This window comes from Hyperolius riggenbachi, chromosome 7 (genome assembly GCF_040937935.1).
Source record: "Hyperolius riggenbachi isolate aHypRig1 chromosome 7, aHypRig1.pri, whole genome shotgun sequence".
Classification (NCBI taxonomy): domain Eukaryota; kingdom Metazoa; phylum Chordata; class Amphibia; order Anura; family Hyperoliidae; genus Hyperolius; species Hyperolius riggenbachi.
In genome coordinates, this window is record NC_090652.1 from 193,438,820 (window position 1) to 193,510,908 (window position 72,089).

Sequence of the window (72,089 nt, forward strand, 5' to 3'; positions counted from 1 at the left end):
CCACCTAGGACCCATACTGACCTCTCCCTCTCCAGTACCCACAGTTATATCTCCCATTAAATAGCACCCACAGTGACCTCTCCCTCCACCTAGCACCTACAGCGACTTCTCCCTCCACCTAGGACCCATACTGACCTCTCCCTCTCCAGTACCCACAGTTATATCTCCCATTAAATAGCACCCACAGTGACCTCTCCCTCCACCTAGCACCCATAGTGACTTCTCCCTCCACCTAGGACCCATACTGACCTCTCCCTCTCCAGTACCCACAGTTATATCTCCCATTAAATAGCACCCACAGTGACCTCTCCCTCCACCTAGCACCTACAGCGACTTCTCCCTCCACCTAGGACCCATACTGACCTCTCCCTCCCCAGTACCCACAGTTATATCTCCCATTACCTAGCACCCACAGTGACCTCTCCATCCACATAGCACCCACAGTGACTTCTCCCTCCACCTAGGACCCATACTGACCTCTCCCTCCCCAGTGCCCACAGTTATATCTCCCATTACCTAGCACCCACAGTGACCTCTCCCTCCACCTAGCACCTACAGCGACTTCTCCCTTACTCAGCACCCACAGTGACCTCTCCCTCCACCTAGCACCTACAGTGACCTCTCCCTTACTCGGCACCCACAGTGACCTTTCCCTCCATCTAGCACCCACAGTGACCTCTCCCTCCACCTAGCACCCACAGTAACCACCTTCTCCCCCAGCACCCACAGTGACCTCTCCATCCACCTAGCACCCACAGTGACCTCTCCCTCCCCAGCTCTAGCAGTGATCCTGCCTACCTCAGCACACACACTGACCTATCCCTCCCCCAGCACCCACAGTGATCTTTCCCTCCCCCAGTGGCTAACCTCCTGTCCCCTGCAGCACCCACAGGGACCTCCCATCCCAAAAGCAGCACCTACAGTGATCTCTCCCATTGCCAGCGCCCACAGTGGCCTCTCCCAACACCCAGCATCCACTCCCTCCTCCAGTAACTACACTGACTATCCCAGCATCCACAGTCACCTCCCCTTCCTCCAGCACCCATACTGATCTCTTCCTTCCACAGCACCCACAGTGAATTACCCTTCCCCCAGCACCCACACTGACCTCTACCTCCCTTAGCAGCAACTATGCCATTCACAGTAGCACCCATAGTGACCTCCCCTTCCTCCAGCACCCACAATGACCTCTACCTCCCCCAAGACCCACAGTAACCTCCCCAAAGGACCCACAGTGACCTTCCTTTCCTCCAGCACTCATACTGACCTCTACCTTCCACAGCACCCACAGTTACCCCCCCCCCCAGCACCCACAGTGACCTACCCTTCCCCCAGCACCCACACTGAGCTCTACCTCCCCCAGCAACCACACTAACCTCTACCTCCCCTAGCAGAAACTATGCCATTCATAGCAGTACCCACAGTGATCTCCCACCCCCTGCACCCACAACAATCCCACCAATATTCAGCACCCACATTACACTCAACCAGTAACCCCCACTGTAGCAAGCACCCAGTACTTGGACCCTGCACCCAATACTCACATCCGGCCTCAATATGGCACTTAATACTTGCATCAAACAGCCACATGACACCCAGTGCCTGCAATCCTTCACCCTATAGCTGGCACCCACATGGCACAGTACTTGCACCCAACCCCAACATGGCACTCACTACTCACACCTGCACACCGCCTTCACATGGCGCCCACTATCTGCACTCACATAACTAGTACTAGCACCCAAAGTACCTGCACTCAGAACCCACATAACACACAATGGCCTCCCATAGCTAGCACCCAGTGCAGGCATGGCACCAAGTATTCGCACCTATGTGATACCCAGTACCTGCACCCAACACCCACATGTTTCATCTGCAGTAGTTCCAGTTTCACTAAGCCTCCACTTAGTGCCTAGTACAAACACCAAGCACTCACATATGACATCCAGTACTTGCACCCAGAACTCACAAGGGACTGAGTACCTGCAATCAACACCTACATGATAGTTGATACGCACCCATACAGCCAGAATCCACACGACACCCTGTGCCAGCACCCAGAACCCACATGGCACCCAGCATCTGCCTTTAGCACCCACATGACAACAAATACCCCACTATCCAGCATCTATCACTATCATCTATCATATGTCACCATGTACTCACTCCCAGTACCCGCATGGCACTCAGTATTTGCACCTGGGACCCACATACCCCCATAAACAACACCCAAATAGCACTCAGTACCATCCTTGGTCTGTACCCATATGAGACTCAGTACTCTCCCATGGCACACATCCAGACCACACATGGCACTCCCTACTCACTCATGTCCAACACTCACATGTCTCCCTGTACCAATTAACACTCACATGGCACCCACTATTGTTTATAACCATCTGCTACTCATTCAGCACCCAATACTGCATAGCACCCACTGCAAATAAACACCCAATACAAACTGAACCTTAGTACCCACAGCAGCTTGACTGTACTTTGGCATCTCGGCACCCACTGCAACTTAGCACACAGTGAACCTTTGCATCTTACCACCCACTGTATCTGGGTACCCGCTGCACCTTGGCGCTTACTGCAGTTTTGCATCTACTAATGCTTAGCAACCACTGCATATTGGTAACCACTTCTTTGCCTGAAAAGAGGCTTGGGTGCTGATCAAGAGGGACAGAGGACCCAGTAATGAAAGGTGAGTCTGTGCCTCCACTGTGGGCTCCACTGTGCCCACTATAACCCACTAACAGTGGGCACCTATCACTGCTGATTTGAGGGCGGGGGCACCAAAAGGGGGGGGGGTGTTGGTGGTTAAAACTTCCTTATGCTTTCGAGAGAGGGCATATAAAATACACAATTTAGCATGATTTATCGATTTCAAATTTGAGGACCACACCCTTGAGGATCCTCTGCACGGCCCTGCCCCTTCCTGCAGCACCCACACTGACCTCTACTTTTCCCAGCATCCACCCCTTCCCCTCATAGCTGGCACCCAGGCCAGTACTCACACTCACATGACACCAAGAATCTGCACCCAGGCCTAAAATTGCACCCAGTACTCACACCTGCACACAGCTTCCACATGGCCCCCACTATCTGCACCAAGCACCCACTTAACCCGTACCCCCACCTAAAGTACCTGCATTCAAAACCCATGTGATGCCCAAAGCCCACGCATAGCCAGCACCCAGTACAGGCATGGCACCAAGTATTCGCACCCATGTCACATCCAGTACCTGCACCTAGCACCCACATGACAACCAGTACATGCACCCAGATCTTACATGGCATTAAGTACTTGCAATCAACACCCGCATGACACTCGATACCCAACCATAGCCAGAACCCACATGACACTCTGTGCTCACACCCAGAACGCACATGGCACCCAGCATCTGCATTCAGCACCCACATGACAACCAATACCCCCTAGCCAGAAACGAGGAGGGGGGGGGGGGCATGCGGGGGAAGATGTTGCCAGGCCCCTTTTTTAAATTTGAGCACCCCCCACTTAAGGACCCTCTGCACGGCCCTGCACAGAGTCACTGGGAGTCTGCACAAATCTGTGTTGTCCAGCTGGAGATACATTGCACTGGATGCAGAGAGCTGTGATGTATAGAGTAACCAGAGGCGCCAAAAGGATAAAAAACACAAAAAATCTTAAAATTGTTACGGAGGAAGTGGTGGATTTAACTCCCAGAAGCAGATACAAGAACTGTCAATTTCAAAACAGTCGTATATATTTGACATACTCCAAAACTAAGTTGCAACGCGTTTCTCCGGTTTTACCCCGCTTCATCAGGCAATAAACAAGGAGTATATGGCTGGAAATCAGAGACAAACATGGCTATATCAAACTTGTGCATTTAAAAGGGTATATGCAGTATACATAGGAAATTGGTGGTAATAACAATGGTACAAATAAAAAATATTGTGGGTGTGTTTTATTACAATCATGGGACTGTGTGTAGAAAGATAATAGTTAGATAATAGTTAGCACGCCTAAAAGCTTTGGACGTGCAAACTAGGGTGCTAAGTAGTTTGCACGTCCAAAGCTGTTACTGATCGCGCGTTAAGTTGGTGCACCCGAAACGTTGCACAGGTGCGCCCAAAATGTTGCACCGTGTGCATGAAACGTCACACCGTTCGCGTGTAAAATAGCTTTTCAGGCTAACCTTTGCATGCGCAAACGCTTGCGCGCATATTAGCGTGTGAAGCTGCAGTTTTCGCGTCCTAAGTGCCTTTTCACTGGCGTGCTAACACTTAGCACCCTTTAGTGAATCGAGGCCATAGTCCCATGAGTGTAATAAAAAACACCCACAGTATTTTTTACTTGTACCATTGTTATTAACACCAATTTCCTATGTATACTGCATATACCCTTTTTAAATGCAAAGGTCTGATTTAGTAATGTTTTTCTCTGATTTCCAGCCTTATACTCCTTGTTTATTGCCTGATGGAGCAGGGTTAAACCTACAAAACTCGTTGCAACTTTTTTTTGGAGTATGTCAATAAACATTAGACTGTTTTGAATTTGACAGTTCTTGTGTCTGCTTCTGGGAGGTAAGTCCACCACTGCCTCTGTAGCAATTATAAGATTTTTAGTGTTTTTTATCCTTTTGGTGCCTCTGTTTATACCTCAATTGAGTCCACCCCTGGTGGAGGGGTGGCATACCCCTTCTTTCTTCGATCTACAGAGAGCGACTTCTTAATCCTGAGTGGGTACAGGTCTAATGTCCCCACCTGCATTTACAGTGGTTACCTTAGAGGTAACCCTGGTTTGTGTGTATATTTCTACTTACTTTCAATATTGCCTTTACCACTACATATTACACTATATTGGACAATCGGTGTCCCTTTCTATATCTCTCTACAGAGAGCTGTGATATTACACAATCAAAATACAGCAAGAATGGCACTTATAAATGATGTTGTGTTGTATTGCGCTTCTGCACACAGAGTCACTGGGAGTCTGCGCAAAATCTGTGCCGTACAGCTCAAGATACACTGCACTGGAGGCAGAGATCTGTGATATAATCAAAATACAGAAAGAATGGCACTTATGAATGATGTTGTAGTGTATTGTGCTTCTGAACACAGAGTTACTGGGAGTGTGCACAAATCTGTGACATACAGCTCAGATGCAATGCACTGGATGCACTGGGTGCAGTCAGTGTCAGGAGCCAGGGCACTGTGCAAACACAACTTATGAACCAGTACCAGTCCTAAGGAGAACTCTGTTTGCCTTTTCAGGATGCTGTAAACAGCTAAAAGGCAGTGGTGACACAGAACAGTGGCCTAGCTACCACTTTTCCTATCTTAGCAATGCTCTGTCCCTTCTCTCTCTAACAGCAGCTGAAGAATGAGTGAAACATGGCTGCTGCACTTGTGTTTTTATAGAGGGCAGGGGGGTCCGGGAGGGAGTTCTGGCTTATTGGCTGCCATGTGTCTGCCGACTGTGAGGTAAGGGGTCAACGTTTTCCTCAATGATGATGTATAGGGGCGGATAGAACACGCTATGTATTCACCCGAGGAGGCAAGCTTGAATACCCCATCTTCACCATCAAGTATTCGAAAAGGAAATACTTTGGGCTATCTCTACCCTTCTGCAATGTTTTGCTAGCATAGGATTAAGCAACAAAGTGTTCCACCTTTTTAGCAGTATTGCTTTAGCTTAGGTTGCCCACCTCGCTGGGCTTATCCATACACACTGGGGCTGACTGGAATGGTCCCCAGGCACTCTGCACATACTGCAGGTCTGCTCGGTCCACTCCACGCTAAGGGTAGCAACTCCTCCGACACACGCAGGCAGACTTCCAGGTTCACGTTGGTGATGACTTCACCACGTTGTCCACATCATCACTAGTATCGCCCGTTCACCAGGCTTACTCAGATGATATGAGGACGGTAACTCCCATTCTCATTTAAAAGTTCTATCGGCATCATCTCTTTGCATACTCCTGCCTCATCTGTTCTCCTGATTGGCCTGAGCACCACTTTGCTTGTTCTCTCGCTCAGGGAGGGGAAAGAATACAGTTTATTCCCTCCATTTTTCTTTTGGGCACACAGTTCTGGAAAATTTTTAACCTACTGCTACAATGGAATTAGGGCAGCTACATCAATAATTTATCTCCATAGTCATTTCTTTAACCATAGATTTTAACAATAGATTTTCATACAGGTAGCAATGGTGCGAGGGGAAGTTCAGAATTGAGGCCATTAGGGATTACTGTCCCCAGTCTAAATATCCAACTTGATTCAATCTGACACAACTTTCTATCGAGATCCCCACCCCTGGATGAAACCTGCATCTTCACTAGTCCCTTCAATTTTAAACCACTAGGGTCCTTATCATGATACATCTTAAAGTGCAACCCCAGGGGCTAGTTTAATCACCTTCTTTGATGTTTCTGACATGTTCCTGGATACATTTTTTAAGAATCCGTGTAGTCTTACCGACGTATTTTAAACCGCAAGGGCACTCAATCATGTAAACAATATATGTACTCTCACAATTTCTGAAAGCCCTTCATACATTTGCGTTCACTCACATTCGGTGACACGTGGTTAAGCTCAACCAGGTAGCATACACTACACTTTCCACATGGGAACATCCCAGATGGCCTTGTTGTGGGTCACTCCCAACCACATTCTCGGCAATTGTTGCAATACTGATCAGAACTCAGATTTAACCAATATATTGAGCACGTTGGGTGCCCTTTTGGCTGCCATCTTCTTAAGCTAAAGCAATTCTGCTAAGGGGGGGGGGGGGGGGGGAAGAGCTATGTTGCTTAAATCTATGCTAGCGCAATATTGCAAAAGGAGTGGAACACTCCGGTGTATGGAAGCTGCAGCTATATATTGCAGCACTATGAGCTGGCTCATTATCTAACATAAGTGGCGCTTGGAGTCTGGGAGTTGACAAACACCTGGAATGTTCTTTGTGATAAACAGTGGAGAACTACTAATATAGCAACTAGTTGCAGTAGATGGTACAAACTCCCTGGAGTAGTATAATGGACATTTGTGAGCATGTGAGTAATGTACATACAGTATGTTGGTGAGAATGACGCAGCCAGCTACGTATGGTTAGGCTTAGACTAACCATAATGTTACCCACTTTTTGAGGGGATTGGGTTGAATATGTTTAGCAGGCAAAAAGGTATTTGAATATGTCATAAGTAAACGTGGCTATTTGTGAATTGTTGCCAATTATATAAGCACACTGGTAACAATGACTATGCATCACATTCACATTTTAACAGTAATCTCTTCACTTATGACAAGGAAATAAACATTATATTCACTATAAATCGCAGATGAAATAACATAAGAACAGTTTATCAACCATTCTCTTGGCCACTCTCAACTGGGTTAGTATAACAATATACAATAAAATAGTCTTTATGGTATTATCTCTTGGGTTTTCTGTCAGGTACAAAACCCACCGGATCTGTATGTATTGCAGTAAATAAGGAATTATCAGTTTTAATCTTGTAGTTAAGATTTTTATTGAATATTTTAGGATCAACATTAATCAATAATATTGACCTATAATTGGAGGCTAAAGACGAATTCTTTTCAGTTTTGGAATAACTGAGATGTGAGCAATTTTTGCATCCCCAGGTGATGCAGAAACATGGTTAACACTGTTAAAAGCATTAGTAAACAGTGTGACCAAATCTTTTTTAAGTATTTAAAGTATAATTATCTTATCAGGGGTTATATACCTGAAACACTCTACTCTCTACAGTAGCGTGGGCCTTTTAATTTTGGGAATTTTGTATAAAGGACATATTTGTAGAGGCTCTCTTATGGTGAAGAGAATGTGCCACTATTTTGCTACACTTATTATTAAACTCATAGAGTTTACTTTTATATCTCATGAGAATATTGATTCTGGAGGGATTAAGAACCCTTTTAAAAGCAGAGCTAAACTATTAATTTTAAAAAGTTTCAGACAAAGACAATTTATGTTTAGACTCTCTAATTGGGATATTTTGCCAAAATGTAACTCAACCTACTTTACTTTATTCTCCTTTCTCTGGACCCCTTGTTGAATAAGATACCTTTCATTACACATTTGTGAGTATTACATTTGCTAATCTCTGACACGTCTTCTGAGGAAGAATTACTAGCAATATAAGTTTGTGGTTCTTTTTGCAAGAATGGTGTGCACACAGGATGTTGTAACAAAGCATTATTCATGTAGACACATTTTTTGGAGGGTTAAAATATTCTACAATGCCTTTAATGATCTGCTGTGCTGTCTGCACAGGCAGACAGCTTTTTGACCATTTTTTAGGTCTAAGTGCTGCAGGTCCCTGGAAAAGAGACCTGTCTTCACTCTGCAAGTTTCAGCGTTACTGTTCTGGTGTATACCAAGTATCATTCAAATCAGTGAAGGTGTTTTAGAGTGATCGCGGCACATACACACACACACACACACACATACATACATACATACATACGATTTTATATATATGTTACGGCCAGAACCCGAAGTGTGGCCACTTCTAGTTCTGGCCGGCCACTTCGGGTTCTGGCCGGCCAATGTGCGAAGTGGCCGCAGCGCAGCGGTCAATGTTAGAAATGGAATGTTACGCCGTCTCGCTGCGGCCAAATTGATGACAAGTTGCTTAATTTAATGAAATATAGCCGGCGGCAATGTAATAGATGAAGCCGCCGGCTTTCGCACTGCCTCTCTCCTCTCCCCCCCCCCCCCCCCCCGCCTCCCATACAACAAGTAGCAGCCGGCGGGGACACGCGTGTCCCGAGAGTCATTCGTCGCGGCAGGGGAATCCTGCCGTTCCTGCAGAGCGGGTGCTGGCAGAAGCAATGTCTGCAGCCTCCCCGCTCTGCTGCCCCTGCTGCGACGAACGACTCTCCGGCTGCATGTACCCGGCTGCTACTTATTGTATGGGAAGCGGGGAGAGGAGGGAGGCGGGGGAGGAGAGAGGCAGTGCAAAAGCCGGCAGCTTCATCTATTACATTGCCGCCGGCTATATTTCATTACATTATGCAAGTTGTCATCAATTTGGCCGCAGCGAGACGGCGTAACATTCCATTTCTAACATTGGCCGCTGCGCTGCGGCCACTTCGCACATTGGCCCGCCAGAACCCGAAGTGGCCGGCCAGAACTAGAAGTGGCCACACTACGGGTTCTGGCCGTAACATATATATTGATATCATATATTTATATCGTGTAGTCCATCTACAACAACAACAACAACAACAAATAACATTTGTAAAGCTCTTTTCTCCCATGGGACTCAAAGCGCATAAGCATGGCTCAGACCATCGTGGTACAGAGGAAGAAATTTTATAAGTCTGGAAATGCCAGGCTAAACAGGTAGCTTTTCAGTCTGGATTTGAATAGCTCCAGGGATGGTGCTGTCTTTACTGGTTGTGGTAGGGAGTTCCAGAGAGTAGGGGCAGCATGGCAGAAGGCTCTATCTCCAGATTTTTTGAGGTGCACTCTGGGAGTGACCAAGTTTACAGAACTTGCTGATCTGAGGTTGTGAGAGGTGTGGTGCAGCTTTAGCAAGTCCTTCATGTATCCAGGGCCCAGACTGTGCAGGGATTTGAATGTCAGCAGTCCAATCTTGAAGAGTATTCTCCATTCTACTGGTAGCCAGTGCAGTGAGCGAAGAATCGGTGTAATGTGACAGTGGCAAGGCTGGTTTGTTAGCAATCTGGCAATCTAGAAATCAGATCAATGAATAAATATATATATTCAATGAGTTAATTCCTGTAATTCCTATACATTAATTAAAACTGTGTTTGTGTTTTAAACCAATCTATGCCAATGACGGTGTACTGTATGAAGTCATCAATCGACAGAAAGCTTCATCTGCTCCTTGTTGTTCTAAGGTTTCACAGCCCACTTAGGCTTCACAATTCACACACAACCATACCCTGTGCACTGTGCTGGCCTTTGTGGAATTATTTTCCTTTTGCTATGTCACAGCTATAATAAACATGCACATATGGTAGAGGAAGGCATCATTTTCATTTATAAACAACCTGTTCATGGTTTCCTGCAGTCCACCAGATACTCTGTGACAGTTTTGATATTAGTGTTCAATATTACTTTAACATGTTTGCATGACTGAAATGAGCACAGGTATTTTTCATTTTACTTTATCCCACTTTACATAACGTCACTGCCCTTTAAACTTCAATAAATCATGCCCCATGTATATATTTCTCTGATGGAAATCTTTTCTAATCTAAATTGATGCATTACTGCAGATTAAAAATATTTCATATTGTACATTTTAATCTGGTTTCCCAAAAATTGTTCTGTATGCTGCTGCAGATTGGATTGGAAGGATTGCAACCAAACCAGCACTGTATGAATTATTTTTAAAAAATAAACTATGTTTGTTTTTCATTTACAAAAATCTATATTAAAACATTGATTTAATATACAGTATTTTTATGTAACATTTCATAAATATGCACTAGCATTACTATGGATGCAAGATGTGTTGATTTGTAGAAAAAGGAAAAAATAGATGACTTCACAGATAGGAAAATAATGGAGTTTCTGTGCTACTAGGCAGTCTGTGAAACAATAACATGTTGAACAATAGCACTTTGACCATTCAAGCTATTCAGTTGAAACAGTATTGCAGAGTTGGTGATTTTGTTGTGTTTTATGTCCTATGGTGAGAATAGTGCTGACATTGTTTATTTGACATACATTCTATTAAATTAAGCCATTATTGTGTAAAGCATTCTGTTAGTAACTACTATAAATTGTAACCACCTAGTTCTTTTCATATCACTTTCCTGGCATCAAAGATGGGAAAGGTAATGTAACTGATGTATTAGATTAAAGCCATACAGTTTTAATTTAAAACTACTTCTGGTAGGTTTACTATTTACCACTAGCTACATGTTCTGAACATTTTTAACAAATTATCTTGAACAGTGATTAGAAAGTATAGCCTTTTCCCTTAGGTTACATTTACAGAAAAAATGTTAATATTTTTAAGAGGATGAGACTTTTCTTATTAAAACATTGAAATTAATCGGTCATGAGAAAATGCATTTTCAAGAATGCCTCTTTTCAGCAAAAAACGTTTGGTGACTGCATTTTGCAACAAGAATGGCTTAACAGATTTATAAGGCTCTGTCATGATCGCTGCTGCAGCAGGTATTGCTGGAAGTAGTAGTGCTGCAGCTCAGGCAGTTCTGATCTCTTTCCATGCAAGCTGCATAGCTTTGTCTGCCTTTCCCTGCTGTCAGCTTGTGACTGATTATCATTCACCTGTGTGGGAATCTGCATGTCTGCTCCCATTAGATGACCTCAGTATAAAAATCTGCTTCCTGCAGGACTCCTCGGGTTTTCATAGCTTCAGTTTAAGCCTGTCTTGCTGTTGCTTCAGCCCCCGATCGTGTTTCTTGTTCTAAAGATACTTTGCTGGTCTTTGCATCATATATTGGTTCATTGCCAATTTATATGCATACCAGCACGTTTATTATTTTCCTTGTATTCGTGTGTTACGTTGATACATCAGTGTCGCTGATGTATACGTACACGAACTGTTTATATCCTGTGTGCAGTTAGTCAGCTTTCCAGCACGTTTTGGTAGTTTGCGCGTATTCGTGATCACCCGTGCTGAGTAAGTTACCCTGCTCCTGGTTCTGTTTGTGGATTGCGTTCATCTCTGCGAAGAGATAACGAATCCTTCTGAATCCTGTTCTGTTACCGTTTGTGGATTGCGTTCATCTCTGCAAAGAGATAACGAATCCTTCTGAATCCTGTTCTGTTACCGTTTGTGGATTGCGTTCATCTCTGCGAAGAGATAGCGAATCCTTCTGAGTCCTGTTCCCTGTATTACTCCTGTCCTAGTCAGAGTTACTGCTTATGTCATATATCGGTTCATTGCCGATATATACATATGTTAGTCAGACCAGACGTTACAAATAGTTTCATTGATAGCTGTAATTGTAATACGCTAGGAAAACATACTTTTTGTATATTTATCTGTGTTACGTTCATCTATCTCGATCCTGCTATTTCCTGACTATCCTGTCCTGTCTTTGTGAGGCACGCCATCGCTGCAACGCATTGGCTGCCTCATTCCAGTCTGTCTTGTTGTGGACGCTTGCTGTCACTAAGTAGCGGCTAGCTAGCAAGCGTTCATTCTGTCTACCTGTCCTGATCTCCTCAGTACTGGTTTATGCGCTCAGCGCTACTTTGCGCTGAGACGTTATAGCGAAAGTATTGTTTGTGGCTGTCGGATCTGCACCGGCTCTGTGCGCCACAATCTCCTATTGGAGTCAGTCCTCCCCTCCACTAAACTAGGGATAGCCTGTTTCCTTGTGCTAGTGTGTGTACCTCCTCCACGTCAGCTCATGCGTTGCATGCTGACTGTGGAGAATACACCACCAAGCCTTACATTATGAAAACCCCATTACCAATCCCCATTGTGGGGGGGATTCCCAGAAAGTATGACACTGTTAATTATGGTTCCTGTTCCTTTAAGAAATTTGAAGAACTTAACTCTGAAACAGAAAATGAGTTTTTCTCTGAATGTGCCAGGTTCCTGGCCAATCCCGATCTCCAAGCGACTCCTGTTTCAACCTGGGCACTCCAGCTAAGTTATATTTTGTTTAAAGGGCAATTGTTTCAGTGGGCATTTGATGTTCTCAATCATTCTGATTTGAAAGAGAGACCGCTGGAATTTCTAGCGTTTGTGATCCATAACTGGTTGCGCATAGATCCATTGCCTTTTCCTCTAAATGAACTCCTGGCAGCAGGCCAATCAGCTTCCCCTTCAATTGTTTGCAAAAATGATCAGCAAGCAGAGAGTGTTCCTGATAATTTTCCTGCAGCTTTGAATAAATCACCAAAGGCAGCAGGGTCTAAGGCAAAACGCAAACGTTCTAAGAAACGTGTCCGATCTGCAGAGTCGTTATCCTTAGCGACTGAGACCTATAATGAGATTCTGCCATTAACAGATAATGAAATGCAATTGTCTTTCAGGGGAGTTAAATGGACTTATGAAACTACTAATGAACTTTCCTCCCTGGCTAGGGAAAATAAAGATTTTTGTTTAAAAGAATTATCTGAGTATGATTATGAGGAGATATTACAGAGTATTGAACAAATCAACTTATTTGTGAACCAAGGGAAGTTTGCATACACTACAGTTCAACACTTGCTACAGGTATTGGAGATTCTTAAGAATAAGGAATCTGCCAATCACCTGCTAATTAACCCTATACATGGGCCTGCCACAATCATATCTGCAAACTGTGATCAGCCTAAATGTTTCGCTGTTAAGTATGCATGGGATCCTCCATTCGAGAGGGGAGAGATGGAAGCCCTGGTCTGTGAATGGAAGAATGATTCAAGTTCATTTTGTCAATTTTACAGTGCAAAAAGTGAAATGGTATTGAATGCATGCATTAAGTCAGCCTATAACCTAATAGAGACTGGTGTGTGTAGGTATGACTGTGTGGCTCCTTTGATTGATGTGTGGGAACTGATTTTGGATGATTTTTATGTGACCCCGAATTCGCAAATTTGGCGTTCTGACCCGCCTGCTTCAGCACCTTTCGCTGATTCAGCAGGTGATTCGGAGCTCTTTTTGTGTGAAATTGAAGTTCCTGCAATTACACCCTGTACCATGGATAACTCAGTGTTACTTCCCAGTAAAACAGAAGCCACTGATACTTTCTTAACCTTGCCCTGCACAAATTTCTCAGCAGAGAATCCAGAGGTCCTGCTGACTTCCGAGTCCAGTCTAGCCAGTACTCATGAGTCTTTGTTCAGTGAAACAGACACCAGAAAAATCTTGCCTGCCTCTGCAAACACTTCTGCAGAAATTACCTGTGTTAATAAAGTTCAACTCCTGTCTGATCCAGCAGATGCCAATAGATGCACTACATCAGTTTCCGAGTCCCAGCAATCCTGTCTAGAAACCTCAGAACCCCAGCATCTGAATTTTCCAATTTTACAAATGAATGGTGATTCAGATGCGCAAACATTGTGTCTTGATCTTCCTGTTTCTACACCTCGCTCTAGTATCGTAAATAGCTCAGAGCATCTGCTATGTGAACCTGAAATCGCAGAATTATTACCTTGTTCAGAAAATGTTCCAGTAAATTTGCCCTGTACCATGAATTGTGCAGTAGATCTCTCCTATGAAGCGCAGGTCACAGAATCCTTATGCTGTCCAGCAGGTGCTTCCATGGTTTTGCCCTGCAATATGGACTGTTCAGTGATCCTGTCCAGTGAAGCTGGAGTCGCAGAGTCCTATGCTTCACCCAGTACTTTGGATACTTCAAACCCTCTAGCAGAAGACTCTGAGGCACTGCTTACCTCAGTGGGTGTTGCAGCAATATTCACTTGTTTAGCAGCTGTCTTAGAATTAAAGTCCACTCTAAATAAATTTGATGAATCTTTGTCTGATGAAGCAGAAGTCATTGAAATATTGTCCTCGTCAGCAAGTGTCTTAGATACCTTGCCCTGTACACAGTCTGATTTAACCAATATTGTGGAGTCCCTCTCCAGTGTTGTAACAGCCAAGGAACTCCAGCCCTGTCCTCTGAATGTTTCAGAAGTCTTGCCCTGTAACATGAATAATTCTGATTCTCTGGTCAAAATAACAGAAGTCTCAGAATTTCAGTCTGATTTAGTAAGCGTTCCTGAAACCCTGCCTTGTATTTTGGAAAATTCTGATTCTCTGGCCGGTGTGGCAGAGATTCCGTAGTTCCCTTCCTGTCCAGGGAATTCCTCAGATTTGCCCAGTTCAGTGGGGGATGCTGTAATATTGACTTGTTTTGCAGCTACTTTGGAGCCCCAATCCCAGGTACTAGATGAGTCTCTGTCCAGTCCAGAGGAAGTTGTGGAATTCCTATCTAGCTCAGGTCATACATCAAAAGACTTGTCCTGTCTTGTTTATGCCCCTGAACCTGATTTGTTAACAACCTTGCTAGAATCAGCGACATCCAAGTCTGTTCCTGCATTCTTTAGTGAGAGTCCAGTGCTTGTGAAGTCTAGTCATGATGAATTTTTGTCCAGTCCTGGTTTCGGTCCTATCTTGGCTGACCCTGAGGTTCACAGTTCCTTGACATGCCCAGAAGTTTCTCTTGTACCAGTGTGCCCAGATGTGCTTTGTGTGCCAGAATGCCCAAGTGTGTCTAAGGTGTTAGCGTACTCAGATGCTTCCTTAGGGGAGACATGTTCTGATGTTGCCAGTCTGCCTGCATGCCCAGAGATGGTTCTGGTCCCTGAAAGCCCTGATCTTGATGTTTGTCCTTGTAACCCTGACTCGGGAATTGCCATAGGTTCCATGGGGATTCTTGATAGTTCTCCATGTGAGCCTAAAGGGCGTTCTGACCTTTTGGGATCTCTTTGGAGCTTTAAAGTGTTCTGGAAGATCTCTGAGGAAGCTTGTCCTGGTACCTTGGACTGGTTCAACAGTGGGTTTTGTGTTGGTAAAGACAGTTCCGGTGGGCATTGCAAAGGCTTTGGCATTTTTGGACGGTCCCTGGAAGGCAGTGGGTATCGCTCAGAGAGCTTCGGGGGGCTTTCTTCTGGAAATCATGGTTCTGATGGGTGTCACACTGAGACTTGTAGTACTGATGGGCATGGTTCTGTAGGTTCTGGTTCTGATGGATCCAGTCTTGTGATGACTGATTCTGGAATTTGGTCTTGCCGGGCTGTCCCGGTCATCATGAATTATCAGTTAGGTTGTCTCCTTGGGAAGGTCAGTTTTGAGAGGCGTCTGGTATCCGCCTTTAAGGGCGGGGGTACTGTCATAATCGCTGCTGCAGCAGGTATTGCTGGAAGTAGTAGTGCTGCAGCTCAGGCAGTTCTGATCTCTTTCCATGCAAGCTGCATAGCTTTGTCTGCCTTTCCCTGCTGTCAGCTTGTGACTGATTATCATTCACCTGTGTGGGAATCTGCATGTCTGCTCCCATTGGATGACCTCAGTATAAAGATCTGCTTCCTGCAGGACTCCTCGGGTTTTCATAGCTTCAGTTTAAGCCTGTCTTGCTGTTGCTTCAGCCCCCGATCGTGTTTCTTGTTCTAAAGATACTTTGCTGGTCTTTGCATCATATATTGGTTCATTGCCAATATATATGCATACCAGCACATTTATTATTTTCCTTGTATTCGTGTTACGTTGATACATCAGTGTTGCTGATGTATACGTACACGAACTGTTTATATCCTGTGTGCAGTTAGTCAGCTTTCCAGCACGTTTTGGTAGTTTGCGCGTATTCGTGATCACCTGTGCTGAGTAAGTTACCCTGCTCCTGGTTCTGTTTGTGGATTGCGTTCATCTCTGCAAAGAGATAACGAATCCTTCTGAATCCTGTTCTGTTACCGTTTGTGGATTGCGTTCATCTCTGCGAAGAGATAGCGAATCCTTCTGAGTCCTGTTCCCTGTATTACTCCTGTCCTAGTCAGAGTTCCTGCTTATGTCATATATCGGTTCATTGCCGATATATACATATGTTAGTCAGACGTTACAAATAGTTTCATTGATAGCTGTAATTGTAATACGCTAGGAAAACATACTTATTGTATATTTATCTGTGTTACGTTCATCTATCTCGATCCTGCTATTTCCTGACTATCCTGTCCTGTCTTTGTGAGGCACGCCATCGCTGCAACGCATTGGCTGCCTCATTCCAGTCTGTCTTGTTGTGGACGCTTGCTGTCACTAAGTAGCGGCTAGCTAGCAAGCGTTCATTCTGTCTACCTGTCCTGATCTCCTCAGTACTGGTTTATGCGCTCAGCGCTACTTTGTGCTGAGACGTTATAGCGAAAGTATTGTTTGTGGCTGTCGGATCTGCACCGGCTCTGTGCGCCACAATCTCCTATTGGAGTCAGTCCTCCCCTCCACTATACTAGGGATAGCCTGTTTCCTTGTGCTAGTGTGTGTACCTCCTCCACGTCAGCTCATGCGTTGCATGCTGACTGTGGAGAATACATCACCAAGCCTTACAGGCTCATTCCTAGTCCTCAAAATACGAAAGTGTATTTAAAGCCTGACAAAACTCTGGATGCAAGACTCTATATAATCAAAACTCTGCATGGAACACTATATATAATGCACATGATTTTATAGCTGTTCATTTTTGCAAAGAAAAGTTATGGCTTATATTTGCCAAGATAACCTCACAAACTCCTAAACACATGAGTGTGTGATCAAGAAAGGGCATCGCATAAAGGTATGGACCTGTTTAGTCTCCCCCAATATGTTGAAGCCTATTAGATGAGCTTCCATTCAACATAGAGTGAAGGTGCAAAGAGACATCTACGGAGGGGGAGGGTGCAAAAAGAAAGAAAAAGGGGAGAGACACAGCAAGATAGAAGAAAGCAAAGGGGTAAAAGATGAAAGCTCATTTTGCTACCTTTTCAACTGCTCACACAATCTTCCTTTCACATTGGTTCCAGGACTGACTAAAGACCAACATTGTGGATGACTCTTTTGATCAGTTGAAGCCCTTAATATTGATTGTGATATTGCAAATGTTTAAATCCACATCAATCTACGATCATTTATATTCTTTGTCTAATCGAATGTTTAATTGGGCAAAAATATTGTACAGTGAACGGCCAGCTTTATTCAACATTTCAACCACTGAGCATGAGGGAGGAAAAAAGGGCATATTAGAGCCATAAATAAAAATCAGATGTGTGTATGTGTGTCTGTGTGTGCTTAGTTTTGATTGGCCAATCACTGCCAAACTTTTACTACCTCCATGATGTAGTATGATGGGCAACAGACTTTGAACACTATAAACAGATTGTGTAGGTAAATTCTCATAATACATGGAGGTGGTAAAATAGGTCAGTGATTGGTCAATCGAAATTGAATGTGTGTACCAGGCTTTAGAGGCTGGATCAGTAAGACAGCTGGGCAGTCTGTATTGTTTAAAAGGAAGTAAATAGCCTGGAACACAATTTCACAATCTGCTCATTGTACTGAATATTTGTTAACCCTCATACTACATGGATGTGGTAAACTTGGTCAGAGAATGGCCAATCATAATTGAAAGTGTGTACCAGGCTTAAGGCTCAGTTCACATTGAGCAGGATCCATGATTGCCAAATCATCCCTTTAAATATATACACATCTAAGTAAAGCAGGTTCTGGTGGTACTTACACATTATCAGTGCCTAAACTTCATATATCTATCCACAAAACCAGTAAAATTCATGTGTGTCCTTATATAAGAGGTTAAATTGGCATCAGTGCTCAAATCATGAATGGCTAACCAGAGCGGACAATGCAGTGCCGACTCTGATGGTGCATTGTGGTCCAGTTGGAGTCTGGAGCAGATGCATTTCCACTGTAGTCTTCTGTGGGAAATGTATCCGCTGTGAAACATCATGCAAGTCAGAATTTTGTATTGCAGCCTGACAAATATGAACGGAACCTACTAATGGCATAGGATCTGACGACTGTCTGTTGCGATTTAGCACAATGGATACAAAATGTCCGTTTCACATAGTAATGTGAGCCAAGCCTAACAGTAGGCACATACAGTAGCAGTTTAAAGCAGGCAGCACACTATTCCTCCCATTACTACTCAATAATACCATGTGTGAGCTGAAATTGTTGAACATGCACAAAATGTTTGTCATACACACGCTCAATAGCGGTCTTTTATGCAGCACAATTGTTGAACAACTTTTGTTGTGAAACAAGTTGAAACAGCTAAAAAAAAGTATTTTGCTATTGTTCAAAAAGCTGATAAGACTGATAAGAAGTCAATCCAACAGTTGGATTGACATCTTATCAGTCTTATCAGTTTTTTGAACAATAATTCAACGATTGTGCTGCATAAAAGACCGCTGTTGAACGTGTGTATGGGGATTTAGTCAATATGGTTATCAAGGTAGGTGAGTGAGTCACAAGCATAAAGTTGTTGCACACAGTGACAAGAATCAACAATGGTTTTATCCTACCAACACTGAGGCAGATGGCAGTGGGTGCAGGACGAAACACGGGCAGCTTAATGGCCATTTCGCACGGCAGTGCCTCTGCCGAGACTGGTCCACTGACTGGACCGGTCTTGGCAGAAGCACCACCGTGCAAAATGGCCGTTAGGCTGCCCCTCTTTTGCCTGGCACCCACCGCCATCTGCCTCAGTCTTGGTAGGATAAAACCATTGTTGAATTGTTGATTCTGTGTGCAACAACTACATGTTTGTGACTCACTAACCTACCACTGCATACAGCAACTTGTTGGAATATACTGCTCAACATTTAACCACTTAAGGACCAGGCTTGTTTGCACTGATCTGTGCAGCGTGGGCTCTCCAGTCCACAGCACAGATCAGCAAGCAGCCAGGGCGACCAGACATCCGACCTTTTTTACCCACTAGGGGGATGTCCTGCTGGGGGGGTCTGATCGCCGCCGGCTATTTTCATTCAGTTGGGACGGGGGGGCTCCTCAAAGCCCCCCTCCGCATCGATTTTCCGCCTCCTTCCCCTTCCCTCCCTCCTTCCTATGGGCGGCACAGGACGGCGATCCGTCCTGCGCCGCCTCTGATAGGCTTCAGCCTATCAGATGCCGGCGATCCCCGGCCAATCAGAGGCCGGGGATTGCCGATCTCCTTTGATCTCCTATGATGTAAACAGCTGGGATTTCTTCCCCACGTGTTTACATTTAGCCTGCGAGCCGCAATCGGAGGCTCGCAGGCTATTCACGGAGACACCCTCCGTGAACTGACATGGAACGGAAACACCACTGGAACACCACAGTTCACCCTCCGTGAACTGACATGGAACGGAAACATGGCTATCTGAGGTTCTCTTCGGACAACTGTTGAACACAAAAGGCAAGGCCATGCCTGGGTGGGCTTGAACCACCAACCTTGCAGTTAACAGCCAAACGCGCTAACCAATTGTGCCACAGAGACTGTGTACCACAAAGACTGTGCACGCAGTTGCTGTTGAATGATTTTAAGGGGATGTATGTGTGTCTTTTGGAGGGAGGAAGTAAGTCTACTCCAAGAAGTTTCAGCATTTAGTGTTGGTGGCATAATGGTTAGGATAGCAGCCTACCAAGCACTAGACCTGGGTTTGATTCCCGGCCAATGTATGTAAGTTGGCTTTTGAAATCCTGCAATTCCCTAAGCAAGCTCATTTTTCTCTTGGATAGATCACAATGGTACATGCTAGGCTGTCTTCAGCATGTCGCACTGTAGTGAGTTGTGTTGGTGGTATAATGGTTAGGATAGCAGCCTACAGAGCGGTAGGCCTGGGTTCGATTCCTGGCCAATGTATGTGAGTTGGCTTTTGACATCCTACAAATCCCTAAGCAAGCTCATTTTTCTATTGGATATTTCACAATGGTACATGCTAGGCTGGCTTCAGCATGTAACATTGTAGTGTGTTGTGTTGGTGGTATAATGATTAGGATAGCAGCCTACCAAGCACTAGACGTGGTTCGATTCCCAGCCAATGTATGTAAGCTGGCTTTTGAAATCCTACAATTCCCTAAGCAAGCTCATTTTTCTCTTGGGTATATCACAATGGTACATGCTAGGCTGGCTTCAGCATGCAGCATTGTAGTGTGTTGTGTTGGTGGTATAATGGTTAGGATAGCAGCCTACAGAGCGGTAGGCCTGGGTTTGATTCCTGGCCAATGTATGTGAGTTGGCTTTTGACATCCTACAAATCCCTAAGCAAGCTAATTTTTCTCTTGGATATATCATAATGGTACATGCTAGGCTGGCTTCAGCATGTAGTGTTGGTGGTGGTATAGTGGTGAGGAGAGCTGCCTACCAAGCACTAGACCTGTGTTCGATTCCCGGCCAAGGTATGTATGCTGGCTTTTGAAATCCTACAATTACCTGGAAGACAAGACTCTCCTCCTCCCTCCGAGAGGAAGGGAGTCTGTCGAGTAGAAATTCTTCTTGTTAGGCAGAAATCAGTTCGGTGGGAAAAAAAATTTGAATTCCGTGGAATTTCAGATTTTTCAGCGGAAAGTCCGCCACAGTGATATAGCAATTCCGTTCCATCACAACGGAACGGAATCATCAAATTCCGGCCGGAATCACGGAATTGTTAACTGTTCCTTACAATCAGGGATATTTCCTGCTTTACTGAAGGAAGCAATCATCAGGCCTCTCCTCAAAAAACCCTCCCTGCACCCAGATGCAATGACCAGCTACAGACCTGTCTCTAACCTCCCCTTTCTGGGAAAGCTAATTGAAAAAGCTGTATACCTCCAGCTAGAAGCCAGAATCCTACAAAATAACAGTTATGACCCATTCCAGTCTGGCTTCAGGAAACACCACAGCACTGAAACTGCCCTCATCCAAATATGCAACCACCTGCTCATGGCAAGAGACAGAGGAGAGTGCTCGATCCTCATACTGCTAGACCTTTCTGCAGCCTTTGACACAGTTGACCATGACATCTTGATAAACAGGCTACAGGAATACTGCGGCATTGATGGCATAGTACTTCAGTGGTTCCAATCCTTCTTGAGTGGCAGAACCCACAAAGTGTCTATGGGGCCCTTCCTGTCCACCCCTGTAACACTTAAGTATGGGGTGCCCCAGGGCTCAATCCTCTCTCCCCTGCTTTTCACAATTTACATGCTACCGTTGGGAAAACTAATCCAAAAACATGGCCTGACATACCACTGCTATGCAGACGACACCCAACTATATCTTTCCTTCAAGCCTGGTGTGACAGACCCAACTCTAACTATAAACGCCTGCTTACGTGAACTACAGCAATGGATGAATGACAACTGGCTGAAACTAAATGCAGACAAAACTGAAGTCCTTCTGATTGGAGGGCAGAGCATGATAACAAAACAACTTAACTTGCAGTCTTCACCACTGGGAATAGGAGGCACGGATCTACGCAGCTCTGATCATGTGCGTAGCCTGGGAGTTCTAATTGATGGGGATTTAAACTTCAGAACTCAAATCTCTGCTGTGGTGAAATCATCCTATTTTCACCTGAAGAACATTGCAAAAATCAAGCACTTCATGCCCCCAGAAGATCTGCCAACCTTAGTCCACGCCTTCATCACATCCCGACTGGACTACTGCAATGCTCTCTACACTGGCCTTCCAAAAAAGGCCTTGTACTGCCTACAGCTGATACAGAATACTGCTGCCAGACTGCTAACCAACCAACCCCGTCACTGCCACATAACGCCAGTCCTGCATTCCCTTCACTGGCTACCTATAGAATGGAGGGTCCTATTCAAGATCGGCCTACTGACATTTAAATCCCTGAATAATCTAGGCCCTGGATACATGAAAGATATGTTACAGCTGCGTAGCAATCCCCGCATTCTCAGATCCACAGGTTCTAATAATCTAGTCATACCCAGAGTCCACTTAGAAACTTTTGGTCCCAGAGCCTTCTGTCATGCTGCCCCTACGTTTTGGAACTCCTTACCTCAACAGATCAGGACAGCCCCATCCCTGGACGTGTTTAAATCCAGACTGAAAACCCACCTGTTCAGTCTGGCATTTGCAGAAATATAACTTTTGTTGTGTGAATACTTCATCCTACTAATTACTGAATCTGAGAGAGCCTAAGCGCTTTGAGTCCTATGGGAGAAAAGCGCTATAGAAATGTTATTGTATTGTATTGTATTAATTCTTAATTCCGTGGAATCCTGCGACCATCCCTATTTTAGAAAAAGAGACAATCTTAGAACAGACTAGTCTACCTGGGGACAATATATTTTTTATGTATCTTGGGCAAGCAAAACCATGACTTCTACTGGTTAAACAGAACTGATTTTTCGGAAACGGGAAAAAAGGACACCGGCTACTAGTGGACGAAAAGGGTGCCGCCGTAGACTCTAATGCATTTATCGTTAATACGGTGCTCAAAGCAGAAAAAAGGGCGCCTGATAAATATCGTTAACAACATTAGAACATTAATGTTTTTGAAATATGTGTACAGATTTTACGTTATCAAATATATTATTTTTTCTATGTGTGTAAGGGTGTTTGTGCAGGGGGGTGGTTAGGGTTAAGGCGCGTACACACGCCGTACTTTTGCAAACGACAGATCCATCAGACCCTCCCGCAGGGCAGTTCTTCTGCCCACAGTTGCACGTGAGTACAAGCTCGGCGGATCAGTCAAAAACAGTCTTATCAGTCTGCCGACAGCTTGAACTCACGTGCAACTGTCGGCAGAAAAACCTCCCCACGGGAGGGTGTGACGGACCTGTCGTTTGCAAAAGTACGGTGTGTGTACGCGCCTTTAGGCACCACCAGGAGGGGTGGTTAGGGTTAGGCAACACCTCCCGGAGGGCTATGGTTAAGCACCACCGTGGGAGTGGTTAGGCTTAGGCACCACCAGGGGAGGGTTCTGTGTGAGAGTAGGGTTAGGTTAAGCTGTATTGTTGAATTATGTAACGATTTTTAAAGTTAATGGGCCTGATTCACAAAGCGGTGCTAACAGTTAGCACCCTGGTGAAAAGCCCTTTATCACGCCTAAACTCAGTTTAGGCATGATAAGTTTAGGTGTGATAAGTTTAGGTGTGATAAGTTTAGGCATGATAAGTTTAGGTGTGATAAGTTTAGGCATGATAAGTTTAAGCACCAACTGCGTTAGCACCGCAGTGCACAGCTGATCAAAAGTTTTGCGCTAGCAAAGTCTGGTGCACTTTGCATAGAGTTTAATGGCGCTGCTTTGCGTGCGGGACTTTGCACGCTATCTACACTTATCTAAACTTAGCATGCCTAAACTTATCACACCTAAACTTATCACACCTAAACTTATCACGCCTACACTGGCTTTTCACCAGTGTGGTGCAAAGGTTATCACGCCTAAAGTCTTTTAGGTGTGATAACTGAGTTATCACCGCTTTGTAAATCAGGCCCAATATCTTTTCATTTCCATTTCCCGTCTGTTTTAAAACGGTATTTATCGTTAACAAATTTTGTTAGCGATGTTTATCTTTATTGAGATTTTGTTATCCAGCTGTGCCAATTTGTTATCCAGCTGGGCCCTTTTTCTCCTGGCACCTTTTTTCATGCACCTGATTTTTCAATGTCTGTCAAAGCCTTGACCACAGAGTAGATGCACACGATAAGGAGCTTGCTGACATTAAAGCGGAGCTCGCGGATGAGAATCGCTCCTGCTGAAGCAACCTTAGGATTTGCAGGCTTACGGAATCTGTTCTGGACTTGACATCTATAGCCTCAGCTATGTTCCAAGAGCTTGTCCTGCAATACCAATCGAACGATTAGAGTTCTATAGGATCCATCTGTTTACATCTTGTGCCTGCAGCCCGAATACATAATACCCCCTGGTATGACCCCTTCCTATCTCCATCTGCTTACAAGAACAATGTGGAGAAAGCGCTACATGCACTATATGCAACCTGGTTCACTCCAGCCAATGCAATTTGATATAAGTCCCATTGAGATGGTTTATGCTGACCACACTGGTAATCTGTGGCTGGTTGGTAATAAACTAGTGTGGTTGGCATAAACCATCTGAATGGGACTTATATCAAATTGCATTGGCTGGTGTGAATCAGGTCGCATATAGTGCATGTAGTGCTTTCTCCACATTGTTCTTGTATACTTATTTGCTGGTCCCACAACTAGCTGGGAGAGCGCTCTGCATGAACTTTATCACTTACCTGAATAGTGAATTTTTGGTAATACCTGTTTTATTCTATACTTTTATAATTATATCATTTGTTGTAAACGCTGAATCATCTTGTTATAAAATATTTCCATTTGCTGCTCGGTTTCACTTCCACTCCCTAGGGAGTTCCTCTGGCGTCTCAATGACTCTGTGTTGTCTAAGAAAGATTTGATAAATAGACTTAAAGACAGTGTCAGAGAATACTTTGCAGACAAGATGGGCTCTGTGTCCTCCCCTTTAATATTATGGGAAGCACATAAGGCTATGATAAGAGGCTTCATGATTGGCATGGTAAGTGAGATTAAGCGTCAAAGGAACCTCAAAATTGACGAACTCTTTTCCAAACTGGAGAAAGCAGAACAGAAGTGAAAACAAACTCATGCATATACAGGTTGATTAGAGACCGGTCCCGCCCAGAGTTGGACCTGTTACTTACAGATAAAGTAGAACAACTGCAGTGGCGGAGGCAGACGTATTATTATAATGCCAACAAACCTCTGACTATTGGTTACATGCCAAAGATTAGATGAAGAAGAGTTTGTCGCAATCAAAAAGTGGGTGCACTCATTTCAACATTACATGCCAAAGAGAAGAAGAGTTTGTTGTGATCAAGAAGCAGGTGCACTCCTGCCAATGTTACATGCCAAAAGGAAGAAGACAAAAAGTTGGTCATGATCAAGAAGCAGGTGTGCTCTAGCCAAGTGTCAACATTACATGCCAAACAGAAGAAGAAGTTTGTTGCAATTAAGAAGTGCGTGCATTCCAGCCAATGTTACATGCCAAAGAGAAGAAGAAGAATAGTGATCAAGAAGCTGGGGCACTCCTGCCAACATTGCATGCCAAAGAGAAGAAGAAGAGCCTGTCTTGGTCAAGAAATGAGTGTGCTCCTGCCAACCCTACATGCCAAAGAGAAGAAGAATTGTTTGTCTTGATGAAATAGTGGGTGCACTCCTGCCGACGTTACATGTTAAAGAGAAGAAGAAGAGTTAAAAATCGTCAGGTAGTTTGCATCTCTATTAGTAACTACAATCATAATTATGGCAATTACGATGTATCAAAGCTTAGTTGTAATTAGCCATTATGACCAGCAGCAGCTACATAAAATACAATTCTGGGATTCATAAAAAGGTAAATAAAATCAAGAGATGTTTGTATACTATTCCCTCTGTATAAATCATTTGTGAGGCCACATCTGCAGAATAGTATACAGCTTTGAGCACTACACTATACGAGGGACATTGATGTTCTTGAACATGTTCAAAGATTGGCAGCTATATAATCAGAGGGATGGAATTGAAAGTCCCCTATTATCAAACAAGGCTGGACAATCTGAGCTGATTTTTTAATTTTTCAAATAATTTTAAGTACCGTATTTTTCGGAATATAAGACGCACTTTTTCTTCCCCAAAACTGGGGGGAAAAAGTGGGTGCGTCTTATATTCCAAAGGTACGGTATTTTCGCCCCATAACATACTTACCGGATCCTGCCACCGCGATCCTAGCCTCCTTCGTCTGTCCGCCGTCATCCAATGTCGCAGCAGCCGTCATCAGAGGGTCCAGCAATCCCATCCAGTATCCCCGACTGATCCCCGCTCTTTAAGTGTCCAAGTCGCTGGCTCCTCTTCACTGCAGTCATGCTTGTATGCAGGCTCGCGGTGATTACGCGCTGCCGGGGCCGCCTTCCTCCATAGTTACGGCGTCCTCTTCTTAGATACAGTGCCCCCTTCTGTGTGACGAGCGGCGCATGTGCGCCGGGGTCACGCATGACGTCAGGCGCACGTGCGCCGCTCGTCACGCAGAACGGGGCACTGTATCTAAGAAGAGGACGCTGTAACTATGGAGGAAGGCGGCCCCGGCAGCGCGTAATCACCGCGTGATCACCCCGGGGCTGCATACAAGCATGACTGCAGCGAAGAGGATCCGGCAACCTGGACACTTAAAGAGCGGGGATACTGGATGGGATTGCTGGACCCTCTGATGACACCTAATGGGACCCTCAGATGATGGCGGCTGCGACTCTCGGGTGATGACAGGCAGATGGAGGAGGGGAGGATCGCGGCGACAGGATCAGGTGAGATGCAGCAGGGGTGTAGTGTAGTGTTGTTTGGGTTGGCTGAAGGGGTTACTTAGTGAAGTGTAGTGTAGTTTGGGTTGGCTGCAGATGTTAGTGAGGGAAGTGTAGTATACTGTAGTGTAGTGTAGTGTAGTTGTAGTAGGGGTTAGTGAAGTAATGTGTAGTTGATGGGGGCAGCAGGGGTGAAGTGAAGTGTAGTGTAGCAGGTGTTAGTATAGATGGGCAGTGTAGCTTAGATAAAGACAGTTTTGGGGGAGTTAGAGGTCCATAAGAAGCCCCTGCACCATAGACGCACCTAGGTTTAGTTTTTTTTTTTTTCCTGATTTTTGCCCTCTAAATCTAGGTGCGTCTTATATGCCGGAGCGTCTTATATTCCGAAAAATACGGTAATTTTTTAGCCTAGAAAAAAAAATGACTAAGGCTAGATTCACAGTGGGAAGTTGCAGTTTGATGCGACATTAAAATCACAACGCAAACTTACCATGCAATGCGCCCAAAAATTTGCAACGCAGCATTACCATCACATACAGCAGATACAGTCGAAAATACAGGCAATGAAAAGTATGCTTCCAAGTCATTATTGAGCATGTGCAAACAGTCTAACGCAGCTAATAATGTGTATAACGCACTGCATGCAGTACTTTCAATTAACGTGCAGCGTTAGACACCAACGCAACGTGTGCACTGATTGTGTGCACTGAACGTGTGCATTGATTTTTCATTGCAGTGCGTTATTCTGCGTTAAATTTTGTTTTAACGTGCGACTTTAACGTACCACTGTGAACTTAGCCTGAAAGGTGACCTGATTCATTTGTATAAATACATAATTGGACAATACAAAAGTTTGGTAAATGAGTTTTTGTCCCTAGGTTTGTAAAAAGGATAAGGGGACATGGTCTGCATATGGAGGAAAAAGTTTCTGTCATCTATTTAGAAAGAGGTTTTTTGCAGTAAGAGTAATTGAATATGGAATATCTTCACAGAGGAAGTAGAAATGACAGATTCTATATCTGTATTTAAAGATGGCGTGAATGCTTTAATTGCATCCATGGCATCCATGGCTATAATTTCTAGGTAATTCCCAGCAGTGTTGATCCAGGGATTTTATTTGATTGCCACCTGAGTCACAAAGGATTTTTCTTTTTTTACAGCTAATTGAACCAAGTCTTGTAAGAGTTTTTTTTGCCTCTGGATCCAGTGGAATAACTGGGAGGGTACAGTACAGTGCTGAGCTCAGAGTTCACATAATCAATTTTGCATTGAAACTGGCAATTACAATACAACATTTCACTATTAAACGTTATTACATGGTGGAAGGTTCATTGTATTAATTGCACTTTCATGCACATTTTACATGTTAATATATAACTTGCATTCTTGCCTGCAATGTATTAGGCTTTTTGTGTGTATTTATTATGATATTTTATCCTTAAAGGTTGTGAAATGGTAGTAAGTTATTTAGACTGCCCAAAATTTCAGTCAATAATATTGTTATTGTTACCCAGCTGGCATGCCGAGACCGTGTTGTATTTACATAAACACCACATAGATGTTATACAGTATATGTTTTGTGGGTAATTTGCTGCCTTAAGGTCCGTAAAATGTAGTGTTTTCAAATATAATTTTCGAATACCAGTAGTAAATACTCCTGTCCTGTATGTAATGCATAGCCATTTTGTTCATCAATTGTAAGGATGCTTTGGATTCAAAGCTTCCCATAGTGCAATAAGTAATGAGTCCACATCAGGGGTTTGAGACACTAAAGCAAAGTGAATCTGGTTTAGTTGTACATCCCTGCAGAATACAATTGAGGTATTGTGATGCATTTCAAGCATTTTATTTTTTATTAAACGTGTTTGAGTTCTTAATTCATGTTGTTTCTCCATTTGCGGGTGTAAGTTCCTTTGTAAAATTTTATGAATTGTTGGGATTACATTGGGTTTATTAAAAGCTTTCTGGTGTTTATAAGTAGAAGTAAGACTGAGAATCTTGTTTCTGTGGGGAGTCTGTCACCTTCCAGGAGAAGTAGAACTAATTGAGAAATTAATAAGTAAGGGCCATATGAAAGTTTGTTTATGTAGTTTGAAAGTTCTTTGCAGAGGTTTGCTATTTTGGGGCATTTCTATAGAATGTGCAAGAGGTCTCCTAGGGTCTATTTTATGCAATGGCGTATTAGTGTGTCCTAATACAATTTGCCAGGGTATCAGGATGCAATTTATGTAGTGTATTATAGTTGCAAATGCAATTTAGTTCAACAACAATGACAGTACTTACAGTGCAGATGTAATGGGAATACTAGGTGAGATTAATCAACAATAATTTATTAGTGACGTCCATATAAATGAGAAGTGCAGACATAATAGAAGGTAATTTACATGCTGACATGTATGGAATATAATCTAATTATTTTTGTAATTCAAGAGTAGAGGAACTCTGCAATATAGACCTTTGTGTTTTGGGGGGAGGGGCGAATAATGTTAAGTAAATAAAAAAAAGTTGAAGTTATATTTTATAATATGGGTGCAAAAGTAATTTTATAAATTTGTTTTCAGATAATATTCTACGAAGATAGGAACTTCCAGGGCCGATCCCACGAATGTCGTAATGACAGCTCAGAGCTAAACTCATACTTCAGTCGCTGCAATTCCATCCGTGTTGAAAATGGAAACTGGATGATTTATGAAAAGCCCAATTACTCTGGACAACAGTATTTTGTAAAGAGGGGAGAATATCCTGATTGTCAGCATTGGTTTGGTTTGAGTGACTCCATCAGATCCTGTCGTTTAATTCCACAGGTAAAAGAAATATGAATATAGCATGCAATTTACAGTGACTAAAAACCCTATTTCCAGACATGAAAAGATGGAAATTTCTGCTGCAAAGGCCACAAAAATCTATCTCCCAATCTCTAATTACTGTATTTTATACGTAAGTTGTAACTGTAAGCATTTTTTGACACCAAAAACATCTTTCACTACATATAGTAAAGTAATAGAGAAGTTTGTTTGCTTTTAAAACAAATTTGTTCCACAGAATAGGGAAATCATCTAGCAACAACAGTGGGCTAAACAGCCTTCCAAAAAATACATGTTGGATCCATAAGCGACATATGTTGTACACACATTTCAAAGGTAAATGGTCGTCAGCCATAGTGGTTGTTATCAGACATTTTAGCAGACTTTAGACCTTCCATAGTCAGGTGCATTGTGTACTATACTCAGTTGTTCAGAAATTTTAATTTCCAAGAAGGAGTTGGAAATCCAAAACTCAACCTTAGTGATGAGAACAGATTTTGGGAAAAATCGTAATTAGTGTTGTCTGTAATTGTAACAATTCATAATTTTTTGTACATTTTCATGTAATTTTGTGCCGACTTAAGCAGTTAATAACAAAGCCCCCATACATGCTATTGCCACCAAAATTGCTACATATAGTAATGTGAATAGTGGGTACAAGTCAAAAAAATACTCATATTTCTGTGTTTAAAAACCATTTTTCTTTGCATTTTTAAAATCGATTTTCTCAAAAACTACAAGGTCTTTTAGAAAAAATGTTTTGACTTGTACCCACTATTCCCCTTAACATCTGTAGCAATTTTGGCGACAACCGCATGTATCCTCACACAGACTGAAAAAAGGATTGTAAGTCTGTCTCAAAGCACTCATAAAAAATGAGCTAGCATTAACCACTTTTCTTCCTGCTGGACGAGTACCTACATCCCTGAAAACTTCACTTTAGCTCCCAGGAATGTATATACTCGTTTCTTCCTGTTTATGAGCAGTGCGCAACCTCGGCGTCACACGGCAGTGCACAAATTGGTGAATGGGAACATGTGTTCCTAAAGCCAAAGTTTCTAATACTGATTGATCAGTGCTACTGCTACAGTGATCAGTAATTGTAAACAAAACAAAACGGTCACTTCCTGCTAGCTTAGAATACTGTGATTCAACATTCTGACTATGTAGGGGCATCTAGTGTACAAAAAAATTATTAAATTAAAAAAATATCCCAAAATAAATTTCCTATACTTATAATATGCTATTAACGCCTTCTTCCTCCCCCTCCCCCGCCACACATAACACACTTGTAAAAAAGAAAAAGTGTCAAAGTCAATACATAACTTGTTACCTTAGGTACTTAGCTTTTTAAAGCTATGCCTAGCACAAACGTTCCTACAGATAAGCAATCGACTGCACCAAATCTAAATTCAACTACAATGCAGATGAATACCATTACTTACCGGCACCAAATGCATATTCACGTACCGTAGCCTAAAACTTACTGCTAACTTTGTTTCATTATCAGTGTCGCCAAATGTATGTTCGTCTGCTTTAGTCACTCATGATAAAATGTACAATCTGAAGGTATATTCAGTGAAAACTACATAACATAACCCACTTGTTATTCTATGGTTTAAGCAAGTGTCATTAGGGAGTCCTCACCATCAGTGTAAGGCTTAGCATTAGGAAGGCTATTGTTAGGAGCTGCAGTAGGATAGGGATATGGGGAGGTTAGATTAGTGGTTGGGGTGCAACTTTTTTGTGTAGCAGACTTTCAGCCAAAAGTATGTCACTGGGTATGTATTGTATAGAGGCTAGATAGTATAATATTGGCAATAAAATATTACTATAGTATTACTATCAGCATCAGCTCAGGCCAAATGCAGTTGCTATATACAAAACATACTTACAGTACATGCAGTTGTGTCTACTTCCCATCATAGGGAGCAGGGCCCAGATTTACAGCTCAGCAGCCTGTAGGCACAGAAAGTCTGGTGCCCTAAACGCTGCCCCTCAGAACAGGACACACCCCCAAGCCACACCAATTTTTATTAAACAAATCCTGACTGTGACCTGTAATAATCAAATATTTAGTCCCTGTGTGTGACTACCTGACAGCCTTAGTGCTGGTCCTTATCACCTTCGGAAAGTATACAGCCGATAGCAGACTTTCTCACAGAACTTGATCGCCAGAGCAGTTAAGAGAATCTTTATTGTATCCAACCGGGATACTCGGTATAATCTTGGTTACAAACTTATATTGAAAAACATACGAAGCAAAGCAAACATCAGTAGGTAATAATACAGATATTGAAAGCTGATTAATATGAGCGCGCTAGCTCCAGACCTGGACGGATATACCTTATAAATGGAAAAACCTCCAGACCCACAAGTGTTCACTAACCACACGCCCCCGAAGGTGGGATATGGGCGAGTTCCAGATGTCACCCCTATTAAACGCTTGCTATTGGCCTATAGAACTCTGTGATTGACATCCAGAACTCTGTGATTGACATCCGTCTAGTGCGCAAGCGCGAAGCCGATGCCCTGTACCCTAAATACTCAGAAACTGGTGTTTAGAAGCACCAGGCATTGTTTGGCCTTGTATGGCCCTGGGCATCCCAGGCTCAGACAGTCAGTCTGCACGTCCCATAGATAATGCTGCGTTCTGACCTTTTACTATTCCCTGTAATGTTCTCTCTTCTATTCCACTCTCTGCCTGGCCTTCTAGAATCTGTATAGCAAGAGAACTCTGCACATAATCTTTGACTGAAACACAGGTTCACTTTGGCTATAATAAGGGCCATACCTTGCAAGACCCTCTAAGAATCTTACAGTCCCCCCTAAAGACTTATATGCAGAATTCTCCTATCAGATTTCCTACATCATCCTCTGTTTTAATCCCTCGCTCAGCCAATCCATATTGGTCTCCACGACTTTTCCCTTTTTAGGTTCCACCTCTCCATGATCACACACAGTCCCTTGTCTAGGTGGCCACACCCTGGGAGAGAGCTACACCTCTGAGCTCTACTGGGGAGGCCCTAATATGTAGCACCTCCACTCAGATGCATCCATGTCACAAACGTATCACGTGAAACTCGCCGTTAAAGGGAATGCTGGAAACAGATACCTTCTAATGGACTTCTCATATGGCATGTCTGAGCCTAAAACTTTTCATATTATAACATACTATAACTTATCTCTAAAATATTGACTTATAAGATATGTCTAACACTAACTTACCCATATTGCCTAATCTCAAACACAAAATCACTTGTGTAATCAAGCATAATTATAATACCCCTCCTAATGATCAGTGGGTGCTTATCTTAACAAATTAAAACAAAAATGTGGGCTGATTTTATGACCTGGACTCCCATGGAGTATTATCTCTCAAGATGGGCACCCCCTGGGGAGCTTTGCTTTAACACTTTGAGGAATAACATAGTTAAACCTCGACACTAGATCCATCTGGGATTTTTGCTCACACAGTAAGTTCCCCCTTGTGAGATTCACTTGGTGTGACCACTTATATCCATAAATGTGTCTGTAGACTTCATGTTAAAAAGCAAAAGTAAACTTTTTCTTGCGGCCCCCAGGAATCTTGGTCTGCCCTCCGGTAACAGTTGTCACTCTTCTTGTATCATAATACCAGTAATAGTAATGAGAATAGTAGTAATAATAATAATCATAATAGTAACGATAATAGTCATCATAGTAATGATAATAGTCCTCATAGTAATGATCATAGTCAGAATAGGAGTAATAATAATCAGAATAGGAATGATAATAGTCCCAGATGGTACATCCTGGAAAAGAGAAAGCATTAGCACTTTGGGTTACGTTTTGCCCATCAGTCTTTCAGTCTTTTTCTCGGTCTCGGAAATCCTGCTCCTTTCCATGTCCGGATTGACATCTGGAAACTTTCGTTTGTACGGATAAAATCTCGCTAGCCATCTCAGTTGCCATCTATTCATCTTCCTTGCATACATGTTGTCCGATCACCTGAAATCGACATAGGAACATATCATTCCTTATTATTGGTTGTGCCTGACCCTTCTGGAGTCGGGCCTTTCCCTTTATACACTTTACATTGATCAATATGCACAATGATTGGTTTCTGTGGAGTTCGTTTGAACTTTTTCTTGCTTTTTGGTGGATTGAATGACAAATCCCTCTCCACTACCAAAGTGGTGTCACTTACTTTCTTTATGATTTTGTAAGGACCTTCAAAATTTGCTTCCTACGGACCTGTCTTTCTGAAAGTTTTCACCATCACCCACCCCCCTTGGACATACTTTTCAGATGCGCTATCTGCAGTATGTACAGGCTCTGGGCGACACATGTTTGTGGCTGCAAACTGCAAAGTCCTTTGCAGTTGTGCTTGCAAAGCTCTTAACCATTTTTCATGACTAATGGCCTGTTTTTGCATCTCTGAAAGAAAAGGTTCGTTCGGGAAGACAAGATGCATTTTCCTCCCTGTCATCAGTTCATGTGGTGACACTTTTGTGGCCGCTGCAGGTGTGGCTCGATACGCCATCATTACAGCTGGAAGGTGGGTAACCCAGTCTTTGCCATAGGTCAGGATCATCCTTTTTAAGCCTGTCTTAAGAGTACGGTTCATACAATCCACTATCCCAGAGGACTGGGGTCTGTACGGTATGTGGAACTTTTGGTCTATCCCCAAAAGGGCACAAAGTGTTTTCATCACCTGACCAACGAAACTTAAGTCTTGAACTGACTCAATACATTTGGGCAACCCCCACCTACTGAAAACATGTTCCCATAAGGCTTTAGCTGTACACAGGGCTGTGGCAGACTTGAGAGGTATGACCTCCACGTATTTTGTGAAAATGTCGACTATTACCAACGCAAATCGCAATCCCCCTCTGGCTACAGGGAGTGGGCCTATGAAATCAATCTGTAGGGTCTCCCAGGGACCTCCCACCACAGGAACCCTCTGTAAAGCAGGTTTTTCCCCTTTTGGCTTGGGATTGATCTGGGCACATATGAGACATCCTTGTACACACTCCTCACATGTCTGTTTAAGGGTACGGCTGTAGTATTTGTTTTTCATCACTTCTACTAGCCGTGCTATCCCTATGTGTCCCAAAAGATCGTGGTTGAATCTCACTAATTCCTTCTCTAAATGTTGTGGCATATATGGCACTATCCCTTCTGGCCTTTGTTTACACAGAACACCATTGATCACAACCAGCTCTGCCGGAAGTTTGGTCTGTTCCACAATCTGAACAATGTTTTGATCTTTCCTTTTTTCTTGGAGGAAACAGGGTGCCGGTTCCGGAACCTGCTGCTTCACCTTGGAAAGTTTGCTGATCGAAGGCATTTCCTCTGAATAGAGAAAATCTCCCTCCACCGCTGCCTTTTTTGCCAGTGTGTCTACCTTTGCATTTGCCAAGAGAATGTCATCATTCCCTGGAGGAAGGTGTGCTTTCACTTTAACTAAAGACACCCGTTCAGGGCTCCGCATGCCAGTCTGAAAGAGTTGCATGAGGATCTCTGAATGCTGAATGGGTTTGCCTGTCGCATCCACCATTCCTCTTTTAGCCCAAATGGGAAGGTAGTCACACAGGGAACATACCACATATGCACTGTCACTGTAAATGGTAATTCTCACCTCTGTGTTTTGGATTACCCATTGGACGGCTTCCAATTCGGCTCTCTGTGCCGAAAAACCTGGTGGGAGCTGGAAAAGGTATGTTTGATCAGTCTGTGGGATAAAAACTGCAAAACCTGTCCAGTATTGACCTTCTTGCCAATACCTGGCCCCATCCACAAAAAATTTTTCCGCTCCTTCAACGTGGACACGGCCGTATGGACTGGTCAATTCCTTTTCCACCTCCTGGACACAATCATGTTCTGTTCCCTCATACTAAATCAGTTGAGGAAGTACATATTTTGCACTGTGTACTATGGTAATGTTCTTCTCACTAAGAGGGACAATCCACTGTGTCAACCTCTGTGCTGATACCCCCCTGACCTGCCCTTGCTGCAAAATCATTCTCAGGGGTGTATGTGGTGTCTGCACCTCGATTGGAGAAAAGCCTACAATGTGCTCTGTAGCAATTATTGCCCAATGTAGAGCTACCACTTGTTTTACACATTCTGGCATCCCCTTTTCCACAGGTGACAAGACTCTGGAGAAATAACCTAGGATTCTAGGCCCATTTGGATGTTTTTGCAACAGCACGGCCGAGATGGCCTGTTCTGAAGCAAACACCTGTATGGCAAATGGCAAGTCTCGGTGCACTGTGCACAGAGCTGGCGCTTGTGCCAAACCTTGTTTCAGCCCTTCCCATGCTGTCTGACACTCGTCAGTCCATGGGAGGCTTTTGGATGCTTCTTCCTGATCCCTCAGCAGTTCATATAAGGTTTTTGCTTTTTCTGCAAACCCTTCTATGAATTCTCTGCTGAAATTGACCAATCCCAGGAATTTCCTGAGCCCTGTCACTGTTGTGGGTCTTGGGAGTGCCAGAACTGCTGCTACCCTTTTTTGTATCAGTTTCCTGCCCGTCCCAGAGATTTGAACTCCCAGATACGTTACCTCATCCTTCAGGATCTGTGCTTTCCCTGGATTCAGCTTTAGGCCTGAATCCTGGAGAGCTTGAAACACCATGTCCAGTATCTCTTTATGCTGATCTACAGTAACACTTTGGACAAAAAGATCATCAACATAAAAAAGCAATGCATCTCCCAGGTTCAGGGGTTCTAAAACATGTGCCAGCGCCTGATGAAAAAGAGAGGGACTGCTGTGCAATCCCATAGGCAAGGCCATGAAGGTATATTGCTGACCCCGGAAGGAGAAGGCAAACCTGTACTGGGAATCTTTATGCAATGGTATGCTGAAAAAACCTTGACATATATCCAAGCAACTGAACACACAGCATTTTGCATCAACTCTGGCTAAAATGTCTGGCATTGAAGCCACAATTGTGGTCACAGGCGGCGTTACCTTGTTCACCGCCCTCAAATCCACACATAGTCTCCATTGATTTGTTTCTCGTTTCAAGATTGGCCAAATCGGGCTATTGGATACCGAATTACATGGCCTGATAATCTGCTTGTCTAGGAACTCTTGAATGATTTTACTCACTGGTTCCTCAGATTCTGGGGGAAGGCGGTACTGCCGAATGGATGGGGGGTCTGGACCAGAAATCCTGACCACCACATTCATCCTCCCAATGTCTGTTTTGCTCTTTGCCCATAACTTTGGATATTTTTCCAGATACGGGCGAAGGTTTGGATCAAATTGTTCAGACCAGCCTTCCTCCAGATCCTCTCTTGACACCTTGAAAACATCTTGCCAACCCTCTTGATTGACACATTTGATGCTCTGATCAGGTACCCCAGTACTCCACACGACCTGATTTGGCATATCAATCAGCCACCCCTGTTTTCGGATTGCATCCGACCCCAGAAGTGTCCCCTTGATGTCCGTTTTCCACAGTGGAACAACCATAGTGAATCCGCCCAGTTTTACCCGTGCTTGCGGAATCAATCTGGCTTTGCTTTGGTATCCATTGAAACTAATCAGATTAGTAGTTTCTGTGGAACCCTTCTCTTTTAGTGGCAGCCCGGTGGTTGATACTGATGCACCTGTGTCTAACAAAATTTTTTCCTCAAACCCCTCCACTGCCCCTTTAAGATAAGGCCGTCCATCCCGCCCTATTACAATGGGTGCAACGAAGGACAAAGCAGTGGGGGGCGTACACCGTCAATCGGAGGCTGTGTCTGCATCCTCACTGCTTTGCTCGTTAAGGTACATTGCCGCTATCAGCTTCATGGCCTCAGTGTATGGAGACTTCCTTCTCTGTCCTACCTCTAAAACCAGAGGCTCTTTTCCTTGCTCTCTTGTCTGATAAGAGCTAGAGGATTCAGGAGAATTCTCCACTTTCTGTCCTTTGACAAAGTTACGTTTTGGTTTAATCTGCTGCACAAACCCATTTTCCTTTGCCGCAGCCTGATCATCTGCGTCTCCTTTCTCTGCTTTGCTCGGGCACTCCCTAGCTAGGTGTCCTTTATTATGGCACCTGTAGCATTGTATACCAGCCCTGCGTGCCTGGAATGAAGACAGATCACCCTCAGCCCCCCCTCCTCCTCCCCGAGTGGAGGAAGGTTGCTGAGCTTTCACTTTCTGTTTGTCATTGGTAGCTGGGCCCCCCCTGGTGGCCATTGCATGAATCTTCTTCTTTTCCATGCTTGGGCCTCCATCGTACAATTGGGCTGTTCTGAGAACTTTCACTGCCCCTGCCATTGTACCAGATTGTGCGGCTAAGCTCACCAAAGTACGATCCAAATGTTTCAAACATTGCAAAAATTCTATAACCATTAACTCTTCCTCTCCTGGAGACATCTGCTTGTTCTCCTGGCGGGTAACCATCCGCCAGGCTTTTTCAAAAACTGCTGAGGCCTCCTCCAGGCTGTCATCCTTTGAGAACCTGAAGGATTCCAGAGCACTTGGACCTACAAGTGGAGCCCCTGTGACTGCTTCCACAAGCAGCTTTGTTCGCTCACTTTCATTGGGATACAAACCACTTGGATACCGTGCTCTGTTCAGACCACTGTATTCCAGCTGAGTCCCTACGTTGTATGGAACCCAGAGAGACATTGCCAGGCATGCCTGCTCATCCCCCCATTTGTAGCGTTTAGCCCACACTTCAAAAATCTGAGAATTTTGAAATGCACTCAAATTGGGGTTATATGGTGTTATGGTTTTAACCATCTTCCCCAAACGTTCTGCATTGATGGGGGAATACAGGGGTGCCATTGGGTGCCCCCAGGGTGCCGGAGGTCGCACTGGAAACTCTGGATTCTGCACTGGAGGAGCTCTCGGTTTTGGAGGCTTATTAGGAGCTCTAGGGATCCCGGATGGCTGCCCAGGTGGTGGTAAACTTTGGGCAGATCGAGGTCTATCAGGTGCTATGGGGACCCCGGGTGTTTGGAAATTAATTGCCGACTCATCACCACCAAAGTATCCTGTTAAACTTTGTGGAGTGAGGTCGGGGAGTGGGATTCCCCCCTCCCTTGGGGCATGCATTCCCGCATCTTCCTCCTCTGCTCCCATACCTTGCTGCCCCCCACGCCTCCCCCCCTGCTATCTCTTGGAATCGCGGTGGGACTGTGTGGCTGCGGGCCCATTTCTGCCTCCTCACTGTATGAGAGCTCGTCTTCCTCCCCTCCGTCTGCCCCCCAGAGCTGTTCCTTAATGGGGACCCCTCCTGTCACTGTACCTCCCAGTGCATTTCTAAACTGCTGAATCTGCCTTTTGAAATCCAGACATCTATCACACCCCTCTGCTCCCCTTATGTCCGGAATTTCCCTGCAGTTGTACACAGCTTCTCTCACAAATGCATCAAAAGTTTGGACTGCGTTAGCCAGCAATCTAACTTTTTCCACATATCGAGCCCCGAGCGTGGTACAGCTTTCTCTGCCCTCTAAAGTCACAGAACTCTTATTGCCTAAGAAATGCAAGGCCTCCATGTTTTGTAAACACCTCGTACTAAACAAGCAGATGTCTCCAGGAGAGGAAGAGTTAATGGTTATAGAATTTTTGCGATGTTTGAAACATTTGGATCGTACTTTGGTGAGCTTAGCCGCACAATCTGGTACAATGGCAGGGGCAGTGAAAGTTCTCAGAACAGCCCAATTGTACGATGGAGGCCCAAGCATGGAAAAGAAGAAGATCCATGCAATGGCCACCAGGGGGGGCCCAGCTACCAATGACAAACAGAAAGTGAAAGCTCAGCAACCTTCCTCCACTCGGAGAGGAGGAGGGGGGGCTGAGGGGGATCTGTCTTCATTCCAGGCACGCAGGGCTGGTATACAATGCTACAGGTGCCATAATAAAGGACACCTAGCTAGGGAGTGCCCGAGCCTATAGAGTACAAAGTGGTGCACAAAAGATAGGCCCAGATGTCTGTCATGAATGCAAGTATACAGGCAAATGTTGGCTAGCCTGTCCCAGTGTGTCTCTTACTCTATTAATGCTGTGTGTGTCCTCTCTAGCTTTATTGAAGCCTATATCTAGGTAGGAGATCTTTACTCATACAGTGGCAAATACAGGCAACACATCATGAGGCCGGAGAAGGCACGCACAGCATTGATGGAGCAAGAGGCTCTCAGGGACCGACCAGCATCTCCCTGTAAATTTGCACGCATGACAGGTAGCAGGGCTGGTCTTTTTATACCACCACCATGTATAAAACCTGCTTGCGACACAGACAAGACCCCCCCCCCCCATAAAGCCTAGCTCCTGTGGCCCCCAGGGCACTTCTCCCAAGCAGCCCCTGGCACTGGCATAGACAATACCCTGTTCCCAGGCAGACTGTGGCCTGGACAGTAACCAATTTACCACTTTCACTGCTTTTCCCTACCCCCAATATCTTACTACAAACCTTCTACAGCACACTGTACCCCAACCACTCTAAGATACTATACACGTTGAAATGCTAGCAGGTTATCTTTATGCCTGAGTATATCACGCACACCTCAGCAGACCCCCACCCCAGCTAGAAAAAATTGTGTTCTGTTTTCTATTTTTAATAGAGAAAACAGAATGCAATTTTGCCGGCAGAGGGTGGGGCTGCGCAATGGAAACCGCTGGCCACGCTGCTTTAGTAGGTTTTCGGGGAGGAAATGGAAAGAGCCGGGAGGTAAAGATGACTTTTAAGATGCTGACATTGTTAAATAAAGATATTATTTCAGGCTGCGTAGCCTCATTTGCCACTATGATACATCTTGTGCTGCAACCTCCCCCTCCACCAAATACACAAACTGACTGATAGCACTGTGACATAATAACCTGGCAGCAGTAGACTTGCCTTGGCCTCCCTGTCTCGTCCAGTCCTCCTCTGCTCTGTTGTGCAGTGCCACCTCATTGATTTGGGGCAGGCAGCCAGAAATCAGGATCCCCATGCGCCACTTGCTCAGTTTGAGTTCCCGGCTGCATCACTGCTGTCAGTATCTAAAGGCTCCAGCAGGGGCAGATTTTTAAGCTTCAACCCGAGAAGGGATGATGATGGGAGGCACAGGAGAAAACTCTCATACCCTGCACATAATCGGAGCAACGGACAGGACACTTGCATGCTACAGACTGCTGTGGGCGGGGCGTATAACTAGGCAGCCACAGCCGCCGCACAGCACTAGCCATGTACCCAGCCAGCCCTGATCGATTGAAGAGGAGGCAACTGAGTGAAAACTATCCCCCCCCCCCTTCCTGCTGCCAGTCCACTGCATATCTGTATCGGCTGGAGGCGATGCTGAGCTAAATCTGGCCCTGATAAGGAGGTTGATTTAGGGCAAGTTTTTTTTTCTTATCATAATATACCATTCAATTTCACATTTACAAAACATACATTTTTCTTACTATTACAAATGCATTGTATTAGGAATCTTTATGTTTACCTCTCCATTTTTTCCCTATTTTATTCATTAGACTCTATTCAAATCTCATATAAACACCTTTTTATTTGAGCAGCCATAAACAAAAACAAGATGTAGGAATACTATTTCTTCCCCTTCTTACCACCGCCACCTCCCTTCTCTTTGTGTGCTCCAAGAAAACCAATCCTGCCCTTCCAAGAGCCGTTTTTTCTCCTTAATTTACGTATTTTACAAGTGTCTTCATAATACTCAAGTTTATTTTTACTGTATGTTAAATGTCACCAGTCTCCAAACAGATATTTTATTTCAGGTTATTTAATCATCTGCATGAAAACATTATTCAATTAAGCAAATTTAAGAGGCAGACTAGTAGGGTTTGAATGCGGATATTGTGTAAGTATGTTTTATCCTTGGGAGTGCACTAGCATTCCTTCTAGCGCAGTCAGGTTGTTTATTATCTGTATTGCCTAGTTCTGTCTTATCTGTTGCGATTGTTCTGTCGCCAGCGGTGGCTGACAGGGAATTGCTCTGTCTGTTTCGATCGCATTCGCCCTACCGTTAGAGGCGGTGGATCTCTCTGTATTCTGTCTTGGAGTGTAAGCCAGAGCAGCGGTTGCTACTGGTTGCTCCATCTGTCTGTCTGATTGGATCGCATCCGCCCTAGTGGTAGAGGCGGTGGTTCCTTCTGTACTCTGTCTTGGAGTGTAAGCCAGAGCTGCGGTTGCTACTGGTTACTCCTTCTGTCTGTCTTGTCTGGAAAGAAAGCTTGCTGTTGTCTGGGTGAGGCAATCGATTAGCAAGCGTTCGCGTTCTCTGTTTGTTTTCGTTTTTTCGTGTTTCATTTGTTAGTCAGGGTTGGTACGCTTTGTTGCTGTTGCGCTTAACGTGCGGTGAACGTGCCTTGCAAGCGCTTTGTCGCTATTGCGCTTCACGTGTGGTGACCACGTGTAGCTAGTTCTGTCTGCTCCTTCGTATTGGATTACAGTTTGTTAATAATAAGCTGTGCAGAGGCGCCAAAAGGATAAAAGTATACTAAAAAGTTTAAAATATTCGGGTGGCGGTGGTGGACCGGTCACTGTGACAGAGGTGCCAAGCGTGTTTTGGACGTCTTGCCGTGATACTCCGTATGTCTATTGCCTGATGAAGCGGGATTGTGCCCGTGAAACGCGTTGCAAATTAATTGTGGAGTATTAAATTAAATTATCTGTTCATCAAGTGACAGAATTCGTGTCCTTTTTGGAGTGACCCATCCACCACCGCCACCCGAATATTTTAAACTTTTTAGTATACTTTTATCCTTTTGGCGCCTCTGCACAGCTTATTGTCAAAGATTCCACCCTGGTGGAAGGGTGTCATACCCTCTTTTCCTTCTACAGAGAGCGACATCTTAATCCTGAGTGGGGACAGGTCTAATCTCCCCACCTGCCTATACAGTGGTTACCTAGGTGGTAACCCATGTTTGTGAGTATATTACTTACTTGTCAATTTTACGTCTGGTTCCAATACATACTACACTATACTGGGCTCTCGGTTTCTTTGTTTTTAACAATTTGTTATTGGTTCTGTCTTTATTCTTCCTATGCTCTGTCTTTACTCAGTCTTGTGTCTCTATTAGCAATCGCCATTCTTGCGATTGCTTTCCCACTTGGTCTTCGCTGTTGTGTGTTCACTGTCGCCAGGTGGTGACTAGATTGGTGGACATACATACATTCTGTCTCTGTGCTCACTCTCTCGAGAGAGAGGCTATCTTGCCCTGTATTGCTTCACCTCGTACAATTTCTATCTTGCATCTGTGGCAGTGCAGAGGGTTTATTCCTCTGCACTCCACAGCTCCATCTGCCGGTTGGAATTCCTCTCTACAGGTGCATTTGCACCAAAGCTGGGTTCCCTTATTCAAACGCTTGTGGAGGGTTTCCGCAGTGTCAGCGCACAGCTTGTGCGCTGACCACGGAGATAATTGCGCATTCTTTACAGTATGACCAGCCAAACCGAAATTCCCAGTGTAGAGTGAATTTCCAATTTGTACGATTTTGTTGAATATGGTTCTTGTGCCTTTAAGAGGATTAAAAAACAAGACTCTGAAACCAAAGAGGACTTTCTTTCTGAATGTGTAAGATTTTTTCTTAATCCTACACTTCAAGTTACTGATTCGTCCATGTGGGCTCTCCAAATAGCTTATGTTCTAATGCAAGGAGATCTGTTTTCGTGGGCTTGTGAGATTTTGAAAAGCAATTCCTGGAATGATAATCCTTATCAGTTTTTTACATTGTTTTTTTCTCACTGGTTTGAACTGCCTTTCTTACCACCTATTCTTGATGAGTGTGTACCTGCAACTCAATCAGCTGTTCTATCCATTCCATGCAAAACCATTTAGTGCGATAATGAATGCAGTAACAGCTCCCTTGTATCTAGACAGCAGCCACTTGTAGTGGCTAAGACTAAAAGGAGAAAGTCTAGGAAGGCTTCCCAGCTGAAAAATCCATTGCCCATAGCAACTAAAAATAAAAAAAATATTTCTGTAAAGTCTGAAATTTGGAACACACTTGAATGTGATAAATCCAGAGAAACTTCTCAGTCTCAGGATAGGCAGAATTATTCAGTATACTTAGGCTGCTTACACACCAAGAAGTTACAGGCGCACGTTAGTGCGCCTGTAACGCTCCCCCAACGCACAGCAATGTAACACAAGTGGGCTGTTCACACAGCCCACGTTGCGTTACATGTAACGCTGCACGTTCTGTGCAAAGTGCAGCATGCTACGGCGTTGGAGCGGCTATAGCCGCGTTAGACTGTTTGCACATGCGCAGTGGGGGGCGGAGAGGAGGCGGGGAGAGCCAGCTACAGTAGCCGCGCACATGGCTACTTAATATTCACTGCACTGGCGGGCGCTGATTGGCCGGCGGGACCACGTGATGTGGAGTGTCTCGCTCCGCATCACGTGGTCCCGCTGGCCAATCAGCGCCACTCTGGGAGACATTATAGGACTCGAGCCGCCTAACGCGGCTCACTCTACCGTCGGCTCTTGCAGCACCATACGTTGTGTTAGGTGCACGTTATGCGACCTTAACGTGCCACCTAATGCAACGTCTTGGTGTGCAAAAAGCCTAAAGGAATAAGAAAATCTATGCATGTTCCTGATCCCAACCCGTATGAGTGTTACCTTGATACAGGGTTGTTTAAGCCTCCATTTGCTCCATGGGAGATTGGGGCTTTGATTGAGGAGTTCGAGATTGATTGGAAGGCGTTTTGCGATTTTTACATCGCAGAAAGCGAAGAGATTCTTAATGCTTGTATTAATTCTGTGTACACTTTGATTGAATCTGGTGAGTGTGATGAGTGTTTTGTGGATCCGGTGATTTGTGTGTGGCAGACGATTTTGGATGAATTGCACACACACCAACCAATTGACTTCAATAAAGAGACAACGTTGTCGGATGATTGTTCCTGCCTTTCTGGGGTAAAACAAGTGAGTTTAGACGATGTGCGATCTGAAATGAATGAGTGTGCTACTGTTGTTGACACCAGTGTGAATTCTGAAAGATTCTTTCCCATGGCAACTGCTTGTGTGGAATTTGAATCTGTGTGATCTAATGCCTTTTTCTCAGGTGTTCCTGCAAATTATGATCAACATGAATGTGTCAGTTTTGTCAAAGATATGTGGGGTCCCTTGTCAATTAAAAACAGATCTTTTTCTCCCAGTAATTCTTTAAGATATGCCATCTATGATCTTGCTATGGGGAAAATTCCTAAACTATGCAACCTCAAGAGTAATGTTAATGTGACTAATAAAGTTTCTTATGTTGTTGTCGTAACTTCTTTTGCAAATAAATCTATGCCTCACTCTGTTCCCACCTGTGAAAGCACATTGCCAGATGAAAATTGTTCCAATATTCCTATCCTGAACACTTTACAATTTGGTCCACAGATTTCGGAGGCGTGCGCTTTAGAAGCTTCAGTTTCACAACCAAACGCGATCTTAGATTCGCAAACTTTGCGTTCTGACTCCTCGGATTCGACATTGTGAGCTGAGTCTAAGGGTGAGACAGCGCTTTGGTTTTGCGAATCTGATACTGAGGGATCTTTGCTTTGTCCGGGGAATGTTTCTGTGAGCCTGCCCTGTACCATGAATGAAACTGTGATGTCCACTTGCACAGACATTGGTAAGTCCCTTTCTTGCTCTGAAAAGGGTGCTGACTTTCCACCCTGTATTTTGCCTTGCATAAAATCTCCTGCAGTGAGCCCAGAGGCTCGTCTAGGTATTGCAACTAATATCATCTGTTTTTCTGCCATTTCGGAATTGCAGTCTGGTTTGACTGCTATGCAGGATTCTGCATGCAGTGAAACTAGAGTCAGGGAGTCAGTGTTTGTTCCAGTAGATATTCCTGTGCATCCTGTTCATGAAGATGAAATTCAGTCTCAGTGTATTGTAGAACCATCCCTGGGACATCTGCCCTGTCCGCAGAATGTATTTGATGTTTTGCCCTGTAACATGGATAGTTCAGAATCCTTGATTACTTTGTCAGAAAACTTGGGAAATGATGCTCCTGAGGTTTTGTTTGATGTTCTGGAGGTCTCTGAGTTCCTCCCAAAGGGCGCAGAACTTTTAGGAGATGCCTCCTGCCCCCCAGGTCCTTCTGAGGTATTGCCCACTTCAGTAGGCATTGCTGTTATGCTGACTACTTTTGCAGCTCTTGTGGAGCTTCAGTCATGCGTAGTCAATGATGAGATTTGGTTAGATACAATTACAGTCATAGAGACTTCTAAGTCTGAGTCCAAGTCTTCTTTTGAAAGACCAGTACTTGTGACCACTACTCGTGATGATTTTCTGCCCGGTACTGGTTTTGGTCTTCTCGTGATTGACTCTGAGGTTTGCAGTTCCTCGACATGTCCTGAAGATTCTCTTGTACTAGTGTACCCAGATGCGCTCTGTGAGCTAGAATGCCCAAGTGTGTCTCGGTTACCAGCATGCTCAGATGCTTCCTCTGTGGAGACATGTTCTGATATTGCCTGCCTGCATGCCCTGAAGTGGTCCCTGAAAGCCCTGATCTTGATGGTTGTCCTCTGTCCTGGTAATCCTGAATCCGGAATTGTCATAGGTTCCATAGGGGTTCTTGATAGTTCTCCATGTGAACCTAAAGAGCATTCTGGCCTCTTGGGATCTCTGCGGAGCTTCAAAGTGTTCTGGGATATTCTGGGAGAAATTTTTCTTGGTACCCTGGATGGGATCAACAGTGGCTTCTGTGTTGATAGGGACACTTCGAATGGGTATTGTGGGAGGTTTAGTATTTTTGGACGGTCCCTGGAAGGTGGTGGGTATTGCTCGTAGAGTTTCGATGGGTTCTTCTCTGGCACTCACAGTTCTGATGGGTGTTACGCTGAGGATTGTAGTACTGATGGGCATGTTTCGGTGGGTCCTGCTTCCGATGAGTTCGGTTTCGGGAGGATTGATTCTGGAATTGGGCCTTGTCGGGCTGCCCCGACCTTCATGAGTGTTCAGCCAGACTGTTTTGTTGGAAATATCAGTTTTGAGGGATGTCTGGAAGCCATCCCTAGAAGGGAAAGGGGGGGGGGGTACTGTAATGATCTGCTCTGCTGTCTGCACAGGCAGGCAGCTTTTTGACCATTTTCAGGTCTGTATGCTGCAGGTCCCTGGAAAGGAGACCTGTCTTCACTCTGCAAGTTTCAAAGTTGCTGTTCTGGTGAGGGATTTGCATCCACTTGTCATGCAAATTGCTTATCTGCTTCCTTTGAAGGCTTGCAGTATAAATGCCATTTCCCTTCCAGAATTCCCTGCTGGTCATATAGGTTTGGTTCTGCTAGACGTACCTTGAGTTTCAGCCCCCTGCTAATTGTTTGCTAATATTATCTTAGAGTAGTTATCCTTGGAAGTGCACTAGCATTCCTTCTAGCGCAGTCAGGTTGTTTATTATCTGTATTGCCTAGTTCTGTCTTATCTGTTGCGATTGTTCTGTCGCCAGCAGTGGCTGACAGGGAATCGCTCTGTCTGTTTGGATCGCATTCGCCCTAGCGTTAGAGGCGGTGGATCTCTCTGTATTCTGTCTTGGAGTGTAAGCCAGAGCAGCGGTTGCTACTGGTTGCTCCATCTGTCTGTCTGTTTGGATCGTATTCACCCTAGCGTTAGAGGCGGTGGATCTCTCTGTATTCTGTCTTGGAGTGTAAGCCAGAGCAGCAGTTGCTACTGGTTGCTCCATCTGTCTGTCTGATTGGATCGCATCCGCCCTAGCGGTAGAGGCGGTGGTTCCTTCTGTACTCTGTCTTGAAGTGTAAGCCAGAGCTGCGGTTGCTACTGGTTACTCCTTCTGTCTGTCTTGTCTGGAAGGAACGCTTGCTGTTGTCTGGGTGAGGCAACCGATTAGCAAGCGTTCGCGTTCTCTGTTTGTTTTCATTTTTTCATGTTTCATTTGTTAGTCAGGGTTGGTACGCTTTGTCGCTGTTGCGCTTAACGTGCGGTGACCGTGCCTTGCAAGCGCTTTGTCACTATTGTGCTTAACGTGTGGTGACCGCGTGTACCTAGTTCTGTCTGCTCTTTCGTATTGGATTACAGTTTGTTATTGGTTCTGTCTTTATTCTTCCTATGCTCTGTCTTTACTCAGTCTTGTGTCTCTGTTAGCAATCGCCATTCTTGCGATTGCTTTCCCACTTGGTCTTCGCTGTTGTGTGTTCACCGTCGCCAGGTGGCGACTAGATTGGAGGACATACATACATTCTGTCTCTGTGCTCACTCTCTCGAGAGAGGCTATCTTGCCCTGTATTGCTTCACCTCGTACAATTTCTATCTGGCATCTGTGGCAGTGGAGAGGGTTTATTCCTCTGCACTCCACAGCTCCATCTGCCGGATGGAATTCCACTCTACAGGTGCATTTGCACCAAAGCTGGGTTCCCTTATTCAAACGCTTGTGGAGGGTTTCGGCAGTGTCAGCGCACAGGTTGTGCGCTGACCACGGAGATAATTCCGCATTTTTTACAGTTTTGAATCATACACCACATAAAAACTATACTAAAAACTTTGTAACATATACAACTCAGACATTGTTTCAATACAGTGTTCAAATATTTATCCAATAAACCAACCTTAATGTATTTACATAAGAATGGGAGGGCCATAATGCCATAGAGATTATGACAGAACTCGACGTGTTATTAGAGATTGCCTGAACAGTTTGCCGGGGAGCATTATTCTGTGAACTTCGGCTGTTTGCATTTGCGGAGAACATTTGCCGTTTTCGATTTGCCCCCTATACATTTTCATTGAGCTAAACTAATCAGCAGATACATGACAGCCAATCAGCTGACACCCCCTTCTGGACCTCCCACCCCCTATCAAAAAGCAGTAGCGGTGGCCATATTGGATTCATTATCTGCTGGCTGCTGACTGTTAGTGAGAGCAGGGTCAGACTTGCTGCAGATAGGTAGGGAAAGCAATAGCTAGGCCTATGTTCTTGTTCCTCACTTGCTGTAAAAGCAACCCAAACAGGCTTTTTAAGGGGTAGTACATCACTCTCCAGTGTTTTTTTGTGTGTGACACTCAGGGGCGGACTGGCCAGGGGGGAAGGGGGGCAATCTCCCCCAAGGCCGCCTTTCATTCAGTGATTTAGGGCCAGTCCAGTGTCTGGTGTATTCAGGTTTGTTGTTATAAGGCAATGTGAAACATTTGGCTAGCTGATAAAAGTACAATTAGAGGGCAGGCAAGCTGGTAAATATACACAGCATGATGCAGAGCTTGCCTGGAGGGTCCGTGGGCAAACATCTGTCTTGTTTCTGCCCCATGTCCTAATTACTGCATGTGTGGACAAGGCTTTAAACAAGTTGAAAAGTTTTTGACAGTCCCTAGACTCCAGGAGGGCTGCTTTCTGACTTGTGTAAGAGACTGGCAGGGACAGGAGTCATATTATAGGCAAGTAGCCTCTGTGTGATGTGAGTCTGCAATACAGCTCTGCTCTATCTCAGGCTATTCTCAGTCTCTCTCCACTCCTCCTCTCTCTGGGCTAGTGCACACCAAAATCACAATAGCAATCGCTAGCAATTTGAAAGTCCGATTTTGTGAAGCGATTTTCGGAGCGATTTTTGAATGAATCGCTCCAAAAAATGCTACATGCAGTGTGTTTGCGATTTTTAAAAAATCCCAATGCTGCTGTGAGAACACCGTCATAGGGTAAGATTAGCCAAGCGCTTTTCAAATCACTGTCGATTTGAAAATCGCTCAGAAGCACTCTTGGTTGGCACCAGCCCTCCCTCATTCACCATTGTGTCCCTCTTCCCCTAGTGCTGGCTGGCTGTGTCTTCTTCTTATACAGGAAAGCTAAATAAAAGTGCAATCCTGGTGAGGCAAATTATTGATATTATTATTATTTAGTATTTACATAGCACCACCTTCTTCCGCAGCACTGTACAGAACATATTGTCTTGTCACTTACAGTGGGTTGCAAAAGTATTTGGCCCCCTTGAAGTTTTCCACATTTTGTCACATTACTGCCACAAACATGCATCAATTTTATTGGAATTCCACGTGAAAAACCAATACAAAGTGGTGTACACAGGAGAAGTGGAATGAAAACCGTACATGATTCCAAACATTTTTTTCAAATCAATAACTGCAAAGTGGGATGTGCGTAATTATTTGGCCCCCTGAGTCAATACTTTGTAGAACCACCTTTTGCTGCAATTACAGCTGCCAGTCTTTTAGGTTATGTCTCTACCAGCTTTGCACATCTAGAGACTGAAATCCTTGCCCATTCTTCTTTGCAAAACAGTTCCAGCTCAGTCAGATTAGATGGACAGCGTTTGTGAACAACAGTTTTCAGATCTTGCCACAGATTCTCGATTGTATTTAGATCTGGACTTTGACTGGGCCATTCTAACACATAGATATGTTTTGTTTTAAACCATTCCATTGTTGCCCTGGCTTTATGTTTAGGGTCATTGTCCTGCTGGAAGGTGAACCTTCGCCCCAGTCTCAAGTCTTTTGCAGTCTCCAAGAGGTTTTCTTCCAAGTTTGCCCTGTATTTGGCTCCATCCATCTTCCCATCAACTCTGATCAGCTTCCCTGTCCCTGCTGAAGAGATGCACCCCCACCATATTTGACAGTGAGGATGGTGTGTTCAGAGTGATGTGCAGTGTTAGTTTTCCGCCACACATAGCATTTTGAATTTTGTCCAAAAAGTTCTATTTTGGTCTCATCTGACCAGAGCACCTTCTTCCACATGGTTGCTGTGTCCCCCACATTGCTTGTGGCAAACTGCAAATGGGACGACTTCTGCTTTCTGTTAACAATGCTTTTCTTCTTGCCACTTTTCCATAAAGGCCAACTTTGTGTAGTGCATGACTAATAGTTGTCCTATGGACAGATTCCCCCACCTGAGCTGTAGATCTCTGCAGCTCGTCCAGAGTCACCATGAGCCTCTTAACTGCATTTCTGATCAGCGTTCTTGTTCGGCCTGTGAGTTTAGGTGGACGGCCTTGTCTTGGTAGGTTTACAGTTGTGCCATACTCCTTCCATTTCGGAATGATCGCTTGAACTGTGCTCCGTGGGATGTTCAAGGCTTTGGAAATCTTTTTGTAGCCTAAGCCTGCTTTAAATTTCTCAATAACTTGATCCCTGACCTGTCTTGTGTGTTTTTTGGACTTCATGGTGTTGTTGCTCCCAATATTCTCTTAGACAACCTGTGAGGCCCTCACAGAGCAGCTGTATTTGTACTGATATTAGATTACACACAGGTGCAATCTATTTAGTCATTAGCACTCATCAGGCAATGTTTATAGGCAACTGACTGCACTCAGAAAAAAGGGGGCTGAATAATTATGCACACACCACTTTGCAGTTATTTATTTGTAAAAAAAATGTTTGGAATCATGTATGATTTTCGTTCCACTTCTCATGTGTACACCACTTTGTGTTGGTCTTTCATGTGGAATTCCAATAAAATTGATTAATGTTTGAGGCAGTAATATGACAAAATGTGGAAAACTTCAAGGGGGCCGAATACTTTTGCAACCCACTGTAACTATCTTCTTCCTTCTCTTTCAGCTTTTCTCTCCTCACCGTTTCTCCCCTTCTCTGCATAAGGTCTCAGACACGCTATAAGCGCTTTTCTGATCGATTTTACCGCGATCATGATTTTATCATGATTTTAATGTAAGTCAATGGAAGCCCTTTTTAAAAAGCTCTTAGAAAGTTCTGATGGCTAAAAAGTGCTCATAAAAGCGCTTTTAGTGTGTCTGAGCCCCTAGTATTTGTATGCTGCGGGTGAGTTGGGCGCCAGGAGCGCCGAATGATGGCTCTTCCTGCTGCCACTAAACTCCCTGGCGGTGTTAAATACTATTCCCCCTCCGAGTCGTTGCAACTCTAAGGGAGGTGTAATTTGGGGTACGGCTATCACCGGAGCCCCGAATTTCCCTTACGCGCGCCGCGCAGCATATTATTGCTGCTATGGGGCTCCTAGTTTGGGTAACCGGTGCTGAGTGCCGTGCACCAAAACCACCTGCTTTGCCTTCTCTCTCCTCTCTCCAATCTTGTTATTAGAAACCATAATCTAAAGCTGGCCATACATGCATCAATTGTTACGGACAGATTCTTTCACTATGATCGACTCATAATGGCTTTTCCACCTGTCAGGACTGAGTATGGATGAGGCCTATAGGGTTTCATACTATAGTGAAGTGGGTCGTGGGCAGGCAGTGATTCACTGCCACCGACCACCAATAAAAAGCAGGTAAGCAAGGCATGGATTTTGGGGGGGAGTGAAAACAGTGATGGAAGGAGGGATACCGAAACTTTGGAAATTAGCATTAACGAGGCAGGGATCATGGTGCCAGCAGGAAAGTCAGTAAGGATGTGTCTGGTAATGGGGGAGGGGATATCCGGAAGAGGGGCATATTTGAGGGATTAGTAGAGATGGTGGCGAAGAGGAGGACATAAGTGTGGGGGGGGGGGGGGAGGAATGAGCTTTGGGGAATTAAAGTGGCCATACATCTATTGACTTGATAGCCAATCGACCATCCGTTTTGATATTATCGAATCAGATAAAAATTTTGGGTGGAAATTGGTTGAATGTATCAACCTGAGATGTAGAGAAATCTCAGGCCAATGTGGTTGTCAGGTGCGATAATCACGGCATGCGATAACTACGAATGATAGACATGACGTAAACCCCGGCCGGTGTCCCTCAAAATGTATTATGTGCACCCGTTGCCTGTATTTCCGCATTGGCGCACCACGTGACTACTGGCATATACGACGTCGGGTGCCTGTGTGACGTCATTTGGGCTGGGGCTGCCATGATAACGGGCCTCTGGTTTGTGTTTCCCCCTAGGCCAAAAGGTCCCAGTCCTCCCCTGGTGACACTCCACAGCCCACTGACACCCAGAGCTGTGTGCACACTACTGCTGTTGCCTCATTAAGTTGCAGGCACATAACCACTCCAGTGCATTATTATTTCTTTGTATTCTGATGGTACTATTGCATTTCTCTCTGTGAGACACTCCACAGCCCATTGACACTCAGAGCTGCCTGTGCATAATGTGATTTCTACCTTTATGGGTTAAAACAAGACTTTGCGTCAACTCCGTAATTTTTGGTGGGACTTTTGCCATGGATCCCCCTCCGGCATGCCCCTGTCCAGGTGTTAGACCCCTTGAAACAACTTTTCAATCAGTTTTGTGGCCAGATACAGTCTATGTAGGTTTTAAACTTCACCTGCACATTGAAGTCTATGGTGGTTCGCTGAGATTTGCCTGTTCGCGAACATTTGCGGAAAGTTCTATGTTCGCAACATCTCTATGTGTTATATGGGTAGCACATTAAGAATAGAGAAAGCAGGGAGTTCAAAATATTTATTATATAGTAAAAGGGACATTTTGTTCAATTTCTAGAAGCAGAATCCACTACAATCTCCCCTACGTATAAAGTAAGGCCAGCGAATATCCTTAAATATTATATCTGACAAATATTGCAGCCCCATACTGCTCCATTATGTGCTTACAAAGCAAAACCACATCACTTAATGGCATTTAGGTAAAATTCAGGGCATATAGGAGGAGCGCCATTACTCACTTGCAGGGCCGGTTCTATACTTTTTGCCGCCTGAGGCAAACTTGTGAGGACGCCGCCACCCCCCACGCATACGTTGTATAATTGCCCCCCAGTATAGGTAGCCTGGGAGGAGGGAGGGTCCTAGGGACGAATCCCTGATGATATATGATGATGTTGAGTTTATTGTCCCAATGATGACTTAAATGCCATGTGCCCATCTATAAAGAGTTTCTTTCTTCTTTCCTTCAGACTTTGTTTGATTTTCTGATCTTTTTGAGATTATAACATACTAGCATCTTCTGTTTATCTGCATGCTCTGTGAGGTGTTGTGAGTGCCTGATGTTCTATACTGGGTAGCTGTTTTCGGCCCCTTTAACTATATGGATCTTGAAGAAAAATCCTTGATGATGCTATCTGTCTCACAGTGGTTTCTATAGGTCTGGCCCTTATCTTCACGCTTACTATGAGAAGACTTTGTATGTATATTGTTACATAAAAATGAGCCGCTGTAATTGGGGCATCTCCCATTTTGGATGTGACTCACCCACCCAATCAGCAGACTGGAGATGAAGCTAGAGTATTCTATGAATGTCTGGCCCACCGTATGCTAGCCACGCCCTGAGGTAGAATGGATGACGTTCGAAACTAGTCGGCCTTTCAGCATACCCAGCTGATCCGACTGACACCCAACCACAGCAACGCTGTCTAAAATGGGGTCACTTGTGGGGTTCCTATACTGCCCTGGCATTTTATTGGCCCTAAACCGTGAGGAGTAGTCTGGAAACCAAATGCCTCAAAATTACTGTTCAGGGGTATAAGCATCTGCAAATGTTGATGACAGGTGGTCTATGAGGGGCCGAATTTTGTGGAACCGGTCATAAGCAGGGTGGCCTCTTAGATGACAGGTTGTATTGGCACTGAAGTGCAGGAAGCACAGGATGTTCTCAAATCGTGACCTGGACATGGCAGCAGAGAACATGGGCATGTGATGTATTGGGTGCGTAGACCAATAAGATCGCAATACATTTTTTTTTGACTAGACCCATGTTAAGGAAAAGGCCCAAAAAAATGTTAAGTTTTGAAACTTGGAGTGGTTTCCACCAAAAAGGCTGGGCATGGTAGCTTCTCGGATTGGCAGTTGCGTATTGTGTGGCATAATGGTTGGTCTCAGCCACAATTAAGTCGTAGAGTCGTAGAGAGATCCACAGTGCAGAATGGATGAAAAAAGTCTAGGGCCGATCCTAGATTATCTGTCTCCACCTGGACTCCAGACTGGGCGGTGAAAGGGGGCAGTATGGGTGCGGCGGAACCAGGGTATTGCCAATTGGGATTTGCCAGCACCTCTGGGAGACTATGGGTAGTACGGACTCATTTTTCTGGTGGCTGCGACTCGGGTCTTAATGCACGTGCCACCGAACCAGTTTCTAATACCATGCTGGTGCTCGCCACTTCACCAGGGTCTATGGTAGTACTGGTGCTAGGTCCAGGAGATGCTACGCTGCTGGTGCATGCCTCACCAAGAAAACTCGAATCAGCACTAGCACCACTTTGCTGCCCTTGAGTCTGATCCTGCGCCACCTGCGGTCCAGTGACATGGGGTGTGGTACGCCTGGCTCTAGCCGGGACTTCAACCTCATCATTGCTATCGGTCAGAGAGCCACTGCTGTTCACCGGTTCGTATTCTGACCCAGATGATTCGTCGGATGAGGATTCCCAATCGCACTCACCCCACTGAGCCAGAATCTCGGCGGCCTCTTCAGCGGAATACCCCTTTTTTGCCATGGTGGACTGCTAAATTTAGGGGGTTTTTCTCTGTGACTACCCAGGAAAAACAGCACCTACCTAGTAAAAGGGAGTACTTGTGAAGTAGAAAGCTGTGGTCACTGAGTTTTGATTAAAAAAAATCAAAACTGATCTTTACAGCGCCACAGCTATTGTACAGCATTTTTTGCAGTGATCAGAAAAAAAAATTCTGTCACTGCGGTGGGGTGAGCTGAACGCAATGTGTTTTTAGTGTATCCTAGTGACCCTAATATAGATCTGACTGCGATCAGTAATGATCACTTACAGATACTATATAGTAGCAATGCTGATTAGCGACAGTGATGATGCTAATCACAGGGCCGGCGCTACAAGTAAGGCAAAAGGGGCATTTGCATCCAGGCCCCACAGTCCCTGGGGGCCCCCTTTGCCAGTTAGAGAAAGATGCCTGCCTGACGTATGTCTCGGCCGGGGAAGCCACCAGATGCATTGCCTGCCAGACGCCTGCTCATTGGGTGCGGTCTACATTGGCTGGGTGAGATGTGATTGAGGCGAGGCAGGGACCCGGGAGCTGATTCCACCTGGCGGCATCCAGGTCTCCATAGTAACCTGGCTGCATACAAGAAGCCAGCCAGCCCGCTGCACTCCCCCCCCCCCCATGTGATGTGACGCAGGCATGGACGTCAGATCAGTGCGTCCATGCCTGTGAGAAGAGAAGAAGCCCGTTGTTGGATGGGGTTCGCTGGAAAAAGCCCGCTGGACCTGGCTAGGTGGAATCACCTCAGATGTGCCTGCCTGACTCTGTACTGGTGAGTCAGGTTTAATTGCTCACTTTGGTAGGGGTGGGAGGGTTCTTGAAGTTGAAACCTGGCTTCTGCCATGGGGAGTGGTTTGGGACTTAAAGCCTTCTGCCTGCCACCAGACAGTAACCCTTTTCTCTCACGATCCACCCTCCACCCCGCATCCTCACTCTTGTTTTCTTCCCCTTGCACCCTTATTTTCTCCAATGCAGACTACAGTAACCCTGTTCTCTCCCTCCTACACCCTCAATCTACTCCCTGCACACCTCAGTAGCCTGTTTTCTCCCCCTGCAACCTCACTCTCCTCCCTGCGGACCCCAATAACCCCATTCTCTATCCCCCTTCCCACAGTCACACCCTCACTCTACTCCATGCAGACTCCAGTAACCCCCCTGTTCTCTACCCCTGCCCCTTTATTCTCTCCCCTGCAGAATCCAGTAACCCTGTTCTTTTCCCCTGCACCCTCATTCTTTCCTCTGCAGATTCCAATATCCCTCTTCCTCCTGCACCCTCATTCCTTCCTCTACAGACTCCAGTAGCCCTGTTCTCTTTCCCCTGCACCCTCATTCTCTCCCCTGCAGTCTCCAGTAACCTTGTTCTCTTGCTTGTGCACTCCTATTCTCTCATTTTTATACTCCACTATACCTGTTCTCTTACCTCTGCACCCTCATTCTCTCCCCTGCAGACCCAAGTACTCCCCTGTTTTCTCCCCCCTGAGCCCTCATTTTCTCCCCTGCAGACCCCAGTAATTCCTGTTCCCTCCCTCCCTCTTGCTCCCTCATCCTCTCCCCAGTAAACCCCAGTAACAACTTGTTTGCTTACGCTCTGCACCTTCAATGACCCTCAGTCTCTCCCCTCCAAAACCCAGTGACCCCCTCTTCAGGCGGGGTGGGAGGCCCGGACTTTTAACTTCCTACCAGAGCCCCTGTTACAAAGGTTACTAAATAGTGCTATCTTAGGAGGCAGCACAGAGGCCACCAAATGCTGCTATCTCAGGCCTGAGAGCCAGCTTGGGGACCCTGGGGGAAGAATTTTCCTTGAGGGGTTATGTGTCGGGGCCCCCAGGGTAATTCTGCCCCAGGGCCCCAGTGTAGCTAGAACCGGCCCTGGCTAATCAGCAACTAATTAGTGACTGCGATTTGTTGGGCTGGGTGCTAACTGATGCTAACTACCCAACAAAGGGACCTAGCTAAATAACTGGCCTAACTGTTAACACTAGTGATACTAAAAAAGTGACAGTTTTCACTGATCACTGTTTTTAGATCACTAGAATAGTGACAGGGGCGTGATCGGGGGGGGGGGGGGAGTTCTGAGGGGGATCAGAGGGTGTGGGTGGGTGATCAGAAGCCCGCAGGGGGCAGGAGTGCTAGGGGGTGACAGGTGGTGACAGGAGGTGATTGATGGGTGTCTCAGGGGGTAATTGGAGGGGAGGATAGATGCAATCAATGCACTGGGGAGGTGATCAGGGGGGGTTTGAGGGGTCTCTGAGGGTGTGGGCGGGTGTTTGGGTGCCCACAAGGGGCAGTTTAGGGTCTGATCTGATGGGTAGCAGTGACAGGGGGTGACAGGGTGATTGATCAGTAGCCCCCAGGGGACAGTTAAGGACCTAATATAGCATTGACAGATAGTGACAGGGGGTGATTGATGGGTGATTAGGGGGTGATTGGGTGCAACCAGTGGTCTGAGGGGGTGATCGGGGGGGTCTGAGGGGTGCTGTGGGCGATCAGGGGGCAGGGGGGCAGGATCAGTGTGCTGGTGTTTTTACTACAAGGGCTGCCTCCTCCCCTGGTGGTCGCTCAATCACTGGGACCACCAGGGGAGGAGGCAGCCAGTATAATACACTTTGTTAGCTTAACAAAGTGTATTATACACTTTTGTATGCAGAGATCGCAGGGTTAACAACCTGCCGGCGCTGCTAATTGGCCTGCGGGTTGACGTCGCGGGTGGGCGGTGCCTAATGTCGACAGATGTGCGCGCATCCCTGCACGCGATCCCCGGCTAATCAGTCCCCCAGGTGCCGCCGCCAATGGGTGTTATGCGGTCCTGGGGGTGCCACCTTGCCGCCGCCAATTGGTAGTGGGCGGTCAGCAAGTGGTTAAATGGGATATGAGGTGAAAGGGATATGGAGGCTGCCATATTTATTTTCTTGTAAACAATGCCAGTTGCCTGGCAGCCCTGTTCATCTTTTGGCATAAGTATTGTCTGAGTCAAAACCTTGGCACAAGCATATGGCTAATCTAGTAAAACCTGAGTCAGATTAGTCAGACCACCTGATCTGCTGCATGCTTGTTCTGGGTCTATGGCTAAAAGTATTAGTCACACAGGATTAGGGCAACTAGTATTGTTTAAAAGGAGATAAATATGGCAGCTGCCATATCCCTCTCACCTCAGGTTCCCCTTAAGACCAACTATTGACCTGATCATGATTTAATATATATTGATACACAAAACCTTACAATTGAGAGAGAGTACACTTTATTTTTCTTATGACTGTAGGTAACATTTATTTTCTTATTCTTTTGAACAATCAATACAATACTACATGTATGTCCCAACTTCAGGAGACTGGGGTGAGTACAACATAGTCTCTTCCAGTGGTATGAATACCATTTTTACTGTGGTACACCTGCACCTGTACTTGTAAGGGCACATCAATGGAAAGGCTTGAACAAACAAAAATCTGTATGAATAAACCCTACACAAAAATGTGTATTAGGTTCAAATATACAATTTCAAGCTGTTTGTGAGAAGTCAAAATGTAGTTTGATTTCCTCTCTAAATCTATGGTTTCTATGCAGCATCAAGGTTCCTTCAGGATCCGGATCTATGAGAGGGAAGACTTCAGAGGCCAGATGATGGAGTTTACAGAAGACTGTCCCCATGTGAATGAAGAATTCAATTACCATGACATCCACTCCTGCAATGTCCTAGAAGGATCTTGGATCTTTTTTGAACAGCCCAATTACAGAGGACGTCAGTATCTTTTAAAACCTGCGGAGTACAAAAGGTTTACTGAATGGGGAGCCATGAATGCCAGAGTTGGTTCATTTAGGCGTGTCAATGATTTCTGCTAAAATGCTGAATATCTGTCATGTACTTAAATAATAACTCTATACCTAATACATTCATTTTTTTTTCATTCATTTTGTGTTTTCTCTGTTTTTATGAGTGCATCTTTTAATCCATGTTATATCTAGCACCATTTTAAAATGAATTGGGTACAATTATTTTCAATATCTTAATTACAGTACAAATAAGTACATCTACCTAAAACTAAAAAGTGTAAACTAATACAGTATATGCCATATTATATGCAGCATTGCAAGCAACAAACCTCAACAAGGACTTAACATTCAACAGATTGTGTGTTAGTGGCTCCAATGCATCACCTATACTCTTCCATTATATCATTCATTCATTTTCACTACAAAGAATCTAGCAGGGATAATGACTCTCTGCTGTAGGCAGTGGCGTAGCTAAGGAGCTGTGGGCCCCGATGCAAGTTTTACAATGGGGCCCCCCAGGCACTCTATACATAACAATTGATACGGCGCACCAAAACCTGCCAATGGCAACTACAGTGTCAGAGGTGTAAGAAGGGGATGGGGAAGAGCTTGTTAATGTTTACCACTACTCAATGTATATATAGAAGTGATTATTATGAGCACAGGACCAATAGAGAACTAATACTGTAGTTGAGGGAGGGCCCTTCGGGGCCCCTCTGGCCCAAGGGCCCCGATGCGGTCGCTACCGCTGCATCCCCTATTGCTACGCCCCTGGCTGTAGGTTGCCTGTTAAGAGGAAAAAGGGAGAGAGAAAACGCTCCAATAGTGCATTAACTTTTAACATTTTTTTTGGCACAAATTCATATGCACTCACTTTGTTAAAATAAAAATAAAATGCTTGTAAGAGGCCGCCTGCTGCAGAGATCCCTGCCCGTCGTCTGGCCAGGACTTTGGGCTGTGTTGGATGCGAACATGTGATTGGAGCGCTGGATGCGGTGCGATGCAATCAGCACATCACAGGGAAGTATGTCTTCACAAGGGTGAATGCCATGTCATCACTTTAGGCTTCGGCATTTACCATGCCTTCCTCAGGTGACGCTACGGCTGGAGGGGGTGTGTTGAAAGTGGATCTCCATACTAATATACAAAATCCTGCAGCGCTGCTGTAAGCAAAAGTTGTATTTACCTGTAGTGTCTTGTTACACAAAGCCGTCCCCAAGACCCTGAATGACTCCACTTTTGGTGCCTAGCCACGCCTCCCCTCTCTAGAAGGCAAAAAAAGAACGGCTATTTACTGCAGCTTTGTCCCATGAAGCTGTCTGGTCTATGTTAACGAGCAGAGGTTTGGCCGACACCCGGGAATAGACAGATTTAACTGTGTGAATGCCGCGGGGGGATGCTGAGATGAACGGGCGGCCCCCTGCACATGAGACTAAGACAAATATATACATCTACTTCTGCTATAAATGCAAGAAAGGGTGTTAAGAATTAATATAAATACAGATATAAATACAAAAAACACATTGAAGATGTAAATTGGAATACAAGTGTTGGGATAAAACCTGGATAATAAAAGTACAATTCACTTTTTGTGTGAAATAGATGAAATAAAAATATATATGATTATACATAAATACAAGCATAAATATATATATAAATGCATATTAATAAAAATAGAAATGAAATGAAATAAAAATGAAGTACAATGTAAATGAGGGCCGTTTACACCAGAGCGATCCAAAACAACCACCACATCGCAGTGGATTGCATGCGAAGTGAGTGGAGCGGTTTCCATCTCCTGTGGAAAGCAGATGCCTGGGACAGGTTCTCACCACACAGTCTGATACTTATCAGCTCTAAGGGGGTGCCTATCCGTACTGTACCCGCGACGATGTGCATCACTGCACCATATTGCTGATGAAAGCAATAACATTTTTAACAAGGTAAGTGCATATGTATTTGTATTTGTAAATAAATGTATTTGTATTGTATATGTATTTGTATTTGTGCAAATAAAAATGTAAAAGTTAACGCATTATTGGAGTACTTTCTCTCTCCCTATTTCATGCTAGCTTCACCTGGTCCCTGGTGTGGAGTATCACTCACATGGATAAATAACAGAGTAACCAAGCAGCTCAGGGTGACCCAAACTACTAGGAATGTGTAGGGGGATAAAAGGGACCAAAGGGCCCTCTTACTAAAAAAGCAAAGCTTGTTGTAATTGCCTTTTTAAAACAGAAGGACATTTGCAATAATTCAGTTATAAATGAACATTTGTGGTTACCCACAATGCACTACTACTAAATATGCAAGGGTGAAAAGGGATAAATTGCATATTTAGTAGTAGTAGTGCATTGTGGGTAACCACAAATGTTCTTTTATAACTGAATTATTGCAAATGTCCTTCTGTTTTAAGAAGGAGATTACACCAAGCTTTGCTTTTTTTAGTAAGAGGGCTTTTTGGTCCCTTTTATCCCCCTACACATTCCTAGTAGTTTGGGTCACCCTGAGCTGCTTGGTTACTCTGTTGTACTCGTCCAAGCCCTACATACAGCCTTATCAATCCCTGCCATGTACTGATGAGGACCAAAAGTCTGAAACAGGCTGTATACATGTGGGTTTGATATGGCTGTGTAAAACTTAAAGCTATAGGCTTGCTATATACCAGCGGTTCTGGATGCTTGCTTGGCTTAACAAGGGCGAAAAGGGATAATTTGCATATTTAGTAGTAGTGCATTGTGGGTAACCACAAATGTTCATTTAAAACTGAATTATTGCAAATGTCCTTCAGTTTTAAGAAGGCAATTACACCAAGCATGGATAAATAACTATCAACTGTACACATTGCAACACCACCCCAGCGTAGCCCGGAAAAATGTATTCTGACCTTTGTAGGTTGTCTGTTGTAGCCAATACATTTTAGTAACAGGTAGAAATGACCCGAACCTCCGATTTTCGGTTCGCGAACAGGGTTCGCGAACTTCTGCAGAAGGTTCAGGTTCGCCCGAACTTTCGCGAACCGCAATAGACTTCTGGGGAGGCGAACTTGGAAAACTAGAAACACTTATGCTGGCCAGAAAAGTGATGGAAAAGATGTTTCAAGGGGTCTAACAACTGGACCCCCAGGTGGCGAAGTGGGATACATGCCAAAAGACCCGGGGAAAAATCTGGATTTGACGCAAAGCAGCATTTATGGGCAGAAATCACATTGAATGCTAAATTGCAGGCCTAAAGTGCTTTAAAACATCTTGCATGTGTATTGTATCAATCAGGTACTGTAATTAGTGTACGATAAAGGAGAGGAGAGGGAGACAATCGGCACTGCTTCTATTGCTATTTAATCCAGAGTGCGGTGGAACACATGTAAACAATCCAAGACAGTGTATCTTCAAATAGTGGCATCAAAAATATTCATTCAACGTGAATATGCATGAACATACCATTGTCTGAGGTGGTGCGGTGGCGGTGGGTGCTGGGCACAGATAGCCTTACAGCCGTTTCACGCAAAATCTGTTCTTCTACGGAGGCTGCCCCTCCGTAGAAGCGTAGATTTTGCGTGAAACGGCTGTACGGCTATCTGTGCCCAGCACCCACCGCCACCACACCACCTCAGACAATGGTATGTTCATGCATATTCACGTTGAATGAATATTTTTGATGCCACTATTTAAAGATACACTGTCTTGGATTGTTTACATGTGTTCCACCGCACTCTGGATTAAATAGCAATAGAAGCAGTGCCGATTGTCTCCCTCTCCTCTCCTTTATCGTATGGCAACTTCTAATCAATCAGAGCATGCTATCAATACCAGAAGTGTTGATGAAGAGGTGTGTGTTATATGCTATATCCTTTCAAATTCAGTGCAAATACTGTAGTGCCGATGCTTTTCTTCTTCTGTCACAGAAACTGTAATTTGTGTACTGCTTCACACTGAGACACCAAACTCACTGTGTAATGCACCGCAAACAGCTGTTTGTGTAGTGACGGCCGTGCTGGACTGGTGCGCACCATGCCGAGATTGCTCTTCCTCACTCAGTGATGTCAGGTTAGGTAATGTCTGACTGCCTTATCAACTTTCCATGGTTCTTTCTCTACCATTGTTAAAGGTTACATCTATTTCTTTTACATTTTCTGCTTGCGGTTCAGTACCTGCAACGAGAATCTATTATGGAGGGCAAGTCTGCCATTGTGACCACAGGTAATGGCCGGGGAATCCTGGTTCTATTCTGGTCCGGAGTTGGAGCCTAAGAAATGGCTACCACCACACATCCAAGGAAGGCAGCAGGCAGGCATGCATGTCCAGAGGTAGTGACCAAAAATAACAATACATAAGGAGGACTTTTGAGGCCCTGCTGTGTATGTGAAATGAATCAACTTTAAATCCTTTAACGAGAATCTGCTATGGAGGGCAAGTCTGATGGTGCCTTCACTGCGATTCACCAGGTTGGTCTCCCCAAGGTGGCGAGAATCTTTTATGGAGGGCAAGTCTGCCATTGTGAGTGACCACAGGTAATGGCCGGGGAATCCTGGTTCTATTCCGGTCCAGAGTTGGAGCCTAAGAAACGGCTACCACCACACACATCCAAGGAAGGCAGCAGGCATGGCATGCAGGTCTCGAGGTAGTGACCAAAAATAACAATACAGGAGGAGGACTTTCGAGGCCCTGCTGTATTTGAAATGAATTAACTTTAAATCCTTTAAAGAGAATCTGTTATGGAGGACAATGATGACACCACTTGCCTTTCACGAGAATCTGTTCTGGAGGGCAAGTCTGCCATTGTGACCCGTAGGTAATGGCCGGGGAATCAGGGTTTGATTCCGGTCCAAAGTGGGAGCCTGAGACCCATGCTGTATAAGTAATGTACCTGCCCTGACTGTGCTTTGCAGACCATGCATCTGTGGTCAGATGGACCCTTGACCCAGCGGAAGACAAACCAATTCGAATGCATTTGCCAAGAATGTGTTATGGAGGGCAAGCCTGCCATTCATTCAACTGTGTGAAACTTTTGATGGTACTTTCTCAGTACCATGGTGACTGACCAGGGGTAATGGCCAGGGAATCCTGGTTCGATTCCTGTCTGGAGTGGGAGCCTAAGAAATGGCTACCACCACCACACATCCAAGGAAGGCAGCAGGCACGCTGTGGGCAAAGGACCAGGAACGGCTACCACCACACATCCAAGGAAGGCAGCAGGCATGGCATGCACGTCCCGAGGTAGTGACCAAAAATAACAATACAGGAGGACTTTCAAGGGCTTGCTGTATTTGAAATGAATTAACTTTAAATCCTTTAACAAGAATCTGTTATGGCGGACAATGATGACACCACCTGCCACAACAGCTAGGTATATGCAGTGAAGAGGTGGGTTCACTGAACACAAAAGGTACGTAAGTATATGCAGTGATGAGGTGGGTTCACTCGACACAACAGCTAGGTATATGCAGTGATGAGATGGGTTCACTGAACAAAACAGCTAGGTATATGCAGTGAGGAGGTAGGTTCACTCAACACAAAATGTAGGTAAGTATATGCAGTGATGAGGTGGGTTCACTGAACACAACAGCTAGGTATATGCTGTGATGAGGTGGGTTCACTTAACACAAAAGGGAGGTATATGCAGTGATGAGGTGGGTTCACTTAACACAAAAGGTAGGTATATGCAGTGATGAGGTGGGTTCACTCAACACAATAAGTAGGTATATGCAGTGATGAGGTGGGTTCACTTAACACAAAAGGTAGGTATATGCAGTGATGAAGTGGGTTCACTGAACACAACAGGTAGGTATATGCTGTGATGAGGTGGGTTCACTTAACACAAAAGGTAGGTATGTGCAGTGATGAGGTGGGTTCACTCAACACAACAGCTAGGTATATGCAGTGATGAGGTGGGTTCACTCAACACAACAGGTAGATATATGCAGTGATGAGGTAGGTTCACTCAACACAACAGCTAGGTATATGCAGTAATAGGTATTACAATGTGCAGCTGCCTATCACACACACAGGTAGTCACTGAATGTGCTGGGCCGGGCAGTGGCACACACACAGTATGAATTATCAAGGCTGTCTATAATGCAACAGCAACACAAGCGTCAATGGGACACACAGAAAAAAAATAGATCATAAGAACAAGATTAGCTCTCAAAAGAGCTGTTGTGGGGTGCTATTATAGCAATAAGAATCAGCCAGGAGCAAGCTAACAAGCCAAGAGCCTAACTAATCTTTTACTAGGAGAAACAACCTGCAGCAGCTTGCCCTTCTCTCACTATAGCAGGCACACGAGTGAGTGTAATGGCCGGCGCTCCCTGCCTTATATAAGGGGGGGGGAGTGGCTCCAGGAGTGAGTGTAGCCTGATTGGCTACAATGTGCCTGCTGACTGTGATGTAGAGGGTCAAAGTTGACCCTAATGGAGCATTATGGGGGCGAACCGAACTTCCGGGAAAGTTCGCGATCGCATGCGAACGCGAACCACTCAAAGTTCGCCTGGAACCATTCGTCGGCGAATCGTTCGGGACATCTCTAGTAACAGGAAAGCAGAAAAAAGCAGAAAAATGGGTACCTCAGTACAGAGCAGTCAATTAATGGTATTTTATAAATACAAAGTAAAGTGTAGTAGGGAGCACAGCTCAAAACAACTGAGTGATGCTATTTGATTAAACTAACCACCAATTTCGTATTTGTTAAAGTGAAACCACACTGTTTTAAACAATATGCTATATAATCCAATCATTTAATCTGATTTAAAAAAAAATACCTTTACATTTCTATTTGTAGCCCGCTATAATTTTCTAGATTCCTGATTGCTTTGTTGATGTACAGTAAACCTCAGTCTTACTCCTTGCATTAGTAATTAGCTGCATAGAGCAGAAACTAAATAATGAAGATCCCTTAGTACTATTCTTAGGCTCACTGGGACTAACACAGACTCAGACTGTATGCAGATGCCCTTTTCCTCTTTGACCACTTTGGATGGTTTAAATCATGGCAACTGGCAGCCCCTTGTAGCATTTTATTTGAGGAAAACACTACATTAACCATTGTTTGTGTATTTACAATAAAACAGAGCAAGGACCTGGAATAATTGTTGGTTAAGGGTCCTGCCTCTGACACAGGAAACCAGGATTCAAATCTCGGCTCTTCCTGTTCAGTAAGCCAGTACCTATTCAGTATTCAGTAAGGAGACCTTGAGCAAGACTTCCAAACACTGCTGTTGCCCACTGAGCGCATCCTAGTGGCTGCAGCTCTGGCGCTTTGAATCCTCCAGGAGAAAAATGTTATATAAACGTTCTGGACCATATGCAATTAACTTTTTCTCATGAGTTTTCTCCCGGAGATCATTTTTCATATTCTATTTATAATAGCTCTTCAGCTCTTTGTTGTTGAAAAAGTAAAAACGGCATTTTATTGATATGTTTGAAAGTATCACTTTGGAGAAAACTCAGGAGCCTCTGGCCTATATGCAATTCACCTTTTTTGATTTGTTTTCTCTAAGTTGATATATTCACCCCTTGTTAATAGAATGCCTTTTAAACCCACTGCAGGCAAGAAAACACACAAACTAATGTTGATAGTACTTTTTCTATCTGCTACTCTTTGTACGCTTCAATTTCAAAGTGCTGAAATGTTATTTTAAAGAGAAGATTAAAAATTGTCACCTAGGAAAAAACTTTGGAGAAAAAGTGAATTGCATATGGCCCTCTGTGTCTTGTCTTGTTTAATTTTAGGAGGCAAGAGCTGTAATACACTTTAAACTTGCTCCAGCTGCCAAAAAAACAATCTGGTAAAGGCATTTTGGATTCCCTGGATGCAGGGCCGGATTACCGACCAGGCAACAAAAGTAGTCGCTTGGGGCCCCCATTCAGAGTCAAAGGGGCCCCATAAGCACATAAACCAGTACTCACCATCCTGTCAGCAGTGGCTGGATGGTATAATGGTTAAAGGGACTCTGAGCAGTGCAGTAACTATGGAAAGATGCATATCATTTTAAAGCTCTCTTTCTCCTCTTTCCAATGATATATAAACCGTCACCCTATGCCTTTTAGTTTTCGCGGCCACAGCAATTTCGCGAAAATAACGAAAACTAAAAGGCGTAGGGTGGCAGTTTATCTATCATTGGAAAGAGGAGAAAGAGAGATTCAAAATGATATGCATCTTTCCATAGATACACTGTATTACACAGGACGACTTTTCTCCAAAATCGGCAGCTCGATTCAGCACAATGCAATGAAATATAAAGAACCCAGTGGGATATAATTACAAACATCATGCTGGTAGGTGTGAGGATGTAAGTAATTAGTTGTGGGTATGCTTAAAGGCATACCCACAGGCACTGCTCGGAGTCCCTTTAAGGGCTCTGCCTCTGACACAGGAGACCAGGGTTCGAATCTCAGCTCTGCCTGTTCAGTAAGCCAGCACCTATTCAGTAGGAGACCTTAGGCAAGTCTCTCTAACACTGCTACTGCCTATAGGGCGCGTCCTAGTGGCTGCAGCTCTGGCGCTTTGAGTCCGCCAGGAGAAAAGCGCGATATAAATGTTATTTGTCTTGTCTTGTCAAATGATGCCGTGCGCTGCTGGTTGTCTTCAGAGCCAGGCTCTCCTCCTAGGTCCCCCTCCTGCTACTGTGCACTCTGCCGCTGCCCACTCCTCCCTCCCTTCTCACAGAGAACCACAGCTGCAGCAAGAATGATAGCAGCAGATGGCAAACGCTCACTCACCTATCCATGATCCAAGCGATAGAGATCCCCTCATCTGAAACCCATCTGTCTCTTCTACAGTGCAGCCGCTCGCTCTGAACTTCCTGATTCTCAGATCAGACAGGAAGTTTGAAGTAGTAATAGTAGTAGTAACAGAGCGGCAGCACTCTAGAGGAGACAGATGGGCTCCGGATGACGGGACCTCTATTGCTTGGATCGCAATAGGTGAATGTGAGTCATCTGGTGCTGTCATTCTCCCCCGCTGCGGCTGCCTTCTCTGCTGGACTATCGTATTCCCTGGGATGGAGGCTGCATGGTGGCTGTCTAGTTTGGGAGGAAATCGGTTGTTCGGTGGTGGGGGTGGTTATGTAATTCTCTCTGGGGAATGGCTTCCGGTTTGGCGGTGTCCAGAGCTTTCTGCTATTGCCAGGCTGGAGATGCAGGGGGAAAGTGCTGCTGCTGTGATATCTGGAGCCCTCTTCACAGGGGTGCCCCAGCCCTTGAGTGCAAACGTCCCAGCCATTCATCTCTCACTCTGCATTTTGCTGCTGCTATTCCCTGCATTGTGCACCCACAGAGGAAAGTGGCTGTTGCCCATAGCAACCAGTAGCTCGGCTGCCCCGGTGTGTGCGGCACATTGCTGTGCAGCTGCATCTTCTGATTCTATTACGACATGATGGGGGGCCCAAATCAGTTACTTTGCTTAGGGCCCCATTTAGCCTTAATCCGGCTCTGCCTGGATGAAACAGACAGTGCTGCTAGGACATGCTTAACATCCAAATATGTGATTGTAAGAGTGAAATCAGTGGTGTAGCTAGAGATCATGGGGCCCCATAGCAAAACTTTCATGGGGCCCTCAGATGTAGGCACTCTTTAGTTATGCCACTTGCTCCTACCCTATGGATATGATTTAATTTACATTTTCATGCTATCTTCACTGCACATAGTCCATGGGCACGGAGACAAAGTGAGAGGGAGGAGGAACACAAGAAAGTAAATAGTGAACCTCGAACGTGAACTTCCACAAAAGTTTACGAACCATGCTGTAACGATTGTGGAACTATCTCCGTGGTCAGTGCACAAGATGTGCTGTATCTAGTCATTCAAAGATTTGTGTCAAAGTACCCAGGCTTAGAGGACCTCCTGAAGCAGGCCAGGAAGTTGTGTGGGCATTTCAGGCGGTCTTACATGGCCATGGCACGCTTTGCAGACATTCAGCGGAGAAACAACTTGCCGGTGAGACTCTTGATATGTGATAGCCCGACTCGCTGGAAATCGACCCTGGTCATGTTCTCTCGCCTGCTAGAACAGGAGAAAGCCGTCACCCAGTACCTGTACAATTACAGTAAAAGGACACAATCTGGGGAGATGGGGATGTTGTGGCCCAACAACTGGACACTGATGCGAAATGCATGCAGGCTGGTGCGGTCGTTTGAGGAGGTGACCAACCTGGTGAGTCGCAGTGAAGGCACCATCAGCGACTTGATACTCTTACTTTCTGGAGCGTGCCATGCGTAGAGTGGTGGGTCAGGCTGTGGAGGAGCGTGAAGAGGAACAGTTATGGCAGGAACAGTTGTGGGAGCAATTTTCATCAGAACCAGATGTTTCCTCAACACCTGTGGCAGCACAGAGGGGGGAGGAGGAGGAAGAGTCGTGTGTGAAAGAGGAGTCAGACTCGGATGATGAGAAAGGTGTTTCTGTGGAGGAGGAGGAGGTGGCGGCAGAAGAACAACTGCAGCAGGCATCGCAGGGGGCTTGTGCTGCTCAACGTTCCCATGGTATTGTTCGTGGCTGGGGGGAGGAGGAGGACTTACCTGACATCACTGAGGAAGAGCAAGAGGAGATGGATAGTACGTCTGCATCCAACTTGTGCAGATGGCGTCTTTCATGCTGTCCAGCCCTTTAGAGGGACCCCCGTATAGAAAAACTCAAGGGGAATGAGCGGTACTGGGTGGCCACCCTACTAGACCCTCGTTATAGGCACAAAGTGCCGGACATGTTACCAACTCACAAGAAGGCAGAAAAGATGCAGCACATGCAGAACAGCTGGCAAGTATGCTTTACAATGTGTTTAAGGGTGATGTCACACCACATCGCAATAAAGTCACAGGGCCCCTAGTGGCCGGACCGCACAATGCCTTCCAATCGGTTTCAGCACATAGACCATGCAATCTGTGGTCGCAATCGGTGCGCAGAAACCGCTGGGAATTTGGCAGCAGACCGACTAGAAGGGAGCCTGTGAGTTACGGTAATTACAAATTACACACTATTTCAGGGTATAACTGCCACCACCTCTGTTACCATGGGACAGAGGAACCCACTGACTGGCTGACTCTAGACCTGCAAATAGAAAACGGTTAAACACACTCTATTTTATCTAGCTATCAACAGCAGCAGCGACTCTTTAGAAGCCAGGGTTATATGTGCGGCTAAATAATAGGTGTATCCGTCGTTTATTAAAAATGCAACATAAATAATTAACATATACAGAAAATCGTTAAGATCAACAATTATAGAGACAAATAATAGCACAGTATGAAATAAAAAATGGAATAAAATACTTAGGTTCGTGGAAATATGTCCTTTCTGGGAAAATCTGAGCACATGGAAAATGTCCTTTGTTTCAGTTCAGGAAAATGGCCGCCAGCCACATGGTCCTCTGGCTGGCTTGATCAGGTTACATAGTTACATAGTTATTTTGGTTGAAAAAAGACATACGTCCATCGAGTTCAACCAGTATAAAGTACAACACCAGCCTGCTCCCTCACATATCCCTGTTGATCCAGAGGAAGGCGAAAAAACCCTTACAAGGCATGGTCCAATTAGCCCCTAAAGGGAAAAATTCCTTCCCGACTTCAGATGGCAATCAGATAAAATCCCTGGATCAACATCATTAGGCATTACCTAGTAATTGTAGCCATGGATGTCTTTCAACGCAAGGAAAGCATCTAAGCCCCCTTTAAATGCAGGTATAGAGTTTGCCATAACGACTTCCTGTGGCAATGCATTCCACATCTTAATCACTCTTACTGTAAAGAACCCTTTCCTAAATAAATGGTTAAAACGTTTTTCCTCCATGCGCAGATCATGTCCTCTAGTCCTTTGAGAAGGCCTAGGGACAAAAAGCTCATCCGCCAAGGTATTATATTGCCCTCTGATGTATTTATACATGTTAATTAGATCCCCTCTAAGGCGTCTTTTCTCTAGACTAAATAAACCCAGTGTAACAATTGTGGAATCGTCTCCGTGGTCAGCGCACCAGACGTGCGCTGACGCGGCGGATTTCCTCCACAAGCGTATTATTGCGGACACCCAGGCTAGGTGCTATGCACCCGCAGAGGGCAATTCCCACCGGCAGATGGCGCTGTGGAGTGCAGGCGAACACAGCCGCTGCACAGCCACAGATGCCAAATGGGAATTGTACAGATCCGGGACAAGGTACAATCAGGCAGGGCTGGATAGCCCACAGGGAACAGAGCAAAAGGACAGAACCAATGTGTGCCCACCAAATTAGTCGCCACCCAGCGACGGCGAACACACAACGGCGGAAACGAAGTAGGAAACGCAATCGCAAGAATGGCGATTGCCAATAGCGACATAAGACTGAGCAGGACAGAGCACAAGGGTAGCAAAGGCACAGCAAATCATACAAAGAGAAAGATAAAGAAAATAACAAATGCTAGCTGAACGCGAACACCGCACTCATTCGCAACAGTGCACGCGTTCGTGCGCGGTCTCCGCGTGTTACGCACAACAGAGACAAGCACGCCTAACTAACCAAAGACAGACAAACACGAAACAGAGAACGCAAGCGCTTGCTTAACGGTTACCTCACCGAGCCTACAGCAAGCGTTTCGAATCAGACAAGACAGACACACGAAAACAGGGACAAGCGAGAGATAGGATCCACAGCACTAGCGAAAAGTGGCTAGCGCGATCCAGGTACAGAGTAGCAGAACAGAAGGATCCCCAGCGCTAGCAAAAAGTAGCTAGTGCAATCCCAGAAGACAGAACAGAAGGATCCCCAGCGCTAGCAAAAAGTAGCTAGCGCGATCCCAGGAGACAGAACAGGAGGATCCCCAGCGCTAGCGAAAAGTAGCTAGCGCGATCCCAGGAGACAGAACAGAAGGATCCCCAGCGCTAGCGAAAAGTGGCTAGCGCGATCCCAGGAGACAGAACAGAAGGATCCAAACACACGGCAGACAGAACAGATGAGGTAGGCAGAAACAACCGCTGTTCCAACCTACACTCCAGACTCAATCAGAAGGATCCACAGCCGCTAACGCTAGGGCTTGTGCGATCCAAACACAAGACAGACGGAACAGGCAAAACAGATAATGCAATCCTAACTGCACTAGGGAACTGCCTAGTGCATCCCCACGAATTACACTAAGATAACTTCAACAAACGAGAATGGCTGACACTCCAGCAGTGTCCATCAGGAACAGACCATGGAAGGGAAATGTCCAGCAAAGCATTCTGGGAGCAGAATGCTTTTATAGTGCCAGTCATCACAGGAGGCAGGTAACGGATTTGCATGACTAATGTATGCAAATCCCTCAGCAACACAAGCTGCACAACTGACAGAAGGTCTCCTTTCCAGAGTCCTGCAGCAAGCAAACCTAAACAATGGTCAAAAGGCTGCCTGCCTGCGCAGGCAGCTGAGCAGATTCTCACAGTACCCCCCCTCCTAGGGTCGAATTCCAGACGACCCTCAAAACTGATATCGCCAAACCACTCTAACAGAAGACTCATGAAGGTCGGGGCAGCCCGACAAGGTCCAATTCCAGAGTCAGTCCACCCGAAACCGACCTCATCAGAAACAGAAGCCACCGAAACATGCCCATCAGTACTACCAGTCTCAGTATAACACCCATCAGGACT

At 45.0% G+C, this 72,089-nt stretch overlaps 1 protein-coding gene across 1 annotated transcript; it reads left to right on the plus strand.

Annotated features, from left to right (window-relative positions):
• Nucleotides 1-10,741: 10,741 nt before the first annotated feature.
• On the plus strand, nt 10,742-58,647 carry LOC137524748 (gamma-crystallin 2-like). Its single transcript, XM_068244962.1, has 3 exons — nt 10,742-10,827; nt 29,264-29,506; nt 58,303-58,647. Exons 1-3 carry the CDS (start codon nt 10,819-10,821, stop codon nt 58,576-58,578), a joined length of 528 nt encoding a protein of 175 aa, XP_068101063.1. The 5' UTR covers nt 10,742-10,818; the 3' UTR covers nt 58,579-58,647.
• The last annotated feature ends 13,442 nt before the right edge of the window (nt 58,648-72,089 follow it).

Excerpts from the sequence above, each read along its gene's own strand:
- LOC137524748 (XM_068244962.1), top strand. Across the intron at positions 29,507-58,302 it reads CCTGTCGTTTAATTCCACAG|CATCAAGGTTCCTTCAGGAT; the intron begins GTAAAAGAAATA and ends GTTTCTATGCAG.